Source organism: Apteryx mantelli, chromosome 2 (assembly GCF_036417845.1).
Source record: "Apteryx mantelli isolate bAptMan1 chromosome 2, bAptMan1.hap1, whole genome shotgun sequence".
Lineage (NCBI taxonomy): Eukaryota > Metazoa > Chordata > Aves > Apterygiformes > Apterygidae > Apteryx > Apteryx mantelli.
The window spans coordinates 73,525,308-73,597,396 of NC_089979.1; the positions used below are offsets into that span (position 1 = coordinate 73,525,308).

Below are 72,089 nucleotides of genomic sequence, written 5' to 3' on the forward strand. Positions count from 1 at the left end.
ACTTCTGTGTTCAGTATCTATGATTCTGTAGGAATTCCACACTCAGTAATATATCTTCACCTTCTTATGCCTGCAATGTAATAAAAAAAAAATTAAGAAGTGAAAAAGAACAAAAAGGGAAGAAAAAGAGCCCATACAAGTTTACAGTGTGATTTACAATTCTAAATACAATCCTTGTCATTACAGACGAGTTGAAAAGTAAAGACTATCTATAGTCTAAAAGTAGATTTATACTACGATCGCCACAATGGCTGTAAAATAGGAGAGTGAAGACTCCAAAACAAACTTAACAAAGTCTTTTATTGATTATAGAAAAAAAACACAATTGTTTTGTGCTTATCAGGTAAATCTTGAAAAGATAAAAAGTGTAATAAAGGAAGACTCCAAATTAAAGCTAGACTACATCAGCTTACTTCTTTCATAGAAAAATAATAGTTCAAAATTTTGTTTTGTTTTCATAACTGAAGCCTAGCTTTCTGAAACTCTTCCCATTCTCCGCTTCAGATCAGGGAGTCACTGCTTCCCTTCAAAAGCACTTTTTATTTTGGCTCTCCAATTGACTTTTCCCACAAGAATATTTAAGGGTTTGGTTTTTTTTTTCAGAAATTCAGCAACATTTAATGCAAGAGTTAAAGGTATTATATTGCAAAACAGGTCTTCAAACAGTAATTATTAACTAATCACAAGTCATTGATTCAGATACTGAAATTACTATTGGGGCTTACAGATCTTAGTGATGCAGGGACATTTATTCAACATCTTTCTGCTTGCAATGGCTTTCTTACTATATGCCTCATTAACTGCTTGATGTGTAGTTAACAAATGAACAAGAAAAGAATAAATCCAGAATTAAGAGGAAGTTGACAAGAAAAGCTAAAGTGACTTTGGTTTAGTTTTTGGGATTTGGTTTTTTTAAACCTAAAAAATGTAATGTATGGTTTTTTTAATGTTTTTTTAAACCTCAAGAAAAAGCAGACTGTGATTAGGCAGGCTGTAAGCATTAGGCCTTTTTGATGCTCTTTAACAATGTAATTAACATTACCCTAGCAACTCCCTTTGTACCACAGAGCATACATACTTCCTTTGGGAACTAGTATACCTAAAGAAAATTAACACATTAGCACATAATGTGAATTCTACAAATTTCATGCCACTGATAGATATAGAATCACATCCTAGGGAAAAGTTGAGCTTCCATTAGATGGGTATTTTTTTCCTTACTTTTATTCCTGTTTGGGGTTTTTGTCTTTTTTATGTTTCATGCACATTTTAATGGAAATTCAACATGGTTTAAAAAAAAATTATATGGATAGTGTTGATGGCAAACGACTACTGAATTGCTACACCCTTCTGCAGTTGCTTTAGCTGTACCATCATTTTTCATGATATGGATGAGAAATGCAAAGGAAACAGCCATTGCTGGTGCCGAATTAGTGTACAGACTCCAGCTGTGAGCCAGTAATTGCTTTTTTATGTGAGTTAAGAAAAGATGGGCACATTTTGAATGTGCTAAAGGGTAGTACAGGTGGGTCAATCTATTTTAACAAGCTGAGGCTGGTTTAATGCACAAATAGCATGGAAAAAATGGTGATCCTTGTGTACTGAACAGATAGCCTCAGTCTGAGGACTGGTTTGGATGAGGTAGCTTATAAGAGAGTAAGAAGGTGACAGGTGTAGTGCTCTGCAGTACTGGCATCATTAATTCACCATTAAATTTAAGTATGATTCAAGTTGATATTATAAGTAATGGCTGTGTGAGGCATAAGTAGTTTTCAGCTGTCTGAAATCTTGGGATATGTGTGATCTTGCCACATTATCATCTTTCCAAAGATGTATTAAGTTCCTGCTTTTTTTGCCAGGCACGGTTAGTGTGTTGCTGTACTGAATTCTCATTATACGAAAAACGTGTAAGTAAAATGAGTAAATCTAATTTATTATGGTAAAAAAATTGCTAATATCTTTAGTGATACTTTTGTATGACTAATGACTGCAGAGTTTGAGGTGAAATTTTCAGAAGTGACTCATGGACTAGGGAATCATAACATATGAAAGTAATAAAAACATTCTGTCTCCAAAGCACCTAGGCTCTATTGGTTTGTAGCTAGTAAGTATACATCTATTTGAAGAAACACTGACAGTCAAACATTTGGTCTACCCCTACTCTCAGCTAGCTAGAGTTTAAACTCTATGCATTGCAGATTTTACTAGCTCCAGCGCAGTTCTGTATTTGAGAGGTTTTTCAGGCTGGATTCAGCTGGTGCTGGGCAGGCTTAGAGCATGGGTTATGCATATACAGAACCATGCTGTCACCTGGATGTGCCTTTAGTTTCCTGAGTGCCGTTAGGCCAGATTTGCAAATGAGTTTAAGAAGGGTTTGCAGTCTCCCAGCACTGAAGTCCTTGGTGATCTGTGGAAAGAGAAGCATTCAGTGCTATGTGATTGGAGAGGACATTCACAGGGGCACAAACACGTGTGTGTGTTGGGGAGGGCAAGAGTTCAGCGCTCCTGGATGAGAAAGTGAATTTGCACATCCGATGAGAACCAACATCATCTACTGTCATATCTCCCCCCCTTCAAATGGAGAGTCCCCTCCCCCCCCCAGCAACGGATGCTTCAGAAGAAGTTGCAAAAAATTCAATAATTAGCACAAAGAGGAGTTTCTGATAACACTCCTTTCCCTGTCCCTCCTTCTACCTCTGCCTTAATGGCTAGCTTACACATTGAAATGTGAATATATTTCTACCCCTTTACAAATGTTTTATACAATCTAATCCTTTTTTTAAATCCTATCATCTCATGTAACAGTGAATGCTTTCACTTTAATAATATTTCCTTTCATCAGTTTTAAATTTGTATCATTTTAATTCCACTGGATGAACTCTTGCTCTTAAATTATGAAAAAGGGTGACTAGAAATGCAGGATTTATCTTCTTTTCACCATTCGTTATTTTTTATAAAGCTCTATCATATGCTCTCTTATTCATGCCATCCCTAAACAGGTCTAATCTTTCCAATCTCTCAATACAGAAAATTTTCTTTCTGAACCTCTAATCATTTTCACTGCCTGTCTCTAGATGTCTTCTGTGTCTGCTATATCTATTTTGCAGTGGAATTCCCAGAACTGAACAAAGTGTTCAAGATGTAGCAGATAACTGATCTGTGGGAATTATAGTATTTTCAGTACGATTTTTCTTTCCCACTAGCATTTTGTTCTCTTTCTGAACACTGCTGTCCATTGAACTTTCCACAGTAATGCCAGGATCTTTATTTCCAAGCAGTTGCACTCAATTAAGATCCCAGTAGGTTGTGTGAATAACACAAAATATTCCATACAGATTTATGTTTTCCTTCTGTTAATCCCTTTGGCCACTGTGGTGTTCATTCAGCTGCTTAGGTTGGGTCTCTTTTCAGTGTCTCTGAGGCTCTTCTATAGTGAGCTAAACTAGATAACAGTATGCCTTCTGTAGGTTGCCACATCATTTTACCCCTTTCCAGATCATTAATGTTTTTAATGTACCCTCTAACTTGCATTTCCTAGAGATGCCATGTTGTTATAGAAGACCTGTAAGTAAATACGTTTAGCGTATATCTATGCTGCCCAGCATAGTGAGTGCAAACAGAGTCAGGCATGTCTATACTGGTATAGCACTGCACTTCAAATAATATATTGCCTGTTTCTCAGCAGGCAACTTAGGTGCCTTGGTCAGAGTAGCTTAGGTATCTCAGCATGGCACTACATTGTGAAGTGCACACATGAGCCTACTCACATTGAAAATCAACCATATATGACTAATATTTGCTTTCTGACATTTTTGAATGCTCAGTAGTACCTTCTCTCCCACCACAAGTTTGGATAGGCACCTTTATAAACCTCTGATAGTTACTCTGTTAAAGGGTCAGCTGAAAGTCCGAATGCATTTATTTCCACTTGACTTTCTTTATGGCCAGTATTCCACTGATACGGTCAAAAATGCTAACAGAAACACGAAGGCCGAGCATCCAAGAGTACACTCTAGATACCGCAGGTCTGATGAGCCACAGCGCTCCCTCTCAAACCCTCCGCCCCTGCCCTCAGCAACCTCACTCCTTATAACCACTTTCAGCCACTGCTGCTGTTGTGCTGGCTCTACTTAGCCAGAAGCACCTGTAAAAACCAGCTCTCAGGAGCAGCAGCTGGCAGAGCTTTGCAATATTTGTGTCCAGTCGGCACCCCCATCCCTTTTGTGCTGCTGTTGCTTTGTCTCTGCAGGACATCTAGAAATCTCAAGCAAATGCTTAAAATCCTTTTTTTTTTTCTGTCCAGGAAGAAAAAGAGAATATGTCTGAGGAAACACAAATGGATGATAGCCGTAGGGAAAGCATATTTTTTTTCTTTTACAAAGCCAGAACCTGGTAAGTTCATCCCTTTTCTTGGCATATTCATGTTTTATAACTTCCTTCAATTATCATTTCAACTAATTTCCCAGGTACTGAAGTCTCTAATTTCCAAGAGGACTGGTAGCTTATAGACACAGGAAAATGTTTTTGCTCTGTCTCCTAACAGAATTACTATTACCATTACTACATTATTTAAAATTTATATTACACATCTCTAAAGGGCCACGATTAAATTAGGTCCCATTGTGTTAGCCACTACACAAATGTGTAACAAATGATATTCCAGGCTCCCAGGAAAAACACTTAATTCTAATGTAAACTTCTTGGGGCAAAAATTATCTGCATTTTTGTTCTGTGGGAACACAGTGCCTAGTGCTAATGGAGTCTCTAAGCCCTACCATAATTCTAATACTAATATTAATAGTAATAATTATCATTATTATTAGGTATTATTATTCCAATTTTACCACATCTTCCTCCTTCCTTTTTTTTAATAGTGTCCTAAGAATGCATTTCATTCCTTCAATTGAAGCATTCTCTTTTTAATGTTGTAGTGCTGTGCTAAGGATACTTTGCTCTGCTTACAAGGAACAAATTGTCCAAGGGAATAAGTGTTTGGTGGGATGAATAGTGTTTGGAGTGAAGACAAACGGCAAAAGAGAGGCGAGACCATGAAAGCTGTTCTTCTGCTCCACGAGAATGTTACCACTTGTTCACTGTTCCACGATGAACTCCGTCAGAACAGCGAGTTACTGGGAAAAGTCCTCCGTGCTGAGAAAGACGCACATGTCACTGCTGAGTCAGAAGCTGGCAACGGTCATATCAGTACATGGGGTTTTTTAATGTTCTTTTTTTCTGTTCCTCCCCTAAGGAAGTATGTTCCTGAAAAACGCTGACATTTTTCAGTGTTCAAACCATTCCAGCTGTTGATGTTAAAAGTATTGTCCTTAGCCCAGATTGGGAGAAATAGGGACAAAATGTCAAAACAAAAATGCAGGATAACTTGGTGTTAAAATGTTACAAAATGAAAAGCTGGTTTAAAACTGACTTGTTACTGAAATGCAGGTATTTATTATTTTTTAAGTTTCATTCCAAATACAGTGACTGCAAACAGTATCAGTATCAACTTGGCATGTTTGCAGTTAGTGACCTACTTTGCAATAAAGATTAGGATCCAAATGACATTAAGCCAATTAAAATTAAATACATTTCAAGTACAGTTTTAAAGAACAGTGAAACACTTTACAAGAACTAGAATGGCAAACTGGCTATGGATCTGTCCCAAAGATCGAGGTGATACACATCTACAGAAATAGATCTTCTCTTTCAGTAAAACATCATCCTAACTTTGGTATGAGAAGTAATCTAGAAGCAGTTACCTGTTCAATACTAGCAACAAGACACATACGAGTTCTGGTTCTGGTTCTTACTACCTTTGAGTCTTTTAAGAAATCGCCCAGTTGTCTCAATTGTACTTTCTGAAAATGTTACTCTTTACCTCCAGCCTAGAGGGAGAAATACGTGTGAACTGCACTGAGGATTAAAAGCCCCAAGAACATAAGAAATAATATCAGTACTCAAGTGATTTGTATCAGTGAAGATCAGACAGTAAGTAAGTTTTTTCTACCATTTTTCTAGCCCTTCTGGGCTTCCATTTGGGAGAAAGTGCTATGAAATTCTTCTGTAAGAAAAATGAATAAGCATTGTACCAATGGCATTTTGTTGCCATGTCTTGCTGTTAAAAAATGAAAATATATTTTAGCAACATTTATGTTACTAAACTCTTTTTCTTTTCTAAATATATATTAAATTAAACAGCATCCTTACTTTTCCAAAGGCTTTAGAATATAAATTGCATTCCAGCTTTCGGGGTTTTTTTTAAGAACTGTATTTATTATGAATATTGTTACTTCACAGTAAAAGGATGAAAACATTCTTTTATATATAGGAAAACAGTAGGCAGAATTTCCCTTACGCTGTAAGAATCAGCATGTGGCATATTTTTCTTTTCTCTAATTCTATTCCTTACACCTCAGATCAAGTGAATTTGCTGAGGTAAACCAAAAATGCCATTCAGCTCTGCTGGGCTCCAACTGGATTAATCTTTTTTTAACTCTAGAATTAGTATTTAGCATGCATATTAGACTGATAAATATGTGGTGACCCCCGTCTTTCACATCCAACCTTCTGTCTCCCTCATTTATGCTATCAGCATTGTCATTTGGTTGTGTTATAAGCTGCCAGCAGTTCTGCTGTAAGTCTCATTGTTTTGTGAAGAGGTCCTGTGGCGGGGTCTTTCTTGTCTTTGGCAAACTCTTTCTAAAGAGTATTTGCTGCAGTGTGCCAGCAGCTCTTGGCACAGATTTGTCCGCTCACAGTGACTTGCAATGCTGATACTTAATAGTCATCACCAGTAGCTTAGCAGTGACAGTAGCTAAGATTGATAATGCAGCCTCTGAGATGTATCTTGCATGTTGGGTTTCTTGTGTTTGGCAAGCTTGGAAGACCAGTTTAATCAATATCAACTAGGCAAAGAGAAAAGGAGAGCTCCATCTTGAACTTTGGAGGATGTTTTATCAACTTGTATGTTTTTGAGAGAGAGAGAGAGAGACAACAAGAATGTTTCAGGGAGAAAAATTAGATGAGAATAAATTCAATAAACTGATACCACTGACCCTTCAGTGGATGAAAAGGAAAGGAGGAAGAAGGGAAGAAGAGGAACTGCCTCAGCTTTCCTCAGCAACACAAAGCAAGAAGGCAAGGATGTGACGATGGCCATCCGTGACACACGGTATGCTCCCCATAGGAAAGCACGCCATCCCCCAGGCTCAGAATAGCGCAGGGGAGACCCTGAAACTCATAAGCGTTAGGACCCAGTGATACCTCCCGTCCACCTGGCCACGAGGAAAACGTGAGACTCCAGCCAGAAGGAGCAACTGGAGAAGTGGCCAGGCTTCTCCCTTTCAGGCACTGATTCATCGGCTAAACAGATGAACATTATCCATTTTATCCTGATTCATTCTCATCCTGTATCTGCTCTTCCTTTCTACCACTCTCATTTCCCTTCCCCTGTGCTGCCTGTGCAGCACCTAGGGCAACAGGCCCAGTTCTTGATCGGCCCTTAGGGGCTACTGCGTCAAGCATAATTCATAGAAAGGAACAAAAAAAAAACCACGTTGACCTTGGTCCCTGCTTCAAAGATAATAAGCTGCCATTAAGAGTGGTTCCAACAGCAAATTTCCTACATTGAGCATGGGTGAACACAGTGGACTTGTGCGCATCTGCACACACTCGCTCGTCAGAAAAAATAGGGCAGGAAACGCAGCTCCTCATGGCGTTAAACCACTTTTATGAATTAAGCACTGTTGCTAAAAAAAGTTCGGTAATTTCATTTTACTTTTTTTGCAGAGAGGCTCCTAACTAAATGGGCCTCACAGGCCCCCTTCCCTGCGGGGAGCCCAGGTCAACCCCTGCCATTTCACACCGTGGGTACCACCGCCCCGTGGCGCGCGAGGGGCTGCTCTCGGAGGGATCGGTATCTCTTGGAAACGGTCTCCCCGAGCAGAGGGCGGCGCGGGGGGCACGGTGCAGGGAGGACGGCGGGGCGGTGCCGTGCCGTGCCGTGCCGGGGGCTGGCTGCAGCGGGAGGAGGGGGAGGAAGAGGCCGGGATATTCCTGAATGAACGGCTCCCTCCTCACCCCACACCTTCGCCGGCTCCTGCCTTCCCTCCCCGCTCCCTCCCGCCACTCGCCGGTGTCGCTCCGAGCCGCAGCCAGTTTCTATAGCGACGGCGCTGCTCCGCGGCTCCTCCGAGTAGTAACAAAGCCGGCTCCCGGCTCCCGCCGCCCAGACGCTCGCCGCTGCTGCCGCCGCCGCCGCCGCCGCCGCCGCCGCCGCCGCCGCCGCCGCCGCCGCCGCCGCCGCCGCGGGAGGAAGAGGGCACCGTCCGCCGGAGCGGCCCCGCCCGCAGCGCCCCACGCAGGTACCGAGCGCGGGGCGCCTCGCTCCCCCCGGCTCCCTCCGCCCGCCGGGGCAGCTCGGGGGTCGCGCCGGGGGCTCGGGGAGCCGCCGCCGGGGGCAGGGCAGGGCAGGGCAGGGCGGGCACCGCCTGAGGCGCGGCCCGGGGCCCCGAGGGGAGAGAGGGCAAACAAGCCGCACACGCAGACACACACGCACAGAATTGCTGTTGTGAGCCGGGTGCGGGGGAGGGGAGGCATGGAGGTATTTCTGCTAACGGGAAAAAGTTGTCTTTTTTTTTTTTTTTTTCCCTCTCCCCTCCGTCCGTTTTCCGTAACCGTGTTGGCAGCTCGGAGGGGGGTGTCGCAGGTGCACCTGAAACCGAGGGCAAATGGGCTGGGAGAGAAGTAGCCCGTTTTGTGACTTTTTAATCTCAGAGGTGCAGGTGGCAGAAGGATGGTGCGGCTTAATTATGCAGCTCCATGGCAAATACTGCGTGGTGGGGTCACTGCTTTTCTGTCAGTCTGACAGGTTAACTTACTATCCTGGCAACAGCTCTAAAGATAAGCTTACGGGGAAATGATACTTTTGGGCTTCTGTAGCCTTTTAGGTCTGCAACCGGTGGGCTTTTCTCAACTGAGGAGCGTTTGTGTGTCCAAAGGGGCATTCCTGCTTATTGGAATAAAAAGCATGCTTTCCCCCTGGAGGTTTTTTGATTACAAAGCTTAATTTGTCACCCTTGTAAAGCAATACCGAATATGATGATAGCTTTAAAATGTATTTCTTATAAAATCCAAAAATACAGAAGGTTTGAAACTGAAAAGTAATAAATCAAGAAATTACTGCTTATTTTTAGGAGTAAGAGTGCCACAAGGTTTTATGTGAAATGAGCTTGTTGCTTTCAGATTCAATCTCATTAGAAAATAGAGTTAAGATGACAGAGATGAATCTATCACACATGTGCTTATCTTGGGCAAGCAAGGGTAGTCAAGAACTATCCAGCTTTAGCTCTTGACATACTAATGTCAGAGGGTCAATAGGAAGGTCATTAGCCAGACAGTCGCCTGAACAATATTGGTAGTGGCTGCATAAATAACATCTCAAGCACGTATATTTCAGCAGAAGTTGAAAATTCAGAGCAACTTCCTAATGATAACAGACTGGCTGACCTTGTGTGACCAGGTCCTAAGGAACGGCCATTATTGTTCATTGCTGAATGATTTAGGAAATAAACTGATTGTAAGTGCAAGGTAAAATTGCACCATGGCATGCATGCAGCCGGTGGGATGCTCTAAACAGGAATCTTCTTAGATGTGAACAAGGTAAAGTGGGAAATAGTATGTGAGATAAGGAGAGTGTGGCTATAATAGTTATTGAGTGGGTAGACAAGAACTGGTATTTTAAGTAGCACATAATTGAATGTCATCAGATTATTCAAGACTTAAAACACTATACGTAAGGTAATACCAGGATATCAGAACCCAAAGTTTAAATATTGACTGGAAGAAGTTTATATGTAAAAATAATAAATAAAAATAGTGACTGTGCATTTACCAAAGTCATCTCAGTGAAAGAAATGATAAGATTTTATTAAGATAGAGAAGATACAGGTCTCTTCAGCAATTATGAACACAAGTAGCACATAAAATTGAGACAAGCTTCCATTGCAAGAAACATATAACTGGAATTAAGTTTTAAATGAAGGTTAATCGGGGTTAAACACTTCTACTGTATCTATTGCTATGATATTTCTCATTTAAATTTTATATTGAGAATTCAGATCTATTCAGTTAGAAGCAAAAAAACAAAATTCACAGTGGAATTTCTTGTTTATGTTGATTGCAATGGTTTGCCCAGTGTTTAAAAGTGTTTGTCTTATGCTTCTTGGTGAAGTGTCACAACAGTTGTTTTGTTGAAAAAGTCATAACCTGAATGACCTCTGTTTTTATGCAACACTGAAGAGCAAACTCTTGAGTTTATTAAATGTATAAGAATGGAGACCTCAGGTTAGTTTAGCATGATGGAAAATAGCATTTCAAGATCATACTCTGGGCTATCTGAAATTGAATGCACCTAGTAGGAAATAAAAGGTCAGCTGTGTATAATAAAGACCTGGGGACTTCTATTCCCTTGGTCTGCATGGCAGAGAATGAGCAAAACATCAGACCTCAATATGATCCTGTCTTAAAAGCCAAAGGGTTACGCAAAATATTTATGGCTCTGCTGACATGTCACATTTCAATACTGAAATTGTTCCATGTGGAACAATTGCAAACTCCATTTGATGAGGGGAAAAAATGAAGTGAAATGAAATGAAAGTTGAGGCAGTACCAGGAAAGAAACAAGATAATGCACTATAGAAAATATGACCCATAATATAGTCTGCAACATAAGAGAGCTTCTAATGGCCTAGACAGTTCTAGCATCTAGATCATAGTTGCTCAGACTGTATCATTTCACACTTTTCTGGGCCCCTTCAGTCCAAGCTAGGTTCATAGAAAACTTGTTCTCAAATTGTCTTGAAAGAGTGTTCTAAAGCTTTTCTACTGCACTCTCTACAGTGATATAGGGCCACTGCAGGGGTCAATGCTTACCAGTATTCTCCTTGGTTTAATCAGTCACAGTTTAATATATGTTTTATCCTAGGTTTGAGGACTCTAAATTAAATGTTTTTCTGGAACTAGGACGTATGCTTGCCCTAACCAGCAGTTATTTCAGGTATAGACAGACACTTATCACCTACTGTCTAGAGGTTGCTTCCAGCGAGGTTGCTAAGGAGTACTAGGGAACCTCAAGAGCAAAGCTCAGGAAATTCTCCTGTGGCCTTTGCACACATTATTCGCTGAAACGCTTCCTAAGCAACATAAACTAATGTTCTGACAGTAATATACTGTGGCAGGGATGTGTACCTTAGAGTAGTGTAACACATGATAATTATGACTTTCCTGTATAAAAGAAAACATTTGCAAGTATAAGAGTACTATAGTAAGCTGCAAAGAACTCAGGCCTCTTGAAAACATACATCTTAGGTTTGAAATTAATTTGCAAAAACACATGAAGAAGTATATCCATCTCTTACACTCTAAGAGGTGAAGCTTTTAACTTACTAAAACTCTACAATTTTTAAACCTCAGCCCTCTGTGGTTTCACTCAGCTTGGTTTTCCTGCAGATCTGATGCAGCGCAGCAGTTAGGCACAACAAATGCCATAATTAAGCATACCTATCCTTTTTGCGTTTTATGTTTTTCACTATAGACAGACTAATCCAAACTTTCAGTTCTGGTGGGGCTTACAACTAAATTAATCTGAAATGAGTGGATGTTCATGTGAAGGTTTAAACCAAACTAATTATTCCAGAATTACTATTTTTAGTAAAATTCCACGTGCATACAAGTGTTTATTAACTCTCCAGACAAAATCTGTGCAAACTTCAGTAAAAGTTTAAATTACACAGCAGCGATTAAGTTTAGTCCACGAAGTGTGAGGACCTGAGATGCTCCAGCATCTCTGAAGTGTTGAGCAGCAACTTAAAATTCATTAAGGATTTCCCTGATGTCTCTTGCTATTTCCAGGAAATTTAGCCAAAGTGTAACAAAGTTATGATTCTCTGAAAACCTCAGCTCACAAATGTTTTGTATGTATTGAGTTCTCGAGGTAGAGTCAGTAAAGGTCACTGCTACTGGTGCTTCTGTGTTCAGGAATTGGAGTCAGGGGAAACTGTCTTGCCGCATCTCTCAGCTTTCCTGCTTCAATTGGGAGTTACCTAAGTGTTATGGGGAAGGTGGTGGCCTGGTAGAAAGCAGGGGTGTGTTAATCTGGGTTTGAGAATAATAACTGTAGGGGAGCCTGAAACAAAAAGCTGGAAGATGTATGGGACTGAAGTCAGGAACAAGGCAGGGTTTGACGTGCAGCCTGTGATGGAAAGTTGGACCAGGAGTCAGCGAGCATGATGGGAGCAAGCTAGTTGGGACAGGTATGAGGACTCAGGCTGAGATGGGACTGGAATTAGGATAGGCTAGAGGAGCCCTGGCTGGGAAAACCCATAGGTATTAAAATGTGTGCTCCATTTCCTTCTGGTGCCTGGCCCATGGTTGAAGGCTTATGTTTTCCATCTGTTTCTTTTAGGCCACCTTTTGTAAGCCTTCAAGGCTTCAAGCAACATCTGTGGCTAAGGCGGTTGTCAGGGAATCCAAATTTCCATGGTAGTTTTGGGGAAAGTCGTGTTCCAGCTGGGGGAACTCTCTGTGGCAGGCAGTTAGTTCATGGAAAAGAAAGAGGCCTCCCATTTCAGATGATGGATGGATAGCCAATCTGTAAATCTCATGCAGGAGATGTGCTCCTAGGAACTGAAATGAAATATTCCACCCTTGATGACTCACGAGCATTGACCTGATCTGAATCTACTTGAAAAAGTGTCTGACCTTGAAGTTTTTACTGTGGAATAGTTTTATGTAAAAGGTTACAAACTATAATACAGTTTTAGTCATACAATCACACATCATTTTCTTCCACAGGAAGCTTCATTGAGTGTGCAGGATACTTGGCGGTCATTTAGTGAACATTTTCTTTTATTCTTGTTGTTTAATTTGTAGCCCCCACAACCCACTCATTGCACACTATTTAAACCTAGTGTTAAACACAGCATTGTTTCTTTCTTTGTGGACTTTCATTTGGCTGTCACATTAACAAGCATATGAATGCGATTCAGTGAACTGAAAAAGATACAAAAGATACAGGAGGATAAAAGCCCTTATAGCACATGAACATTATACAACACTTCATCTGGACAAAGTATGATTCAAGCACTACTACCCCAACTTCCTGCTAAAGGTGTTTACAAACTTCTAGTTAGATAAGCTAAATATTTTGGAAGACACACTGCCAAACCTTTTCAAGCTTTGAGAATTACTTGTAGGAATTGCTTAACAAATGAAAGGCCAATATCAGCCTAACAACTGAGTGGGTTTGCTTCCACCACAGAATGCTACTGTACAGATACTCCAGATCCCCCATCATGTATTAGGAAACAAATGGCTTCTGCAGACTCCTGGTGAACCTTCCTGTCAGTACCCACAAGGTAACTAGAAAAGGGTCAGGCCAAATATCCTGCACACTCAGTGAAGCTTCCTGTGGAAGAAAATTGTGTGTGATTGTATAACTAAAACTGTATTATAGTACATATATGCAATAGAAAGCTGATATTTTGTAACTCTCGAGTAGTTGGCATTGTTTTCTGTATATTACAGCCATTTTACTCAACAGCTCCCCATAACTGGCACCACTGGTATTTTGTATTTTGCTAAAGCCATCTATACTGGATTTGAAAACACACCAAAAAAATGAAGAAACCATTGGTTGTGGTTTATTCCAATGGTCAAGTCTGTGTTAAAAATATAAAAATATATTAAAAGTGTCTAGCTCCAGCTTCCTGCCATTACTTCTTGTTATGCCTTGTCCACTAAATCAAAGAGCCCTTTTGTACTTGATGTTTTATTCCTGTAATCAAGTTGCTTCTCACTGTCTGTTTGATAAACTAAACAGATTTTGCTGTTTATCTCCAATCATTCAACATCCTTTTAAGAATGTGAGCGTCAGAATTGTGTGAAATATCTTGGTATCACTCTCACCAAAGCAAGAATAGTAGTGTATATAGAGGTAAAAAATGCCTGTTTCTCTCTCCTCACCATTCCCATGTTCCTAAATCCCTATTGCTAGGATTTCGTATTCAGTGACTTGTCCTCCATGACTTCTGTACCTTTTCAGATTATTTTTTTCCCAATAGATTCCAGCCTCATTCTGAAGGTTTGGTTCGATTCTTCCAGACTTTGCATCTGGCTATATTCAGGTGCATTTTGTTTCAATGAGCCAGGTTTGCCAAATAATCCTGTCCTCAGAATTTACTGCTCTGCTAAATCTTGGTGCGATCCATAAAATTTATCAGCAGCTACTTTATATTTCCTTCAAGTTCACTGGTGATAGCATCTACTAGCCTTTGTCCTCAGGCCCCCGTTTGAAACATCCCTATTTGATGGTTCCCTCTAGCAGACATTTGTTGAGGAAATGTCAGTCAATTTTTAATCTACATGCTTTATTCACACTGTGCAGTTAGGTACCCCACTTATGTGAACAATCATACTTTTCTCTGTAGCAATCCCATACAACAACTATGCAACTAGAAAGATAACACTTTAACATTAAGAAGAAATGATCTTTTCTTTTGTTATTTCCTCATTTTGTTTGCCTCACTTGAGCAAAGTTATTGTTAGATGGAGGCCCTCTCTACATTTTTTTAATATTCTAACATATTCTCTCATTCCCCTCCATCATAGACCTGAAGTTGTCTTGTCCTTGCTGTGGGTCTCTGAGATAAAAGTCCTCGATGATTGTGCTGTTAACAGTCAATACCATGAATAACACTTGTTAAATAAATAGAAATGAATTATCTAAAAGGACCAAACGGGAGAGTGACCCCGACTGTATAGCTTATGTTTTCTTCCACTGACAATATGCTTTACTTGAGATGATAGGCATGAATATCTGCTCATTTAAAGATCAGTTAAAGATGAGAAATTTCCTTTCTGGCCATCTCTGTTCTTTAAAAATCAGGAGCAAATATCTATCTAATAAGATGAAAAACTGCCCTCTCTATACTGTAAGTTTCTCTTAGCCCAGAACATTAACACCTTAATCAGAAACTACTGTGTCTCCCACAGGACAAAAAGAGAACAGAGAACATACCAACGATGAATCATCTGTTTTTATTATCAGTCATTCAGACACTTCAGTGATGGATGGATGAATAGACAGAGCCCAGAGCTATGAGCCAACTTGGCAGCTGGCAGGTAAGTCCCTGAAAGCTCACCAAAATGCTTTCTCAAGAATCACCTCTCTGTTTTACAGATTATATTTTGCAAAATTTCATCCTAGTATAAAGTATCTGCTTCAGCCAATGGGATCATATTTAAGCATATATCTAATGTCAGTGGAACTTAGGCATGTACATACCTGTAAATGTGCTCAGGTAAGGATCTGAAAAAGGATGCTTTCCTGGATGGGGAATAGACAAACAGCATTTACAAGAGTGAGGCAGAGCTGAAAATTAATGGTATGCTGGTGATATAAAAAACGAAGCAATAATATTGCATTTTCATGGCTCCCATAAAATTCCCAGTGAAGTAAGTTTCCAGTCAATCTCATGACATCTGTCTTTTAAAGAATAAATGAAATTCTCTTATATGAGTCCTTTGCCTACCTGTGCCATCTGGCAGGATGATGAAAGCATTTTATAAGCTCTGGAATGGAGAAAAATTGAGTGTAATGGTGTCTCCCTTCCTTCCCGTGGTGTAACTCCCAAGATCACTTGCCTGACAGTGGTATGCTGTGGTTATGGATCTAGCAACACTTGCATTATAAAGTGTCTTTATATGAACTTATTGTAACACAGTCAAAGCATTTGCTTCCTGCTGAAGTGTATATTTTAGTGACTGAGGATAATTTTCAATGTGCTCATCAGCATAAATATAAGGCTTCAGTAACACTTGTTGACATAATCTTTTAAAGTACAAATTCTCATCAACTTTGGGACAGGGAGGATAGAAGCATGGCACAATAGCATGTAGAAAGAAACTTTATGGTATTCTCTTTTTAATGCAGTTTTCTTATTCAGACATGGGTATGAATGAGTAAGTTGAACAGCCTTCTAAACTTCATTGCCTGTTAAAAATTAAGTCTTCTAACTCTTTTTCTGTTTCAGTAGAGTAAAATTATCCATAAAAATTTTTGTCAGTAGTGCAGGTCTTGTAATCTGTTTTCACTATGAATACTATTAATATGATGATGCTTGAATCACTGTGTTGTCATGTATATAGACTATATAGTATTTTTTTTAATATTTTTTTTGAAACTCTGTAGGTCTCTTGACAGTAGCATAGCTTTTCTTTAGTTGTAGTCCATATGCATACACATATATATTTTTACATCTACCCTCTCAAGAAAGCTACAGTATCTTAAATTGCACTAATGTAGAAACATGTGTGTATTTCTATTTGCCAGGTAGGTCAAGAGTGTAGACTGACATCACAGATACATGTGTGGATGTCGCATATGTGCAGTGCTGTAAATTGCTGTACAAACAGTTCATCCCTGTGATCTTTTGTTTGCCTATTGCTCAAGGAAGAGAAATAATTTCACACAATATGATCAGTAATGAGCAGCTGTGGACGTAATTCTATGCAGGTGTCCAAAAGAGAAGTATTTACCCGCTGGCCATAAAATAGTAAATTTTACTGAACAGTAATCCTATACTGCTGCATATTTGCCACCTCCTCCTTTTTACTGCTTCGCTCTGCAACTCTTTCAATAGCAATGTGTTGTATCTTTTTTGCTCTTTGTACTTATTTTTGTGACACCTTTTTTCATTTATGATCTCCTACGTGTGACTGCAGGAAAGCCAACCATATTAGAATACAGATTTTTTAAAAGGTGTTTCAATGAGTTATTCTAGATGTTTTATTTTGCTGCTCACACACTAGCAGTGTTAACCAGAACAGTGATAAAGAACAAAAAGAAACATGAACTAATGCTATGAGAAATATTAACTCCTACAAAATAAAAAATATGCGATGTTCAGCATATGACTGTTTATATTGAGGACTAAAGCTAACATTGCCCCAGTACTTCTGGTCTGGGGTTCTTTTGATAATGTTTGAACACTTACATTTGTCAGTATGTTTGGAGATTTTTTTTTTTTTTTTGGCTTCCATCAATGTTTGCATTGATGTTGTATACCCATAAAATTAAAATCCCATTTAATTTGGAGTGTGTGTGTGTTACAGTAATGTGCATAGCTGATAGATCAGATTTGTTGCTATTTATTGTTAAAATGTCAGCAATATCTTTGATGATGGGCAAGACAAAATACAGCCCTTACTGTACAGAATTTAGGGTCTAAACAGGCAGAAGTACACTAGGGAGGATACTTAATAAAGTTCCAGAAAATTTACATTAATACTATTTGGCATCACTTTTCAGTTGAAATCATTTAGAATGGTTTGCTGGGGGGGGTTGTTTGTTTGTTTTTTAAATGTAGGAAAGATGGGAGAAATGGGTCTTAGGGGAAAAAATGTGAGTGAGGAGAGGGTTTTCTGGATTGGAATGTGGATAAGAATGAATTTCTATCCTGGCAGTATGCCTGTTCAAATACCTAGCTTTGTGCTACCAGTACACTGTAATGTTTAGGTCAAATTTTCTAGAGAATACACTGAAGGAGTGTTTTAGACCGTATACTGTAAACAGGTGCTCTAAAGCATAGAAAAATGATTGTGGAGCTCTCAGATAATAGGCAAAGCCTGCAAGACTTGTAGAAGAAAACAAGGTGAATCCATATATTGCAAGATCATATTGTTCTGAGAGAAAAAAAAAAATCTTAGGAAAGCAATTTCATCAGCATTCATAGCACCAGGCAGAGGCACAGTTCCTGTGAAGCCTGCTCCAGAAATGACATCGTTCATCCACAGTGACATACTAGGCCACTCAGACTGGCGCACAAATACCGAGCAGCTGCCCTACACAACTCCTGTTGCATATTTCCAGCAAAATAAAGATTCTAGTCAGATATATGAATGGTTATTCACCCATCTACAAAAAGAAATTTGGTGTGCTAGGCAGCAAACAGCAAGCATCATACATTCACTGATGGGCAATGCTATGATGGGGAAACCACAGGGAATTGTGTTGATAGGAAATGTGCAAAGATTGGGCTTCTGTTCGGTTAAACCCTTTGGTTCCAACAATGACATTGACAAAGCTCACTTCCTCTGTGCAGCTCCAGATGTCCCTAAAGAACTTTTTTTTTTTTTTTTTGCACACCAATCTTTCTTTCACATAAACAAAGAACTTCCACTGACACACCAAAGGCAATCTTTGAACTGCTGGAGGTCTGAGAGGAAGGGGACTCAAGCAGTATAGCACTGCTCTGCCTTCCCTCTCCTGGGTGCCAGGTGCCCTTGAAAGATTATTTTGGGGTAAAACGTTGTGACCATTGCATTCCTGCAGCTGGCTGTTGGGCACTGGGATATGGTAGGCAGATACTCATACTTTACACCAGTTTTAAAGTTTCTCTTATTTACATTTTGAACCTAAAAGGGCTGCTGTTAAGGAATAGAGGAATATAGAGGCATCTTTGATCCCCTGCCTAGACTGAGTGAATTAGCTAAACTGTGAATATCTCTCCTCCTGTGATCATTATTGTTCATCATTGTGACAGGCTGGATGGAGCAAACATAATAATTAATACAAGAAGGCATTGTGGTAATGGTATTGTGTTCCAGCTTTAAGTTGGTTATCCTGAGCTGCTCTTTTATTTAAGCAACTCTCGGATAATTCTGTTAATTCTTTCTTTTCTTCCATCTTGAATCAGCATTTAAAAAGAGACATGTGTCCTCTGACTGAAGTGGGTTTAGAAGGGAGATGTCTGTGTTTGTATGCATGTGCTCCTCTTTCTCTCTCTTTCAATATCCCTTTAGAGGATTGATTGTAGAGGACAACTATGTCTTAATATTTTTCTTGAAATCTCAGATAAAATTCTCTACCCAATATTATTGTATGCATATGCTACTTGTAGACCAAAATGTTAATTTCCTCAATGTAATGTTTGAAGAAATTTATCATGCTACTTTTCTTCTACACTTTCAGGAATGCATGAAGTGTTTTATTTTGGTTGAACAACCGTCATTAGCAACAGTATTTTACCTGATGTGATTTCCTTTATGAGGATACAGTAGTGCTCATTTTCATTACCAAAATCACAATTTCAGCTCTTAACCTGAAGTATCATGTATCTCTGTATTTTCCCCAATATATGGTAATGCATTCAGAAGCATGGAAGTGTGGTGTGTGAGGCAACAACTTCCCTCCCCAGTAAACTTTCCTGGAAAACGCCCTGTATGTTAGACCTGCTTTTGAAAGTCAGAATCATCAGTCAGAAATATTACAAAGAAAATATTACAAAGATATTACAAAGATTATATTACAAAGAAAATTGTCTGAAAATGTGACTGTTTCTGTAGAAAAGATAAAATTATAAATTTATCTTTATTTGGTGATTGCAGTTCATGCATAATTCAAATAAATGTAATCAAAGGTCAGTCTTGTTTGTATGCTTCTTTCGGTGTTCTTGCCCAAAACCAAGAATGTATAAAGAAATAAAAGCCCATGGATGGAAACCTGTGTACAAAGATTCCATGAAGTGCCCTGCTAAAACTTAGTGGTCAACCTCATGTTAGAAGTAGAGAGGAGATTTGCCATCCTTTGGGATGACTAGACTCCAGGATGTGACCCAGATGGGTCCCCTTGTAGGTAGGGGGTAAAACTGGAACTCGGGGATTTAACAAATCTAATAGCAGTAGCCAACACATCCAAGAAGGTATGCCCTTAGTTAGGAATTTGGGAGGCTGAGGGTTTATTAAGATAGTTTTGTTTCTCCAGAGCAGCACAAAGTGATCCATACCGGCAACAGGAGGTAGCCCTAAATGCCTGTTAAACTTCTCATATACTCTATTAAATTTACTATTCTTTTTTGCTACTGTTAAGGCCTACCTCGTCATCCTGTGTTTGCTTTGTGTGGGGGTAGCAATCTCAGTGGTATGAAAGACTGCCTTGTATCTGCCCTCTAAATTGGTGAAAGAGGCATGGAAGATTTGAGTGAATTCTTCACTGAGTCAGGCATTAAACAGGTGCCAAAGGGGTTGTGGACCCTCCATCCTTGGAGGTATTCAAGGCGCTGAGCAACCTAAATGAAATGCAGCTTCAGAGCTGTCTCTGCTTTTGCAGAGACTTGCAATAGAAACATTGATTGGTATGAATGGGATTGTATGGGTGTGGAAGCCCCAGAAGGAAGAGCAGGCAAAGGGCTATAAGAATGACTGTTGATGGCACCCAGATTAGCAGGTCATCAAGATCACAGCACACATCTACATGCAGCTTCTCAGGACACCCACATCAGGAGGCAAAGGACAGTGGGTAAATCCTGGTGACTCACAGAGGTGGGACACGGTGAAGAGGCTGCTTGCTGTCAGCTCCTAAAGACAACAAAAAGGCACATCCAGCAGCAGCACATGGTTGCCAACCAAGAAAAGAAGCCAAGAGCCAGGATGAGGACTGGATAGCTGTCATCCCTTGTCCTCCATGTCACTGCAAGGAATGTATCTCCGTGCCCGAGTGCTGGCCAGACTACCTGGTTACCCACGCCTTGGTGATTGTGAGTATGTGGGTTGGAGTGAGTGAGATCAGCACACTCCCCTCTGTAAGGGCTCCCACTGAGCATGGCTACACTGTTGAAACACAGTGTTGCAATACTGTTTTCTAGACTTTGCAGGAAGTGGGATTTGGACAAGATGACCTCCAGAGGTTCCTTCCAATCTCAATTATTCTGTGATTCCAGGACTTGACTGCAGGAATTAGTGGGGTATATTCTGTGGTCTTTGTTGCCCAGGAGGCAAAATTAGTATATTTTGATGGTCCTTTCTAGCCTTAAATCTTCATCTGTTCTGACCACCCATGTCCTCACTGGTAAGACTTAAAGATTTTGGTTTTTTTCTTTTTAAGATGGATTTGAGTCACCCAGCTATAAGAAAAAAAAAATGCAGCATTTTCAGATCATAAAAGTTATGGTTTAATACCCCCCAAAGGAATTGTTTTAATCTTCTGCTAAATAATCCTACCCTTGAAAACATAGGGAAAAATCCGTTTAGTAGGTCTTTTTGATCAGAACGCTGTAAATTCAACTCCAGGGTGCTGGGATTGAAATGTCCTCTCAGTCATTGTTAAAGTGACACTACAGTTGTATCACAAACAATGAGGATTATGTATCTACTTTAAAAAATACTGTGCTGGGAATGAATTTCTCAATTCATGGACCCCATCTTGTCATGTTCTTTCTTCACTGTGCTGAACTGACTGTATGAGGCTGGATCCACAGATAATCTTTCTCTTTCATCTCTACTGTAATGTCATATACAGAATCAAGGCATGTTACTCCAAAGCATGCATGCCTGTCAGTTCTACTGCTGTTGAGTTGTTCTTGTTGGTTTGCTTGTTTGCTTTGTTTTGCTTGATCTGCTGAGTCCTGTCTTCCACACCTTGCCCAGCCCTTATCCTTAATAGAATTTTCTGTTAAAGGAACCAAGCCATTTGTCATCTTGATGGTCTGACAACTAAGCGAGTAAATGTTGTGAATGCTTCTCTTCACCAGAACCTTACCCCCAGCCTTTTCTGGATTTTTATAGCTACCATCATGTGTGATTGAATTTAACAGTGAGAGAATTTGGTTATACAACAATATACAAACAATTTTCTCCTAAATTTTTGCTTTGGCTACTTTTCTCTGACATTTCACTCTGACTAGTTTACTGGTATCTCCAGTATTGAAAATGAATTCTAAGTTTTGTTCCTAGGTCCTCCCCTGCTTTACCATTCTCCGTTACTATTTATCGCATTCATTCTCATTAGCATGGTAGGCAACAGAAGCCATATCTCGTTTCTCCATTTCTTCTTATGCTCAGATTAGTCCCATATTCTCCTATCATTTCTTCTTGTAGAACACATATAATTTTCCTCATGCACCCATCTCTACCTATGCCTTAATATTTTGGTACTTTGATTTCTGTAACTTGTAACGTATAGCCTGTAACCTACTCCTTGTTTGTTGACTTGACACTTGCATTGCTTCCCTTCAGAAGCTATATCCAAACCTCTCATATCTTCCTTGGCCTTCTTCCTAAACCAATTAATTCTGCATCTTTGAAAGTCCCCACAAATTCATCTTGTATATCAACTCAGACTTGTTTTTATCACATTTAAGGTCCTCTTTCACTGTCTATGCTTTCTGCTGTGTTCATTCTCCATTCTGTAATTATGCCAGTCTAGAAACCATTTTTTCTAAATTTCCTCATTTGCATTTATCTCCCTGTTTTCTTCCATGCTGTCCATTCTGTGCTTACTGAGATCCATCATACTCCTGCCCTCTTTTTTCACTTATTCAAAACTCTCTTTTGTAAGGATCCCAAGAATCAGAAATAGAAATCTTGTTAAATTGTAATCTGTATTCAGTTACACTCATGCATCATCAATAACTCAATGAGATTGAGTTCAGTGTCTGTACACAAGTATAAGCAAGAGTAAGATTTACTGCAGAGTGCTTAGAAGAGGCAAAGAGCAGTTACCTTGAAGGTCCTTTTTTGTTCCATTTAGATCTAGTGCTTAATGGTGTTGTTATTAAGACATCATTGCAAGATGTCTTAAAATCTTTAAAGACAATTCTAATGCATGGTATTCAATTTCCTTTTCTGAATAGCTGAGTTAAACCGTACCAAGTTAAATGGTTACTGTTTGCTTTTGATGGTGCGTGGGATATGAAGCTCTTTCAAAACCAATGATGTAATAAACCAGTGGTTCCACCTGGTATGTTCACAGAATGTGAGACACATCTGAGATTGTAATGTCTCATTTGGACATGATACCGTCAGTGTGAGTGTATCAAATCCTTCATTCACATGATATTGTATCGGTAAGTCCTTCAGACTTGGTAGCCTGCCAGTGAGGCTGCCACAATTTGTGCATTCATAAACACTGTCACTGAGTCTTGTCTGCCCCTTTCTGCACATCCCAGTGTATTAAAACAAGTTTATCTTTTTGGGTAGGGAACAGTAACCCACACTGTTTATGAATTACTAGATGCCATCGTAATACTTTACTGATGTTGTTCCCCAGTTGGATTTAGATAATACAAAGCACAGTTCTTTACAAGATTTAATAACTTGACAATTAAATTTTTTTTCAATAACAGAGCATCAGTATATACTACAGATGAAAGCCAAGCAGAAATTAATGGTTGTTTGTGTCACAGTCTCCCAATCAATCCAATCTGTTTTTTGTCTGAGCAGGAATTATATATTTAGGAATCGAATACATGAGGCAGTAATAAGTTTTAGAAACCCCAGGAAGAATTTTGTCCTATGAAACAAAAACCAAGACAAAAGCCGATGTGATTTGTTCACATTATATTTGCTAGCACTGCACTTCTTTCAGCTGAATCACTCTTGATTTACACAAGAGTATCTGGTTTACAGTATCTCTGTTTCTAATGAATTAGCAATATGCCCTATTGCCATTTTACTAATCAAAAGGCTTATAACCACTCTGGCCTTTTACACAGAGTCGTAAGAATACCTTTATTGCTGTACTATGCCATAAACTGCATCATTTAAAATGCTGTACAGAGCTGTATATGCAGTTGAGTGGGATCGCTGAAAGCTAGAATTTTGGGCATAGATGGCATGATAGTTTCTTTTTGCTGTAGAGAAGGAGCACTTAATTAACAAGGAAAAAATTTCACTTGGACTGGCTGAAATAAATCAGAAAATTCACTCTGAATAACTGGGCCAAAAGAATTTCACTTAGGGATAGGCATATTCTGACAGTCCTTTCCCAGATACTCTCTCATTTGATCCAGTGCAAATAGCTTTCATATATCTGAATACCTGCACTGTATGTGATCCAAGAAAGCAGTTTTGTCCTTAGAGGTCAATCTTAGGTGTTTGTCTAGAAGGTTTCTGTTTGTCTAAAGACATAATTTAGCATTCTGAACTAATCTGTAATCTGGAAACTTCCATCTGGGTTCCACCCTTACAGTGGATAATTCTTTAAAAAATAACCTTGTTAAAGAAAAGAATTGTTCCTGTAAAAGCATTCCTATAAAGGGCTCTGTTTGGTCGTCTGTGTCTTGATCTGGTATACAAAGCTGTGATCATTGCTGTGTGATGCATGGTTGCCTTTTTGCATTGGTCACTTGGTCTGGTGAATCCACATAACATAAACTTAACTAGCTTTGCACCCGCTTCTCCCTCAATTCACCTTCGTCTTATGATAAATGCATATAACAGTAGTCTGTAAAGGCCCTTCAGAAATAGGACTCTATCAGGAGTAAAATCATGAAAGTTAAAGTTTCTCAAAGCTGTAGTTTCACTACAAGCCATGTTACTTCAAACACCCAACATGTTAATGGACCTGACAACTTTAAAAGGCATCCATATGGAGGAATACAGCCAGATAATGATGTCAATAGCAACATTTGCATAAAGTTTTGAGTAAGTGGAGATGAAAGTCTCCATTTTCTGTGGTTACTGATCCTCTGAGTTACCTAGTTCAAATTGAGAGGTGTCTGAGTTTGGAAACTTGGAGAATGAAAGGTAAAACTTTTACTGTCTTCTAGGATATCTCCTATCACATTTCAAAATGCAGTGTTCTGTAGCTTAATACTGTATAGTGACTGGTTACAGATAGGCAGGGTATACTGGCAAGGTTGTAGAACTTAAGGGTATAAGCACAGGATGATGTAGTGGGAAATTGTAGGTAAGTTTGACTGAATCTCCGGAGAACCAGGTTAAATTAGCTCATGCAGAACTATGTGTTGTCACAGATAGATTGCTTCCAGTACCTGACCTGGCTCAGTTATCTCTAAACTGCAGTGCAGTTTAAAGTGTAGATGTACCTTCTATTGCAAAATACATCCACCACAATTAATAGGAAGTGTCCTCCAGGGTACACTTTCTGAGGGTGCGTGTCTGAGAGTGCCCTCCAGAAAGAAAAAGAAAAAATGTGAGCTCAAAAGTCCTCAAGGAACACTGTAATCATTTGAGTCTGCAGAAGATGCTGGAACTAATTTTATGCAATTTCACTGAGAGCTCCTTCTGTCAAGAAGCCAAGCCCAAGGAAAACAGTGTATTTTAACTTGCTGCAAATACGGCCTGTCTTTGCAGAGATTTGAGGAAGTCATAGATTCACAGCAGATGCTATGCTGCCTTTGCACTGATTTGTAACCTTATAAACCATGGTCTAGTAGGCTAACAAACAGCAGTATGCCATATTGGTGCTTCAAATATGGAGCTTTCCATGGAAAAGTAATAGCATAAATAAAAACCAATGCTTCTCAGCTTCTAAATACATCTTACATTTCTCTGTCCTTTCTTCTAAATCTTCCCTTCTTTGCCAATTGTGTGCATTCAGCATATTGGAAATGAGGCCGTTATGAAATATATCATCCTGTAATGTCTACTAAATAAGTTTGCTTACTAACTCATCTTTTTCATATCCCTCTTTGGAAGAAGAGGCATGTGGAGTATTCACAAGCTTCCCATTCACCTGCTTAAGTAAAATGAGAACAGAAGAGATTCATTAAGAAATTATTTTAAAGAAAATTTGTCATGTAAAATATCAGATATTTTCAGATGCTCTTGGTTATGTTTCAGTTCTATCAAAGTTTCTTTTCTTAATTAGGAGAAAGCAAGAAACGTTTTTCATTTCCTGCTTTGTTCCATAATGCTCAGACAAGCTTCTCATTTGTGATACTGTACCAGAAAAACCGATATCCTTGGAACACTCAGTGAAAGCTGCTATGTTGCTGTTGGGATTTATATTAAGTGAAATCCAGAATTGGATAGTGTTCTGATTTTTAGTTTTCCTAGCCTTCTAAGATATGTAACAAAGCAGTCAAAGTAAAATCCCAGTTCATTGTAACCAGTTAAGAAAATACCGATATCTGGTCTCAGTTATTAATTTACATTAAGCCAGGTAAACAGGCAAGTGTAAGGACCCTCTAAGGACTGTATTGCTTTTTAAACCTTTAGAATTCCATTTTATATTCTCTCTGTTTTCTTTCTAGTTAGTTTAGTAGGCAAGCTGTGTTTCTGAATATGTCAGAATATTTTAGAAATTTCTGAAGCAATGCTTTCCCTTACTGGATTTTGTATTTTAAATATGCTCAAACATAAACACTTCAAACGTTTTGAATTAGCTTAACATTTCAACTGTTAGAGTTACAAATGATGTCAAAATACTGTAGCTCTGCTAAAAGCAAAGACAGTTATATACTTGTCGTCGAGTTTGTGAGACTTTATTGGTGTAACTTTTTCAGAAGATGAAAAATTTGGAGAGTCAAGGTTGTCCTCTTGCCCCAAAGCAGAAGCAGGCAACTTTTGATGAAACACGTTTTCCAGTATGTTCCTATCAGAAACACATGTGAGGGAGACGCACTGTATTTTTAGCTGAGTTTCGATATGTTACATGTGCTATGGATAAATCCTCAGGTGCGCTGAATTGCCTGCTTATTTCTGCTGCTCTTATCCCATCTGCAGGGCATTCCAGGCCTGAATATGCTCCCAGAAGTAGTAGCAGTAGCCTCAGGGCAACCGCTAGTGACCATGATGCCTTCAGAAATACCCAGAGTGTATCATGCTTCATCTTATTTTCAGTAGATTCCTTTGTACTTTAAGATCTAGGATGGGATGACCTTATATAAAGTAAAGCCGATTTTTCTTTTGCCTGTTGAGGAAGTGGACTGACAATTTGACCCAAAGTCTGAGGACTAGTAAGAGCTTAGCTCTTCAGAGGTAATTCTCAAGGAGACATTGGATCTACTAATGGAGAGGATTTCCTTTGGGAAGGGAATTATACCAAACTGGTTCCTTACAGACTGTAATCTCTATATTATTACTGTATATACAGTTTCAAAACATGACGATTCTGTCCCTCTCTGGAAATCTTCTATCAAGTAGCGCTAAATCTCTTTCAGTGGAAGTTCATGATGGGTAAAATATACCACACTTCACTGCTAAACAACATGTTAAAACCAGAGCAATTCATAATAATCTCCTTGAAGTTTAAGTCCTTTATAAGCCTTCATCTGAGTTAAGCAAATCTCACCAGCAGAATACTCCAGCAATTCTGAGACTAGTAGTGTAGCACTTAATGGATCTCTGACAATCCCGGAGTCATTTACAGCAGTTAGGAAGGTATATCCAGACTAACACTTTAAGCCACTGTTATTTAAGAGGATTCTGTATTCCTTAGTGACATAAAATAATAGCAATAAATTTTCTTGTGCTTTTGGCAGAGTGCAGCTGTGCATATTGCTTGACACAAATTAATTCAACCATTTCATCCTTTATTTAAATATCTGCAAATTTATCTCATGTACCTTTGTCTAGAATTATCTGTGTGCCTGCAGTAACTTTTCTTTGTAGTTTTGTAGTTTGTTTGCAAGCAGTTACCATGCAACTGTGAAGCCCTGCTAAACGAAGCGGAGTTGCTGTGATGCTTCTTATAATCCCATTTTCAGAAGAAACACTCAGATAAAAATATGTAAGTAATTATTAACAGATATTTTCTTCTATATTCACCTTTACTGTAGAGGTCATGGTTTGTCGTGAGCTTAGAATTTGTATAAAAACATAACAAGACTTTTTTCTTTTCATTATTTAAGGGAACTTTCATTACCAAAGAAAAATACTTTTGAAAATCAGTTGATAATATGGCTCTTTGGTGCAGCCTAATACCAGCAGGTGCCTGATAAAATACGCAGTTAAAAACAAATTTTCTAGTCTTCTAGTATTAGTTTTCCTGTGTGTAAATCAGGCCAAGTGGATCTTTTCCCGTTAAGTGCAAACATTTTGTCAGAGGGCTACACAAGTCAAAGCTAATGTCTCCTAATTGACACTAGTCTGTTGGGATCATTCAGTTCCCAAGATGCAGTTGAAGGCATACCACTTAGCTTCACCGCATGTCAACAAGATCTACTAGTATTATATTTTCAAAGCATCGTTTTTTATGTATTCACTGTCTTTTAAATATATTGATAGTGACATTTTGCTTTGTTACATCATTGTGATTCTAGTTATATATAATAAGGTCAAAGGAGAAGTGAGTATAGGCCTTAATTTCATATACCAAATATTTCTATACTACAAAAATAAAGTATTTTTTATCCCAGCAACAGATATTTTTAAATATGTATTTTTAGTGAATAAAAATGTTGTTCTCATATTTTAGTAAATCCAGATTGCTGTATTGTTTCCTGAGACCCCTCCCTTCTCCTCCGAAACTATTTGGGACTATCTGTAACATCAGCTAGATTAGCTTTTGGCTGGCAGCTTTTCAAAAAGGGTGTGCTGGTGAAAGACCAGGCCTGGAAAAGTTGTTTTATAAATGGAAATCTATATTGATGTTGGATTATTTTGTCACATGTGGTTTGCAAATGTTCTGTGACTGAAGTAACCACAGTTGTTTCACTATTTTCCTTTCAGCACATGATAGCCACACAAATTCTGAGCAGCAGTTAAAGAGAAAACCCTACTACCAACTATAGGCAAACTATATGTAAACTTCGTGATTCAGTATCAGTACTGCCCTGTATAATCCCCCACCCTTTTTATATTGATTGTACTAACCTATTTAGACAATACAGGAAAATATTTGTATATAGTCATATCCTCAGAAAAGTCTGAAACAGAATGAACCAAGTGAAACATACTTAAGTGTTAGACAGGTTGCTCTTAACAGCAACAGAAAAAGAAAGAAGTACAGCTTCCTTTCTATTCGGTTCTTGGATTATTTTCAGCTCCATTAAGACAAAGCTAATGCTGCACCTGCTCTCTATTTAAATTATATTTTGAAGGTTAATTGGAACTTATTGTAATGCATAAGGTGGTTCCCCCTATGTGAAGAGGTACTTCGCACTGAATGATGTAACCAAGGTTAATTTTCTGTTATTTTGTCTCACCTGGCCCCTCCCAAATTATATAAAACAGAAAATGTGTTCTAAGAAAAATATTTCTGCCATGTTTTGGGTATCTGCCATTTTGTATGTCACTTTCAGTGCAACAATTTTTTTTTTTCCCTAAGTCATGTGCTTGTATTTTTTGGATTCATTTTAATTTCTTATATTCCAACATACAATAGCAAGCAAAGCAAGGAGGCAAACTTCCACAGTGTTATCTTCAGACATTCTGAAACCTAATACAAAATCTAACTGGCTGTTAATAATGCCAAGTTTAAAGATAAATGGTAGGCATATCTGTAGGTCGTATAATTAAACATTTATGTTTGTAATAAGAAATAGTGGGAAGTTTTTTATTTATTTATCATTATATATCTTTTCAAGTCATATTCTAGAATCAATGTCCTACAGTCTGTTCAATTATTCTCAGAAGAGCTTCTAAAGGACACAAAATCTACAGTAGAGAAACAGAACTCCATCTTATCTGAGGAAGCCACCAAAAAAAAATCCCTACTACCAAAGAAGAGAATGTTTAACCTTTCTCTAAAATAATCACAGAATCACAGAATGGTTGAGGTTGGAAGGGACCTCTGGAGATCATTTAGTCCAACCCCCCTGCTCCAAGCAGGGTCACCTAGAGCACGTTGACCAGGATTGCATCCAGGCAGATTTTGAATATCTCCAGAGAAGGAGACTCCACAACCTCTCTGGGCAACCTGTGCCAGTGCTCTGTCACCCTCACTGTGAAAAAGTTTTTCCTCATGTTCAGATGGAATTGTCTGTGTTTCAGTTTGTGCCCATTTCCTCGCGTCCTGTCGCTGGGCACCACTGAAAAGAGTCTGGTCCCATCCTCTCGACACCCTCCCTTCACATACTTGTACACGTTGATAAGATCTCCTCTCAGCCTTCTCTTCTCCAGGCTGAACAGGCCCAGCTCTCTCAGCCTTTCCTCATAAGAGAGATGCTCCAGTCCCCTAATCATCTTTGTAGCCCTTCGCTGGACTTGCTCCAGTAGTGCCACATCCCTCTTGTACTGGGGAGCCCAGAACTGGACGCAGTACTCCAGATGTGGCCTCAGCAGGGCTGAGTAGAGGGGGAGAATCACCTCCCTCCACCTGCTGGCAACACTCTTCCTGATGCACCCCAGGAGACCATTGGCCTTCTTGGCCACAAGGGCACATTGCTGCCTCATGGTTAACTTGGTGTCCACCAGCACTCCCAGGTCCTTCTCTGCAGAGCTGCTTTCCAGCAGGTCAACCCCCAACCTGTACTGGTGCATGGGGTTATTCCTCCCCAGGTGCAGGACCCTGCACTTGCCTTTGTTGAACTTCGTGAGGTTCCTCTCTGCCCACCTCTCCAGCCTGTCCAGGTCTCTCTGAATGGCAGCACAGCCCTCTGGTGTATCAGCCACTCCTCCCAGTTTTGTATCGTCAGCAAACTTGCTGAGGGTGCCCTCTGTGCCTTCATCCAGGTCATTGATGAAGAAGTTGAACAAGACTGGACCCAGTACTGACCCCTGGGGGACACCGCTAGCTACAGGCCTCCAACTAGACTCTGCATAATGATAATAATGATATTAAGGCCATGATTTTTGTTGTGAAATATATTCATATTGGAGTGGATCATTTCTCTTGGTTTCAGAGTCATAAAGGAAAAGCCATTGGCTGTAAGGAAAGAGTATAGGAGAAAATACTAAAAAAGCCCAAACAAGCAGGTTGGGAATCAAGTAAAAATTATTTTAAAAGGAACGAATTATGTTTAAATAGTGTATTTCCAAAATTAAATTTATTATCATTTAAATACAAATTTCAAGCCATCTCTTTTTACTTAGTGATTTAGTGTAATTAATAGTCTGTTTAAATCAAGGCAGCTATTAAGAGATCAGCTCCTTTGTCCTTTATTAGTTTTATTCTTAAAACAGCCACAAAACAACCCACAACTGTATGTCACATTAAGTAGTCATTCAGTGTATTGCTATATCAGTTGTTCATGAATTATATATGAGAAAAAAAATCCTTCTCAGGAGATATTGAAGGAGATTTTGCTTGTGTCTACAAGCCTAACTGATGAAGCACTTTTTCTACATCATAGTCAGTTTTAAGATTCATAACAGTAATGTAGTAGCCTCTAGCTAGAATGAAAGTCATTCAGGATAGTGTTGTTTCAATAAGGATTTCACCAATATTTGTACCATTTTCCACTACTAGCTAACACGTAACATGAGGTATTGGGATAACAAAAAAAGTATTGCAATTTATATTGTTAAGAGGAAATGCAGTCTGGTGATACTGAATATGAACTTGCAAAAGATGTAGAAAGTACCCTAACAGCCAGTTTGACAATACTGAATAAAGTCAACCATGTTAGACAAATATATGGAAAATGTCTTCCCTGCTTATTTACCAGAGATAAAAAAGCATCAACTATTGATTTTTTTTAAACTGCACAATACTATTGTATGAGAACTCATACTAAATGATCAGAGACTTCAAAATATGCTTCAACATATGCTTCAAATATAAAAAAAACTACAATTTTCTGCATTTTTTTATTTTTGTGTTTTTATACTATTGTAGAGGATTGGGAGAGATCAGTCAAGGACTCTGGTGCTAAATATTAAAATAATAACTTCTGATAAAAATAATTGTACTCAATATTAGTTACTCGTGAAACAGTCTACAATGCATAAATATTTGTTGCATATGTTGTGGATTTTCTCTCCTGTGCATAGCATTTCCTGGGCTTTCTTTGAGAAATAACCTCATTGCCTAGCCCATTAAACACTACATTTGTATGAAAAGAATGCACTGAGGCGTTTTTCAGAGCAGCTTATATAGCTAACCATAAACCAAGCACGGATCAGTATGCCACATGCTGTAACTCTTGTGCAAAGTCACATGTTGATTAGAGTTGACAGGGAAATGCCCATTGTTAAAAGCCATCCAGTGGGAGCAGAAATGTGGCACAAAAGGGGTTGAACGTATGATAGCTGCCGGCCCTTTGAATGTAGTCTATACAAATGTCAGATTAGTAAAGCTGTTTGGGTTCGTTCGTTCGTTCGTTCTTTCTTTCTTTCTTTCTTTTCTTGCATTGTGCTTAGCACAAGCCAGAAAAATCTAGTGAGATGGTCATTTCCTGCTGAGTCAGAATGCAGCAAAGCTGTTTGAATGCAGTGGTCCACAGGAGACTGTTGTGTTTTCTGGTCTATGCTGGAGAAGAGACTGCAGTTTGTTTGGAGAACTAGAAGTGATTAAAGAGCTTCTATGAGATTTCTGAAGGGAAGTATTTTGATATGTTTTTAAAACCCTTCTTTCGAAGCATGGTTTATCTCCTTAACTGCTTTGCTGGGTTTTTTTGTGTGAATTTCTAACACTTGTAAATATGTGGTCGCTAGAAGAGATAGCACCTCAGAATGCTTAGGTGTATTTAGCAGATAATATTGAAAGAGCTTTAAAATTAACAACAGATCTGTAAAGATAACTCTGGATTATTTTACAGAAATAATTTTAGTAAATGGGATTTCCCCAATATATTTCTCTAAACAGAAAACGTAACATATGGGTATTTCCAACCAAACCAGAGAAATTGGACAACTTCCTCTCTTTCTGAGAAAACAGGCTGAAGGGTCTCCCAGCTGGTATATTTGCTCTACTAATTTTGTTCCCTCCTTTCCACCAGTTTTTGCCTGTGTGGAGAATAGGCATTTCTTGTCTTCCCTGTGAGTGAACCTTTGCAAGAGGTTCTTCTTCTTGGAAAGTAAGTTTTGCTGTATTTATTTATCTCTGTTTATTTTCTCCTCCTCCTATTCTCTAAATACACTTAGCTTGCATTTAGAGGAAAGTCTTTGAAAACCTTTGAAAATATCGCATATTGTGTAGCTCCATGGAGATATTTTATGCAAGTTAATTACTGACCTCATGTATTCATTTGTGAATATTTCACATACCACCTAAAATTCAATTCACAGAAAAAAATGTGTGAGATGAGTAGTAAAAGGATGGCTTGATAATCCTGGCAAGGATGATCTTCTATTAGTGAGCAGAAGAACAGATTTCCCATCTGCTTTGCCCTCTCAGCGTGACTGAGGTGTGGTATCAAGAGAGTTTCATCTGCAACTAACAGTTTCTAGCTTCTCATATGCATAATTTGTGTATGCAGTAGTTGATAGATGAGTGTAAAGAGTGGCCATAACATGCCACAAGCCATTCACCTTTCATTCTGTGACTGGGATGAAAGCCTGCAGTCTGCAGTCTGCAACCCAGCAGCGATAGTAGCAAGCTGATCGAGCAACCATTGCCTGTTCAGGCTTGTGCTCTGTCTGGCCATCCGTGCAAGCTTGCTGTTTTTTCAGTCCGGTTTTGTGAGTAGCCTCCTCTTGCTCTTCAAGCGAAGATACTCCATATGCTATTAAATCTGCGTAAGTCCCACTTCTGGGACTGCCCTGCAGCAGTCAGCTGGAGACTGCTGTCTTTTTCTGTCATCCAGTCAGGTTACTTCTCCATCGTCAGCTTTACTCCCTTTTTAGCAAAAGGGTCTGAGTCAGGCAGAGGAAACAGTAAGGTACAGGACAGCACGGGGATGGGGAAGAGAGGAAGTCCAACCTCAAGCAGCATTACGAATGCTAGGTGAACAGGAGTGGTGGATTCACTGCTGCAGTCCTTGCTTCAACAGAGCTCTTATTTATAAAAGACAAGTGGTTGTCAGACAACAGCAGATGTGTTTGTTCCTGGATAAACTGTGATGGATGCTGTTGTCATTGAACATGTCTAGTTTGTTTATATTTTGTTCTGAAAGCCGCTTTGCACTATGTAATAGCCACAGGAATGAAAAGTTCTGCAGTCAGATTGTGTTGATCATGGCAAATACATTCTGTGGAAGACAATAGCAGAAAGTAGCTAGGCTTTCTTCTAAAATGTATTTGTATATTAAATGAAAGAATAATTATCGTGGAAAGATGTTTCGCTATGTAAGTAACAGTCAGCCTGATTCCTCATTCAATAAGAGACAAAGCTCCTCAGACAGATCACATAAAGTGGGCTAAGAATACAGAAACATAGAATTGTAGGATAATTAGGATTGGAAGGGATCTCTGGAGGTTCTATTCCCTTGCTCAAAGCAAGGCCAAATTCCAGCTTAGAGCAATTTGCCCAGGGTTGTATCTGGTCAAGTTTTCCATAGCACCAAGATCGGGGATTTCATGACCTCCCTGGGCACCTGTTCCAGCATTTGACCATCTTGTGAATTTTTTTTTTCATAATATAAAATTGGAATCTCCCTTCTTGCAACTTATGTCTGTTGGTATCAAAGAAGCAGGGGATACACCTCTATCTGAAAATAAATAAGCTCAAGTGGAAAACTGAACATAAGGAGTATAGTTTGTAGTCCTGACAAATATCAGAACTTTAAAAAAATTAAACCCAGTGCTTTAAAAATAGATCATGGGACCTCGATTTAATCTCAAATCAATAGGAATTTTGTAGATAAATTCAAAGAGGCTAGACCAATATTATGATTTGCACTCAGGAGTTTATACTTGACTGTCCTCTGGATGTCAAGGCCAGAGAGAGTCAATGAAAGTTGCAGCCAAGTATTAATAAAAGTCCCAACATTAATGGGGTATTTGAACATGTGATAGGGAAACACCTTCACATGATATCACGTGACAAAGTGTCTGGAAGAGAAGAGGAAGACAAAACATGAACACACCAGCATGCTCCCTCTTCCTGAGTAATATTGCAACTTCTCTAGCTTTCAATGCACAGCAGGCGGAAGTATGCGAATCGCCACCTTTTTGCTGGGGGACCAGAATTCAGAGGGACAGCTGTTAATCTGTTCCCTATTCTAATTCCTTACTCTGCCTGCTTCCAGTAAATACCCACCTGGGAGATAAATGCAAAAGTCAGAAAACCTTAGACAATAGAGTAGAAGTTTGCTGACAGAGCAGATGGCCATATTTGAGAGATAGTGCCAGTGTGAGGTTGAATTTCATTAGAAATCCATGTTTTTCCTGTATTTTTAGTAGGTCTGTGACTGGAGAATTTCTTGTGTGTATAGCAGGGCAGGATAAATTAAGTTCAAAAAGGTGTCAGTTTTCAATTCCAGGCCTGAGAGAGAAAATGGATATTGAGAAAGAAAAAAGGTAGAAAATTCCCTAAGAAATCAGGAAAGCAAAAAGACAGAAGCATCTAAAAATGCAACAGAGCTGAGAAGGTAAAGAAGAGATAAGGTAAGAATAGCATTAATAAGAATTAATGGTTAAATTTTAATTTTCACAGGAAAAAATGTAGAAATGCAGAACAGTAAGCACTAATCACACTAGAACACGTAAGGAGAAATTCAATATCTAACTTAGCCAAAGAAGAAGGCATATAATCAATGATGTTTAATACTGATGGATATATTTTGAAGAGACTATGTGAAGAGAAGCATGATGAAAGTAGCTCTTTCTTGTACATGCAGTAAAATAAGTTTGAAAATAATCTGCATAATAGCTCATGACAGAAACCAGAATAACAGGATCATTGCTTCTGGAAATTAAAGTTATAATCCCAATTTACTACTCAAGACTGCCAGAGTTGTGACTTCCTATTAGTAATGCAAAATTTAGCCACCTAAAGGGAATAGAATCACGAAAATTTTGTCAGTTTTCCTCCTATCTTTCCCCGAAAGTGCATTCAGGCAGAAATGATAAATGTGTGAGTAGAACTGTTTGGGAAGTGGTCTGCTTTTTGTGAAAACCTGGAAATATTCATTAAAAAGATAAACAACAAAACACAACGATTTTCAGTTTGGAAGGTTTCAGAGAAAGGTCACAATTTTCCATGAGAAGCAGACACATTTTCTGCAAGATGTTTGGTTAAGCAGTAATCTAGTTTTATGTCATAGGACAATGCTTGCCAGCCTTAACTGTGAAGCATTTGCATGTTAGTTATCCTAATTCACCTCAGGTATGGAAAATTAATGATACCCAGGATTTAAAAGTTCAGAGCCGTAGCTTTGTTTGTTGGCTTTGCTTTTACTTTTTCAGTGGTGCTTTTCCTTTAGCTTCTCACTTTTTCAGTGGTGCTTTGTCCTCCTGTAGGTTGACATTTCACTTTCCTAGATCCATTTTGTGCCTTCCCCATCCTTTGGTAAGTTAGCATCTTGTGACATTTATATATGCCTAAAAGTCATCTAGAAGGTGATATTTGGAATGAAATAAAAAGTGTTCTAGAATTGAATAAGGAAGCACAAAGTGTGAGCAAGGATAAGATAGATTGTAAGAGCTGTAAAAGATCTAGCTTTTGTCTCTTATAAGATGTTTAGCTTGTACATTCTGAGGACTGTGGATCAATCTTTTTGTGTTTGTGTTGCCTAACATAATGGAACATGCCACAAGTATAGTCACAATACAAATAATAAAAATAATGGTAAGGCAGAGATGGAAACTTGAAGCACTAAAGAAATAAGTTGGAAAAGGCAAAAAAAATTAAGAAAGTAGAAGGGAGAGGAGGCCCTGTTTGTTTTTTCTTTACTGTGTTGTCATCCTCTTTTATTGCTGCATTGTTTGAAGTGTTATATCTTTGTTTTAAAATCCTGGAAGTGATTTTTTAAAAATAAAGTCACTAATAGAACCTATATTGTGCAGGAAGTAAGACAGATAATAGAAAATATTTCAAGCACAGGAGGAACAAGAGGCCCATGAAAGAGACATTACAGTACCTGATGGACAGCAGGTAAAATTTCTTGACAGAAGCAACACATTGCTGAAAAGAGAGATTTTTCTGTCTTGTTGTTCTCAAAAAAGGGACAAATACCTGAATGCTAGGAGTGAATAAAAATTTCCAAAGGAAGACAAAAATTATTCTGAAAGGAATCAAACATTTACTAAAATTAATAATCAAGAAATAACAGTTTATTGAAATACAGTCACTTTTTTTCATATTCCATCTGCCTGCATTTATTGCGGGCAGAGACAGCTGGACGAGGCAGCTGGAACCAAGTGTTGACCCACATCATTCACGGTGGCAAGTGCCTTGCTCCGAATGGTGCTCTGCCAGTGAAAATGAGTTTAAAAGCCTGCAAAATGCAATGCTGCACCCACCATTTTGAGAACACAAGTGCTTGAATTTGGGAGAAGTTTGGAGAAGTAATTATTGCTTGCCAGAGTACATAGTCCTGGTTAACGTTTTGTTTTTAATACATAGAGTGTTTCCTGAACTCATGGAGATGCAGTTATGTAGTAGGGCAACACATTTGTTTAAGGGAGGCTGCTGGGTCTGAAGGCAAAAGCACTGCACAGGGCAGGAGTGCAGCAGTGCAAGCGTGTCACAGGCCTCTCTTTAGCTGAGGTGTGAAACAGCTGTAACAGCCATAAAACACTTGAAAGCCAGTACAGCAGGAAAGTACCTTTGGGAGGCACATTGGCTCTCACCTAGCATCTACACGTTAAAGGAGGCATTTGTTGCATGCTGAAGAACCTTCATTCTCTTTATTGGCTGTGATTAGCTCTGTATTCAGCAGCTAAGTGAAGGGACAGGAAAAATAAGTTGTGCCACAAGCAGTAAAATTAATAAAGCCTGATTTTTTCCAAATTTATGACATATGTCCCCACATACCTCTCTGCAATAACTCTAACCCTCTTCCATATCCACCCATAGCTATATTCCCCCCGGGATACCACCAGCTTCCTCTTACATTAGGGCTGGTTCAGAGCGGGTGCTGGCTGCCTGGCTGTGTGCACTGATTGCCCAGCTCTCTATTGCCCATCAGGAGAAACGGTGGTTGTTATAACTACCCCTCCCTCTCCTCTACCCAACTGTCAGTTTTCACTACTTTTTTAGAACCTTAACTATCTTCAGTACTGCTGCTCCTCTGCCAGTTTCTTTGAAAGTGGACAGTTGGTTCAAAAGTTATTGAGAAAGACAAAAAGCACAAATGATTAGTTCTCATCTCCTTAAAAAAAAAAAAAAAGGTCACAGATCAGTGTAGATTGCATCTTCTGCTGAGAACGTCATGGGCTGAGGGAGTCAAAGCTACTCACAAGTCTAAAACAAACGTGTGCAGTGTGAGGCGAAATTTTATCAGCATGACTGCTGTATGTACCTCATATGCCACAGAAAAACCTAGAGGTGAATAGCCTTAGAGGAGAACACCTTAGAAGTATTCTTAGCAAGGAGAGCTAAGCTTGTAAAAAGCCTCTTTGTTTTCCCTGCCACAGCTTTTTCTTTTTTTTATTTTTTTCCCCACAGAAATTCCAGATTGTCTTTTTTACATGGTTGCCTGGCTTGGAGTAAAGGACATGCAGTACAGCATCCGTAGCAGAAGCTGAAAATGGATGACTCCTACTGATGCTTTTTGACAGCTTCAGCTCCTCTTTTCCCAATTGAGATGGGTGAAATGAATATCAGGAAAAAATTCTAAAATAAGCCCAAGTGACATATTTTTCCATTGACAACTCTTGCCACAAGTCTAAAAACCATCAGAAGAAATGACCAGTCAACTACCAGAGGAGTCTGTGGAGTCCCAGAGCTCAGATGAGCTTGAGTGCAAGATCTGTTACAACCTCTATAACCTGAGACAGAGAAAACCAAAAGTGCTGGAGTGCTGTCACAGAGTATGTGCCAAATGCCTTTGCAAGATCATAGACTTTGGAGACTCTCCTCAAGGAGTCATAGTATGCCCATTTTGTAGGTTCGAAACCTGCCTGCCAGATGATGAGGTTAGTAGTCTTCCTGATGACAATAACATCCTTCTGAATTTAGCTTGTGGGGGAAAGGGGAAGAAGTGCCTGCCAGACAACCCAACAGAACTGCTGCTGACTCCCAAAAGGTTGGCGTCCCTGGTTAGTCCTTCTCACACCTCTTCCAATTGCCTGGTTATAACAATCATGGAAGTACAAAGAGAAAGTCCCCAGACCCTGAACTCAACCCCTGTGGTGGAATTTTACAGGCCTACAAGTTTTGACTCTGTTGCAACTGTAACCCACAACTGGACAGTGTGGAACTGCACATCTTTGCTCTTCCAGACTTCAATTCGGGTGCTAGTTTGGTTGCTAGGGTTGCTGTACTTTAGTTCCTTGCCTTTAGGGATTTACTTACTGGTATCTAAGAAAGTCACCCTTGGGGTTGTCTTTGTAAGCCTTGTTCCTTCGAGCCTTGTTATTCTTATGGTTTATGGCTTTTGCCAGTGTGTTTGTCATGAATTTCTAGACTGCATGTCTTCTTGATAACAAATAACAGTGACATATGAGATGTATTGCCATGTATGTAGCATAGTTGATTTAGCCTTTCTTCGTATTCTTATTTATTCTTATTACTGTCCATCCCACTAAATGGAAGCAGTGGCACTAGTTTTATGGTCCTTTTATTTCTATTTGATTTGATATTTATTGTCTTCTCTCTTTTTTTTTTTAAGCTAAACAATGGAAATAAAATTTATGTGCTGATTATAAAAGGCCAGATTGTAGAGAGGGATAAAGCAAAACTGCCAAACTTGGTGCCTGCTGCGCAGCCCTTATTCAAGTAAGTAGCTGTTTGCCTTCCACTGGCTTGCTCAAATGAGTCAAGACTGCAGGATCAGTCCCGGAAGAAATTAGTACAACAGGCACCCTCTAGGTCAAAGTACAGCATCTCTTCATCCAAAGCATCTCATGCTTTGAAGTATCTGTTGTTTCTGCTAGTGAATGAAATCACTTTCTTAATTAATATGAGACGAATAACACAAGTTACCATTGCTTTTCCCAATTCTTGTTACACCAGAAATATTTGTGGGAGACCAATGGTTATGGATTTCCTGAATCCTGGGCATGGGGAATCTAATTTTTTTTCCCCATGCTAGACACATCTTCCAAAACACTTTCCCTAAACAGGGGCCCCCATTATTTCCCGCTATGGTTGCAGCTCCCTCTGAGTTACTCCTAATAATAAGTACTTTCAGGGACTCAGCTATGCATTTACTCTCCTCTAGATGCACTTTTTTAAGTGTGCATCCACCTTGGGCTTCCCCTCACAGGTTCAGAGCTCTACAAACTTCCCCAGCTATCTTCCTTTATGTGTACCCTCCCTCTGAGCACTTCCACCTCCACGCCATAAGCCCTCCTAACAAATTGCCTGACTGATTTTGTGCACGCCTACTCTCTGGTAGCTACAGTGGAGAATTTCCCTTAAGTGACTTTAGCAATCAAGATAGATCTTTATTCCCCATCGCTAGGAAATGTACCTTTGATGACTAATACAAATTTCAGAAAAATTCTGAAATCATTAACTGTTTTTTTGGAGGAGTTTTTTTTGCTTTCTGAGTTCACAGAATGAGCGCTATAAGGAGGTACCATGACTTTGAGAAGGATTCTGTTTAATGCATAATGCTTCAAAGTGTTGAATACCCAGAACTCCCTCTGTCACCAGAGTGAGGTCATGGCACTCTAGATGCAGCAATCAGTGTAACTTGACTGGTTGCATTCAGAGGAATTACTGGTTTGCCATTCTACAAGTAGAATTAGGTTTTATAAGGTTTTTTTGTATGTTTAGACTATTTCTTAAACTAGTGGAAGAACACAAAAATAAAAAGAAATATTTAGTGTTTATGTGCAACTAGCTCTAGTCAGTGCCATAATTAAAATTCATTTTCCTGTGCACAACAAAATAAGAAATGAAAAGGAGCAGTTGATCAGTGCAAACAAGGCCTTTGGATCAGGCACAAGATTTAGTATTATCAGTATAGTGTCAGAGGGAGAGGGGGGACTGTTGTGTGAAGACTGGATGTATGGCCTAACAATATTCTCAGAGTAAACTGACTTTGGTAAAAATGAAAAATGCCAATGGGAAAAGGAAAGCATAAGTGGCTGTTGTGTCTATCCAGAGGACTTGAAGTCAAGCTGGTCCAATTTTTGTAGATTGTACAAGTAGTATCAACAGTTTTCATTCCTATTACAAACATAGGAAAAAATGTGGAGATCTAAAGGTCCAGCTTTTCTTGACACTTGAGTTTATAGTAGTGCACATACATATATATATATATGTAGACGCACATATGCAAGAAGAAAACATCTAGCAAGATTATAGTTTTCAAGTGTATGAAGTTACAGAGCTATGTACTGAATGGGTAAAGGAAATGTTTTAGTCTTTTCTGTAATCACTTGCTAATAATTAGAACTAAAATATTTTCAGAATTCCTAGAAATGACTATTCCTAAGTAATTGTTTTTAATGTTTGTGGTAAAGTACATGTAGTTAGAAGAGTTGTCATCTCCAGTCCTGGTATACTGCAAGGTGCGACTGATCTATGAACTCATAAATTTTAAGCATCCAAACACAATCATGTCAAAAAAGAAAGAAAAACAGAAAACTATCTGATTTTATAGTACTTCATAACTTTGAGAAAATATGTATTTGTAGTGTTAAGGGATTTATATATTTTAGGGTTTGTTCAATATGTCTGAATATAATGTATCTAATAAAGGGCTGGCTGAAAGAGGAAGTAGGTTCTGAAACTGTGTGACATATATGTATTACCTCTGCACAACATGTCTGCAGTGCTACCTGTTGTTTTTTCCTGGATGTCTTTTACTATTCTTTTTCTTGAGGTTAATTACGATTATCTCAGCTCCAGCACCAGATATTTTGTACTCCGTTTTAAAATGGAGCCTAATCTCAGAAGAATTACAGTGGTACCAGTTTGCACTAGTTATTATACTTCACTATTTCTAAGACTGCCACCCAGTTAAACTTACACTGTTATTTTAGACTGTGCCGCAATACTAATCCATTCAAAAATGTGAGTGTGCAAAAACATATTGATTGAATAGCTATTCTGCTGCTCAGCCATATTATTACAGCTGAGATCTTGTAAAATTCCTGTATGACTTATGATATGGCCATTGAGAATTGCTAGCAGGTCTAAATCTCAATTATTTGTGAAGTCAGAAGAAGATATTTGTTCTGTGACTGAGGCTAGAAGAGCTTCAGATATTGTGTCTTTTTATTTTTATTTTTATTCTGCACCATTCTGAAGGCCTAGAACTGAAAACCCATGATTCTTGTCTCATTTGCAGTGGAATAATTCTGCCAAAGTCACTGTTGTGTCACTGGTATGAAGTCCATGTAAATGGGACTAGAATCAAATAATACATATCTGCCTACCCGTGTTTCCTTCCCTTTGTGACTTTTTTCTCTCCTTGGACGGTCGTGCCTGATAGGGTTGTAAAAATATTACTTTCACACAGAGAATCCTCTCTGAATAGTATTTTATTCGTGCTTCACCCAGACATGTGACTCAACAAGGTGCAAAGTGTTATCGATTCATTACCACAGAATTATTTTAGCCCAAATGAGTTTGTTTTTTTTTTTTAATTCCTGCCTACCCTATGGATATGGACTATATCCTTACTGACTGCTAATTTCCAGTATGATACAGTGGTGTCACCTGAGGGCTGAGGCTGAATGATGCAGTGGGAGCCACTGGCCCAATATGGGAAGGACATGCCGAGCTGGACCTTCACCTGACCAGGACTCCGTAGGGGAAGGAGCTCTCCTTTAAGTGTGGCTGAACCTAGAGCCTGAAGAGCAAGTAACCAAAGGCAGGTTACGTGGAAAGCAGATGGCGAGGGAGGAAATAGATTGTGCAGGAAGCTTCGGGGCTGTGACTTGTGGGGGATGGCAGGCTGTGGGGCCAGCTGCCAAGGTAAGGGACATCTGTGGAGGTGAGGAGGGACTGTGGGATCATAGGCAGGATGTGGCTGCGAAGCAGAGATAGGTCTCTGTCTGGGAAGAGACTGTCCTTTTTTTTTTTAAATTGAAAGTCACTTGGTACTGCTAGCACACTTACATATTTTTACTTTCTAAACAAGAAAGTATTTGACTTTATAATTAAAAGATGTCCTTAGATTTGGGCATATTCCCTCTGTGATGTTAACTGTTTAAAGATCTTGATCTTGTAAACAGGATTGACCAAAATAAGGGCTTGTGTCTTTGATTTAGCTGCATTCTGAGCTGTGTCCTACTATATTAATTATAAATCTGCAAAACTGTATATACTAATATAAAAAACTTAAAATAGGTGAAATCTTGTCCTAATAACGCTATTGGCAAACTTCAGGATTGCCAAGCTTCAATGATGTGCCCAGGAATAGACTGTCTTCCCAATGGACTTTATAACCAAAAGATACAAATGAATCCAACAGTACACAGCTAAATAGACACGTACAGTACAGGAAAACAAAGCTTTCCAGCTGAGTGACTACATATCACTCTAACCAGTGAAAGGGGAACTGCTGATTTTGCGTTTGAGGGGATTTCTCATTATTAGGGTACAGAACCATTGTTTTTCCCAGGTCTAAACATTTCTAGGGTTAGATTCAGCTCACTTAAAAGCGCATATTTCTTTTGGTCACTTCGCTGTCTTAAGTAGCTCTCGCTCCCCATCCCAGCCCCTGGCCACTTTTTCCCATTATTTTTCTGTCATCTCTGCTGCGCTGAGACCAAGGCTTTATGCAACTGCGGGTGAGCAGTGTTCTGAAATGAAACAACCTTTACCACTACACTGAGTTTACAGCTCAGTCCAGCAAAGCAAGATTAATACTGAAAAGATGGCAAATTACAGCCAGGGTGTGAGAGAGTGGGGTGCAGAGGATTCAAACAGTTAAAACAGAAAATCTAACAGTTTTGATGTCAAAGCAAGCATGACATATGACTACATCCTGTCTTGTCTTGGCTGGTTCAAAACTAGTGAGAGGCTGTCCCAAGCCTGAGGACCACCGTGACCTGACATCCTCCCCTGCATTACCTTGGAAGGTCTCTGATAGTTTGCTTCAATTGCTGTTCTTGATTTCTTGTGTAGCAGTTGTGAGTCATGATTTCATCTTCCCTTTTGGATGGATGGGTGTAGAGAAAGGGGTTCCACTCTTAAACAGGCTTATTTTAGCTACCCTAAAGTTTCTCGAATTTTATTACAGGATTTCTTCCCATTTTTACAAAGCAAGATATAATCCACAGTGCAGTTTATTTTAAATAGTGCAGTGCCTTCAGGGAAAAAAAATGAAGGGAGAAGGAGGAGAACTGGGAGTTGCGGAATCATTTAAAGATATTTGAAGTCATGGAAAGAGACTCCACGCCAGACTTTACGCCAGAGGCTGTGCTGCCATTCAGAGAGACCTGGACAGGCTGGAGAGGTGGGCAGAGAGGAACCTCACGAAGTTCAACAAAGGCAAGTGCAGGGTCCTGCACCTGGGGAGGAATAACCCCATGCACCAGTACAGGTTGGGGGTTGACCTGCTGGAAAGCAGCTCTGCTGAGAAGGACCTGGGAGTGCTGGTGGACACCAAGTTAACCATGAGGCAGCAATGTGCCCTTGTGGCCAAGAAGGCCAATGGTCTCCTGGGGTGCATCAGGAAGAGTGTTGCCAGCAGGTGGAGGGAGGTGATTCTCCCCCTCTACTCAGCCCTGCTGAGGCCACATCTGGAGTACTGCGTCCAGTTCTGGGCTCCCCAGTACAAGAGGGATGTGGCACTACTGGAGCAAGTCCAGCGAAGGGCTACAAAGATGATTAGGGGACTGGAGCATCTCTCTTATGAGGAAAGGCTGAGAGAGCTTGGCCTGTTTAGCCTGGAGAAGAGAAGGCTGAGAGGAGATCTTATCAACATGTACAAGTATGTGAAGGGAGGGTGTCGAGAGGATGGGACCAGACTCTTTTCAGTGGTGCCCAGTGACAGGACGCGAGGAAATGGGCACAAACTGAAACACAGACAATTCCATCTGAACATGAGGAAAAACTTTTTCACAGTGAGGGTGACAGAGCACTGGCACAGGTTTCCCAGAGAGGTTGTGGAGTCTCCTTCTCTGGAGATATTCAAAACACGCCTGGATGCAATCCTGTGCAATGTGCTCTAGGTGACCCTGCTTGAGCAGGGGGGTTGGACTAAATGATCTCCCGAGGTCCCTTCCAACCTCAGTGATTCTGTGATTCATGCGTTCTGAGTCAACTTTTACTTTCATATTAGCAGATTAGGTGCTATCCTTTGAGTAACATCAGTAAATATTTAGTGCTGGAGATTCCTCAGGGAGTTTATGATTTTGTCAGACCTTAGGCACAAAACCTATATTTCATTGCTTTGCTATAAAGCATCATTCTGCCTTTTGCATCAGCTTCCTATGTCAAAAGTTGGACCTTCACAGCTTAAAGAGCTCTGGCACAGAAAATAAATCCCTGGTAGTCTTTACATGTACAAATGCAGGCTGATACCTTAAAGTAAAGTAGTTTAAACATATTAAATATTTTTTATGACTAAAGGGTTAGATTTTTTCAGTGGCTGGATTTTATGCTTCGATAACAATTGCACAAGAGTGGTTTCAGTCCTTTATCAATCTTAGCCATCGTCTTTTTAGAGATGTGTGTGGCAGAAGCAAAGCTTTCAGTGCTAGACCTTAAGCAAAGGGGAGTCTTCTTGCAGTTTGAATTGCTAGCATAAATTTCATTTTCATTTCATTTTAAATCAAGTTTCATTGTGTTTGGCAACACTATAACTAAAATCCTCTTATTGTATTTCTGCCTCTTTCTTGTGTTATACAAATGTGGTTCGCATTTAAAAAATGTATCAAATCATAGAAATCAGAGATGGGCAGTAAAAAGCCTAATAAATCATTTTTTGCATTTCTTCTGCCCCTTAGAGATGAATGCTTTGTCTAGTCTGGTTTTAAATAACTGAAGTGATGAGGCCTCCACCTCTTCCCCTGAGGAAGTTTTCAGCCATTTAATAGACATCTCTGTTAGGAAATGTTTTCTTCATACTGAGCCCATTTTTTTTCTTTTCATAATGTAATCCCTTTGTTCTACACCCACTGTTTTAACTTGTATAAAATCTGTGAGATGTATCATATTTCTCTCTTTCATACAGTGATTGAATAATTCATAATCTATGCTGTTCAAGTAATGTAAGAGAGAAGCAACCAGTTGCTGAACAGCTAATCTTTCACTGAGATGGCAGGCCATGTATCAGTAGACATATTTCCTGGCAAGTCCTGGCTGATGCTTCTCTCCACATTAGGGAGTGAAATGTTAAATGAAACTGAAGAAATATGTCCTCCCAAGGGCATTTGTGGCAATAATCCTGAAACTTCAAGAGGTGCTGAGGCAAACAGCCTAGTTTTTTAGATAGAGCTTTTTTAGAGCTTTTCCTTCTAGAAGGGGATGATTTTAGTAGAAGTATACTTTTAAAAAGCATTTAAAAGTCCTTTCCGTAAGGAAACCTCTGTGTAAGAACTGCACTGTGTCAAAACTTACCTTATTGAGAGACAAGACTGGATGGATTACCACTCATTGCAAAGCAGTTTCTGCTGACAGTTTAGCCCAGATGAAAAATTAATTCAGTTTTAAGGAGAAAAGTTTGAAATGATGGCTTTGTGACTATTGTCTCTGGGATCAGATCTATGCATGAAAAAGACTCATATCTTGACAACAGAAACATTGTGTTGCCAATTTAATTATAACATCTTAGATAATCCTCTGAATATCTCAAATGAAATGAAGGAGCAATGTGACTAAGGAAACTTTGGATGGATACATGTACTTCATAAGGTTTTGCGTTCAAGACAGCTATTTTAAAAAGCAGTACTATACATTATAAAGGAACGCTGATACTGGGTCAGGTGATAGGTCTGCCAATCCAAGAACTGTCTCTCTAACAGTTTTTTGGTGGGGGATGCATGCAAAAGGAGATATGAACAGCCCACATGGACAGTGATACTTCTTCCAGTATACCTCCTCGTCTGTGGCAATCTGCAGTTTGGAGACCTCTTGAGATGGAAGTTATGTTTGTGTTTTTGGGTTTAATTACTGCTGATGGATTTCTGAGAATTCCTCTAAATTTGGGGGGTTTACTCATTTATAGTATTGGCATTCACAAAATCCTGCGGTAGTGAGTTCCATAATTTAATTTTATGCTTTATGGGAAAGCTCTACTTTGTCTTAAAAATTCCCACGATACTAGTTATTATATCCCCCACTTTTTCTGATAAGAAAAACAATTCCAAGATGTGATTATACATTGCTTGTCTCCTCCACGCCATTCACAATTTTATATATCTCTAGAAATACCATGCAACCTGCTAAATTTAATAACATGTATTTATCCCATGCATTCTAATTCTGTCTGTTTAAATAGTCCAGCTTAAGTGGGTGCAAGATGGAAGATTCCAGGAGAATATTTAATTTAATCTTGACATAGGCAGTACAGAATTTAGCTCTACTAAACCTGTGGCCTGACATTGCTGGACTGAGCGGCTGCTAATGAGGTGATGCTGTCAGGCACCTTCTCTCTCAGCCCTAGTGGTGTGCCCACCTTGCCTGCTTGCTGCAGCCTCCCAACCTACAGCCTCAAGCGGAATAGGGGATTCCACTCTCTTCATTGCAAAGATATGTTTTAGGTGTTTTATTTAATCTTTTATTTCTTGTGGCTTGTGGCCTTTTTCATGTTGTCTTTTGTGCATTCCAAGAAAAGGAGCTGCCAGCAGAAAAAAAATGCTCTTCAGAGTGTGAGCCCTTTATAGTTGTTCTTCCATACTGCCAGTTAGGGGTCTGAAATTTAGGGTCTCTGCCTCCAGCTCCCAGGGATGTAAGCAGCAGTCTTAGCAACTTGGATACCTGTACCCTAGGGAAGGCCTATTCATCAGGCTCCTTACAGCCTGTGGAGAATGTCCTTACCTTGATATTGCTTACACTGATGTTACATCTTTGTTCCTGAAGAGATGCTTAGCTTAGAAAAATGGAGTGACTGTAAAAAAGCATTATTATTCCACAAAAACTAGATGGGGCTCATTTTCTTTGAGCAAAGAATAAAATCGCGAGGCCAAAACATAGGAAATTGATAGAGTTTCCAGGGTGAGCAGCAAATTTCTGATGGTTTATTTGTTTTGGTAATGAAACACCAATAGCTAAAGAAAACCAGGTCAGTGAAGCTGTATAAATCATGCAGGTAGTCAATGAAACTTTTAGTCACATAATAGGGCCTGGATGGAGAAGGTAAGCAGCTGGATGTAACTTGATGAGACAAAAGGTTGTAGAAATAATGTGCAAAGACAGGTAGAATCTGAAAAATGTGTGTGAAGTGCCAGTGAAATATTGACACACTGCAGTGTGCAACTCTTGATCCAACAAACACACTGAAAAAACCCCAAAGATTTAAACATACATTGCTTTAATTTATATTTTGACTCCTAGAATCCGCTGTTTTAAATCCTGTATCAGCTTGAGGTTTGCCAAATGTAATGCATAACAGGAGTTTTATGAAAGGAGTTTTATTTCTGTAAGTTTGCCTTCTACAGTTGTCTTTTTTAGTTTTACAAAGAAAAGAAAAGTCACAGTGTGGGGTTTTCTTTTTGTTTGTTAATTTTTGTTTCAGGAGTGGAATAATGAAATACAACATAATCTTTCAGACACAGAAACTCTAACATGGTAGAAAAAGGCAAAAGTATAACTACTATCTGAAATAATGAAGTACTAATGTAAAAGTAATTGTTTCACTCACTCACTTAATTTTTCAGTAATGATTTGTCATGATAAGCATGTTTCCTGTTATTCATTGCATCAGTTTAAAAAATAGACAAAAAGTGAGTATGTGTTAGTATTTCACAGTATTTTAACCACATAGGACACAATACTTGTGTCTATTACATGAGAACGTAAAGTATTTTCTGCAAAGGAAGAAAACTGAGCAAAAGGCAGAAAAATTTCTAGGTGATCACTCAACCACATATATTTAAGATAAAATGACAAAGTGTATGAGAGAGCATTCCAGGTAACATCCACAAGGTAACATGCTTAAAATGACACTTTGGAGTGTGTATTTTGCATCGGAGTCCTACATTTTCTAAACTCGATCACTGAAGTGTTATCAGAAAAACAGGACAAATTCCTGGCTTGCAGAAGAAACACGTTTGTGCCTGGAAACCCTGAGTACAGGCATCAGTAAAAGCTGAGCTCAGCTGCGTTTGCCTCCTCTGAAGGCTGCAGACTGCAGGTTGTCTGTAGCAGTTGTTGCAGAGGGCAGCGGGGAAGCCTGGCCGCAGGGGGTGCGGGTGTGATCCCCACACGTGGGCGTGCAAGCAAATCCAGCTGCCTTGCAAAATCGCGCTCCCCCGGCATGAATTATCCCTTCTTTTGGCAGGAATAGAGGGTGCGTTGAACACAGCTCATGCAGTTGCGATACACGGTCTTTTACTAATGGATAGAATAGCAAGATTTATTCATGTTAGCCAAAATGTGGCCACTGGTGTATTTTTCATCTCAAATGAATGAGACTTTGGTATAGTGATAGCTGCATATAAAATTTGTGCAGTGTCTTCTTTATTTTTAAAGTGCAAAACATCACCTGCTACCCTTTTCTTCCTTTTTCTTTATTAAACTGAGAGATGGCCAAGAACTATTACGCTTTCTGATTTCCATCCAGATCTCAGGAGTCCCTAAGCTTGCAGATATTTGAAGCCTGAGTTGTGGGCTAAACCCACTCTTAGTTGGGAGTAAACTATCCTTGGAAAAAGGTGTACTATCTTTGCCTATTTCTAGCATAGGTGAAAAAAAGTGTTAGGCATTGTTTTTTTCATTAAAATACTAAGTTTCTTTTCAGCTTCATTTTTGCCACATCAGAAGTTCAGATATTTCCCTTGATTTTTCCTGACATTGCTTGTTGCATAGGTTTAGGACATCAAATGCATTATATAAGCAAATGAATCTGAGTATCAACCAAGAGAGCTTGTTCTTTGCTCAGAAGTTCTTTGTTTATTTGTTTAACTCTGTTAATAAAAACACCATAGGTGACTTTGAGAGAAGAGGCAGCTTTGTTAAGTATCCAAAGTGCTGAGTCTTTAGTGCTCAGCCAGTGTGCTTGGCACCTCCAAAGAGGAAAATAAAAGAAGTCTAGACCTGAATTTTTGATATGTTCAGAGCTAAAGAGCAATTCTTCCCCTCCTCAAATAGAGAAAGTATGAGGAGTTGCTTATACATCACACAGGGATGAAAACTAATTCTTCCTGTCAATGACCTAAAGGCAAATTATTCAATGGTTAGTTTTACTAATGGTGTTGGGATTTTGACTTGGGACTGAGCCTCCGTTATGACAAGGGAAATGTAAACCCCTTATAACTCAGCTTCCCATGTTTATACATCTCTATAGCAACAAGGTAGGGAGGCCTGGGAAAGCTGGGTCTCCCAGGTGTTGTTTAATGATGACATTTAGAAATGCTTCTTGAAAGATGTTACCTGCCAGCTGTATATGCTTGTCTAAAAGGTAAATCATTGCTGTTTCCTTGGCAAAGGAGATACAGCTGAATCATTTGATGCTACACACATTTGAGAAATCTTCCTATATAGTAAAACTGAACACTCCCAGATGTTTCTGGGTATCTGAAGTAACTTGAAAGAGTGAATTTGGTAGAACAGCCTCGTGGATATTATGGAGTATGCTTTTTACACAAAAACGAGGGAAGAAACCCTGTGTTCCCATTAACGGGAATGGGAACAGAGCATTTAATTCCCAGCACAGTATACTGTGTATTTACCCCGACATAAGTAGTTCATATTGCATTGTGTTCTTTGCTATGCAACACTGTGCTCTGGTGGTGTAACATAATCAGCAGTAACGAGGCTGGGTCAGACGATAGCTTTCTCTTTAATAGGCCAAATTACCTGCTTCAGCTTTACTCTTGTCTTTTTCTTCTGTCTGTAGTACTATTAAAGGACATTCTCTGTGTGAGCTTAATCCTGTGGGAATGTGAACATTTGTGGTAAGGATGGTACATTTTAAGCTGCTGAGTAGCACTGAAACAGGTAAAACAGGACAGGATCCTGCAAACCACCGTGCTGCTTCCCTGCCGCCCCAAAGGGACTTCCTCACAGCTTGGTTCCTAGCGCTCACCATCTCCCCAGTCTCCTTTTGCTGTCCCTACCCACCTCACTGTTATTTTTCTTACAAATGACTGTTGCAGTGATGTTCAGAGCTCTGCTCTTTCCATTTGGCTTCTTATATGATTCTCTCTATAATTTCTTGCATCCTTGCACAAGGTACAACCCCCATATTGCTAGACTAAATAGTGTAATTAGACCTGATTGAGTAATTCAGATGGAATAGTTTATATGATCAATTTAAACTTTCCTTTTTCCTGCTTGCAGAATATCAGCAAGAAGATCACTATTTCCTGAAGATAATTCATTGTTTGTTTATTTCTTTAATGTGATGCCTCTTTGAATGTTATCCTCAATGGACTGATCACAGATATTTACAATTTGAACAATGTTGCAGATTACAGTGGTCTACAAAAAATTGGGGTAGTGTTTTATAGGTCTTCAAAAGTGTGTGACCCAAATACTTGCAATGCCTAAACATTTGTGCGCAAATTGTAAATTTGCTTTGACATTTGTGCAATCAAAACTTTGACTGTTCACACACTCATAGAAGGTGGACATAAACAAGTGTGTGTAGGTTTGAGGCAAACCAATTTTAAATATGAATGTCTATCCCTAGAGGAAAAAAATAACTGCAATTTTGATCCATTCAGAGTCCCCAGGTTTCTGGACATCCCCAAGTGAGAAGAGTATGGTGCCACTTCTTGTGCCACTTCTGCAGCTGGCTGTCACAGCAACCTGTACCACAAATGCCACTCTTCCTTGTGCTTTCACCGCTGGACTGCATGGTAAACTGTCTCAAACTCGCTCTCTTGCTGCTGAAGTAAAACAGGATGGAGCAAACAGGATAAGGTGGATGTTGTGGCTCTGGTGCTTGGCTAATCGGGAAGGTTTGGGACCACATCTGCAGGGAAGCAAAGGGAAGTGGGTGAGCAGGAGCGGGGACTGCACAGTGGGGACAGAAAAGTCCAATGAGCAGGGAAGGCTGCACCGTGGGTAGGGGAAACGGGGAGGTGGATGCTAATGTAACCTCCACTGCTCGTCAAGAGGAAATGCTATCGACACACGAGAGCAAAAAGACTCCTTTTGCATCTGCCTTCATTAAGGAATGGTCGATGGTGAGTTATGAATACGTGAGACGGTCATTGGTTATCTTGGAGGTTTTCCAGATGGATAGGTCAGAAGAGCTTTTTCTAGACTAAAGAAGCTGCTGAAACTGGCTCAGACCTGTCAGTGGTCCCCTTTGAAAACTCAGGAAGGAGGTGAGAAATACGAGAAAGAAGAAAAAAACATAAATGAAAGCTTATTTTTTAAAGGGCGTGGGTGGGAAGGAGCAGGGAATTACTGAACAGTTAGTGCAATTTTGGCTCTCTCCAGTTCCTCTGATCAAGCCACTTGTATGCTAAAAGTTTGCAAGGAGTGAGAAAACAGAAGAGCTTTATCAAGAACAAATCCTGGCAGTCTAATCTCCTTCCACAGCAAGGTAATGGGCCTTGTCATTCAGGAAGAAACAGTAGATGTCCTACATCTGGATATTAGTAAGACTTTTGATACTACCTCATATGACAAAAATCTCATAAACAAAGAAGACAAATGTATGAAACTACTGCAAGGTAGCAAAACTGGATATTTAACACCCCCAAGACCTTCAAACAATGACTAACAAAATGGAAGTCAAAATGGGTATTGAGCAGAGGTCTCCACAGTAATACCCAAGCCAGGTTTAGGTCCAATATTTGCATTAGCCAACCTGGCATTCAGGATATACATAATGAATGTGGAAATAGTGCTATCCAATGCTACCACAAGTATTTTGTCTCTGGTTGAATTATTGAAAAATTCCATATTCCTTATGGTATAAGAAGAAACCAACAGTGAAGCTAAAAAAAATAAATGGAAAAATCTAGAAAAATACACTGGAGGACTTGCATGCTCCTGAAAAATCACCTAAGATTTATTTCATAACCAGTTGTTTCAACATTAAAAGAAATATTCTAATGACAAGTGTTTTTTTTCAACTGTTGCCAAGCTCAAATTAAGGAGTGTTTACTTAGAGCCTTTGTCTGCCAGAGGAAGATTGTTTCTGGCAAGTACTTTACATTGTATTAAGAAATCAGTCAAAATAAACAAGAATGTGAAAATTACTTTTAGAAAGTTATTTCAAGCCATCATGCAGAGTCTCAAACATTAAAGGACACAGGGCAAATTTTGTTGGTTTTAAAAAACATTTTCTTAAAGTTGGCAAAATATCCGCTGCTTTAAGATCTCTTCCTGATATGAGAAAACTCTCCTGAATTCAAGGATCTGTGCTTTTTTGCACAGGGAATAAGGCTCAGTCATTACAATGTACAGGGAATGTTTCCTACTGGCCCCAGTACGGCCATCCCAAACAGGAGCACATTGTGCTTCTGCAAAAAATATTGATAGAGTCACTAGCTCCTCTATTTCCACTATCAAAAACTAGAAGGAATTCAAAAAGGAAAAACTGCCAGTCAAAGCAAAGTCGTTAGTATGTTTAAACCTCTTTCGAGTTAACAACCTATCTACTGTATGTGACAAATGATAAGTTAAAAATACTTCAGGTATGTCACTTTTTCTTTCAACTTTAGAGTCCTTTTAACATATATAAATATAGCTATTAGAAGAGACTTTCATGAGTATTTTTTCTTCTAGTAGTTTTGTTGTAAGACTTTTCCTTTGAATTCCTCTAGCTGACAAAAGCTTCCGTAGTATAACATGCCAGAAGCTCTTGCTATTAATCCCACAATAGCACTTTAATTGTAAACCAGATACGATAGCTTATTTTCAGTGAGCAGGGATACAGATAGAGTCAATAACGTATCTGAGATGCATTATGGTGTGAACTCTTTCAGACACCACTACAGGGTAACATGGACAGAACAAAAATTAACACTAGTATACTAAGAGCGCAGGTACTAGTGCAAGACCACCCTTGTTCCCATCATTTTAGGATTCCAGAATGGATAAATATTCCGTGGACCAGTCATGGGGAATACGGCTTCCTCAGGTGTGGAAGGCCTTAGGTGGAAAGGCATATACTCTCTGCTATTCCCACTCACAACACCACAATATGTTGTGCCTCCCAGCAGTATGTGAAGTGCCAGATGTTACTGAATTCACTGATGTTTTTTCTCACTTCTTTTCTCTGTATGGGGGAATGCACATATTGGATGGCTGTTATTTAATAGGTTGAAAATAAAAACTCACTGGCATGCTCTTAAAACATATATAAACACAATGTATAACTTTGTGAGGATGTTCAAGACAACAAAGTCAAAGAAATCCATCTTAGAGGTGGAGCAGAAAGCAGTAAAATGCTAAGGCAGTGGAAGGGAAGGTGTTAGACCCTCACAGGAGTCCCAAGGAAGAGTCGGTCTCCCACGCAGGTGAGTTTTGGACTGAGAACTTTCCGTTGCTCTGGAAGAGGGAGCTCAACAAGCTGGTTGGGGGTAAACTTCCAGTTAGCAGAAACCATGGAGCGTAGCAATGGTAAATCTGGAAATCCAACATTCAAGATAGCATTTTAGGGAAGGCAGTGAAGACTAGCAGAAAGGTATAATTTAGACTGCTGAAGGGATTTGCAGTAACTGGACAGAACCATCAAGACCTGAGATTTCCTAAGCTCCGGTGGCTGTCTGCCCGTGAACATCACCCAGCTGCAGCTCACTGGGGAGATGACAAGGGTGTGAACAGCTGACGCCAGGCCATCACCCACCAGAAGCGGACAACCTCTGAGCCAGCACTGACTGAAAACAGTAAGGACAGCAGCAAAGCACACGTACGAATGCTGTGATGAAAAATGATGCAGTCTAGCATCAGTAAGAAATCCAGTGGCACTAATCCCATTCTAGCTGAATTAGTTCATCAATGAAGGCTGCGCTATGGCTGCAGAGGCTTCAGAAAGCATCACACTGCCCAGTCTCATGGGATCTGTCTTGTGCAGTTAGTCCTCATCCATGACCTGATCCCACACAGGGACTGGATCTTCCGGATAATGAGGAGCCATGTGTATAGTAAATGGTTTTGCCTCTGTTGCCAGCACTTCAGCCCATGCCATCTGGCCAGCACGCCGTGGGACTCCAAAGAGAAACTGAAAAGAGCTGGAGAAAGAATGAGCCCTGTGGGTCTCCACGGGTGAGTCATCTAGCTGCAGAGATGCAGTTTCTCCTTGTTGTGCATTGGTTTCATCCTCCCAATACAAATTACATTACTTTAGTGAATATGTCCTGATTTTTTGCCACTTCCCTGAGAAAAAAGGGGAGTGTGCCCTGGTCAGCAATGTTGAAAACTGCAGGGAGATCTAGTAAGGGGAGAAAAGGGGGTGGAAATGAATGTCGCCCTTGGTGGGATGAAATCCCTCAGTGTCAGTGTTTCCTTCTGGAAAACCAGATTGAATCTGGGTTTTGCCCAGTCTAGTACATTGGATGAGCCTGTAGTCAGCCTCCAGCTATATTACCATTTTGGAGCAAGCACATGAGAACGTTTATTAGCTCTTCCCTATATTATTATCCACTCCTCTTCAGTAACACTTAGGAAATAGTCTGCTGTGCAATGGAGATGCCTGTTTGACAGGTATGATATGACAGCAAGAAGCCTACCTAGGAAATAGTTGTCCAAAAGGAAATGTTCACCCCAGAAATTCAGAGATTACCTCATATTGCTCCTGTTCCTTTCCATAACATAGCAGAAGGCTGGTTTCAAGTAGCTGACACTTGGGAGAAATATAAGCTGTCTTTTTACTAACTACTAACCACTCAATGTGTCTTTGCTTTGATGAGCCCCCTTCAAATTTATTGTTCAGCTTATAGAAGCTCAGTTCTCCTCCATTAAGATTGGTATCCCTTGTCATCTTTTTCAATGTAATTAATGAAATGTTCCATAAAAGGCAGTAAATTCACAATCCTGCAGGCAACAAATCAATCCTGAATCTTCATACTAATCTCCCCATAGGACCTGACCACATACTAACAAGAATTGTCTTCTTTTTATTGGCTCTGTTTTGGAGAGGAGAATGTTTTACACTGTAACATTCCTATTAACATGCTCACTCTAAACTCTTTTTTGACTTAAATGGAAGGGTTTAAAATGAGGATTATATCTTTCTGGCTGCAAGTCAGGAAAGTATTCGTATATGTGCTGTATGAAATGTGGTCTTAACATATGCTACTGTCAGGCATATGTTTAGGTCATTTCTTTATATTTATAGAGAGGTGAATTTAAGCAGCAGCTTTCGTCTCTTCCTGAACAGAGACATAGTAGGTAACATTAATCAGACCTGATTTCCCTACTGGCATCTATTTTTTCTAAGCCATTTGAACAGCTAGTAGAAGGAAGAAAAAAACCACATAACATTAAAACCTTACTAGCAGTGGTGTTTGTAAGTAATGTAAATGTTTCCTCTGTTGTCTTTTGATAGTGTTTGTAACATTGAGCTGTTAATTACAGTCTCATTTAGTCTTGAACTAGTAATTATAGTTTGGTGTAATCTAACTCTTTAAACTGATTTTTTATTTTTATTTTACTAAAGTGTGATGTTGCATAAGCTTTTCATTAGTATTAGTTGCTGTTGACATCAAAATTAGCAAGTAAATTTAGCACAATACACTAATGTGCAAATAGAATGCTTCTTAATGAGTCTTCAGGGGATTTTTTAGATCATCCCTTTTTCCCCCTTAAAACTGCAGCAGCAATACAAAGCTCCTTTACCTTTCACAGGCGCTGACTGCCATCACACATTCCCAGAGCTGTGTTTCTGCACCAGCACAATATAATCTTCACAGTTCAAGCAATAAAACGATTAAGTAAGCTGTCATAATATTATGATAAGATAAATCCATCCACCTGGCCACAGTTCATTTGCCTTTTACAATTCATCATCAAATTTTATATGGAACTTGTAAAAACAAAATGCTTTTGACAAGAGATGGGGGTGATTTTGTAGCCCTTTATTAATGTGGATGACAGCAATGGGAACAGGTGTAAATCATTGATATGCTGCTGCTCATTATGGAGACCTTTAAAGATAGTAATAGGCACTTTCATAGCACTTAGCATTGTCTAATTCCGCTCAAATAGAAATCACCCCATAGATTTCTGTGACATTCTGTCTTAGGCACTTAGAGTGAAAATGACAGAGAACAAGGAGCTGAACAAAAGCCGGTTACCTAACCTCTCCAAGGCCTGAAAGCCTGTAGATTGCGGATTATTACAGTGCTTAAATGATAGGGATATTTTTGATCTAAACTTTCCTTTATCTCATTGAAGATGAAGAGTTACAGATCAAAAAGCAGGGGATGGAGTAGAAGAGATAAAAGGCAGTTTAGTCTGTATTACTTTATTTTGTCTTTGCTTCTTCAAAATGGGTTATAATTGTTTCTCAGAATGCTCCCGCCTTTGCCTCAATAGTTCTGAATGCGATTTATTTTTAAGAATTTGGTCTGGTCTTTCACCAACAGACTCACAGGAGAAAGACAAGGCAAGGTGCACTAGTGGCTCTTTCTATCTAGAATACATAATAAATATAACTCTTAGAGCAAGGAGAAGAACATACTTTCCATTCCAACATGAATGAGAAAATAATAAACAGAAAAACCACATCAAGCTAAAAGTGAATAAGATAGGCAGTGTAAGCTAGATGTTTTTATATGTTTGCAGCTGCCTCAGCACTGAAGACAAACGGCTTCACGTAACCAAGAGCTGATGCTGGTCCTATTTTTAATACAATGTTTAAAACAGTTATCACAAATGTTTCTGGACAGTGACTAGGAGGATTGGTTGAATGACAAAATTTAGGATTCAAAGGTTGAGTTACTATTGGAATAAAACACGATTTGTCTAAAGTACATGCATACATCACAGGAAAGTACTGCTTGCAAGATATCGGTTTGGATGCTATAAATATCATTAAGCTCATTTCTGTGATCTTTGGCATCGGCGGAGTTGCAGCGGTGTAGCTGAGGTGAGGTTATGGCTTCTGTTCAGCACTAGAGAGGAAGCCACTGCTGATGATAACTTCATTGCATTTCACCAGTTTTCATTTCTTTGTGAAAACAATATTTCTCACCCCCTGACCAGCTCCTTGGGAGCCAGGCTGGCTCTGCTTGCTAGCAGAACATGCACACACTTTTTCAACTCTGTTAATTATTTAATGTAAACTGCCAGACAAAAAAAAATCATAGTAATGCATCCTCCAGGAAGAGCTCTCACAGCAGTGGGCTGAATCACTCCCTGAAACAGTTCCAAGATGGATTAATTTGGAGACAACTTCATCTTGCATTTCAAATTTCTAATTCTCCTACCTTTATTTCTTTCTAAGTTACTGTCTTTTTAAAATCTTACTGAAATAAATCATACTGCAGAGAACCCTAAACCAGTAGAAATTTCTGCAGTTATAAAGATGGGACTCACAGGAGCGCTGGAAATTTGATGAATAGGGTTGTGCTTTATGAAAGAATGAACAGAAATACTCTTAGGCGAGAAAACAATTGTTAGGAGAAACCACTGACATTATCTAACAGCTCTGGGCAAGAAAATGAAATCAAATTCACAAAAATACCTGACTAGAAACTGAAAAACTTGATACTGATAAGCATGAACTGCAACAGCGATTATCTGCAGAGCTAACGAAAGCCTTGTTTCCCAAACAGAAAAAGGAAAACGTTTCATGTAAAGACCACAGAAAAATCTGTGCAATTAGCTTGTCTGTACAGATGCTGCTCAAATGAATTTAAATTAGGGAGTAACAGCTCCTGTGCTTGCTGGGATTCAAGTATAATCTTCAAATGTAGATGATCAAACAACTGCATGATTTATCTATCAGATGTATTCAAAGAATCGAGTTGGAGGCTTGAATGCACACATTGCTTTAAGCCACTGAAAGCAAAATGGAAATTCTGCTCTTTATGATCACTTCTCCACCTCTTTTTTTTCTTTTGAGGCTTTCTTTTGTGACTTGAGAGGGATGGCTCAAATTTCAAATTCTCCTTTATTTCTGATTTCACTGCGTGAATGACTTAGGGTCTCATCTCCTTCATATTCTGGGCAAAGAGAGAGAGCATTCACACACCTGCTGTCTATTCCAGCCGGGGTTTGGCCACCCCATGCACAAAGCCTGACACTCTCCCTCTCCTGGTTGGCTCTCAAGGTGTCAGTCTCGGAGGGGGCCAGGCATTTTCCGCCTCTTCGATTCCTGCTGACTTCAGAACTCGGCCACTTCTCATAAGACTTTACTTTAAAGCAATGCTGTGTACAGAAAGTCATTATGAAGCTATTTTTAAAGATTATTAATCTAAAGCTCTTTTTATGAGCTGTAGAAAAGAAACATGTTTTTTTTCCCCCTAAGTATTTGGTTCTCTATGTGAAAATTGCTGCTCCCTTTTTTAATGGTCTTAATGGACAAATACTTTTTCCTCCTGATAATTATTCATTGTAAACAGACCTTTCCTAGGGCATTCGAGAAGATGAGAAAGCAAACATGTAACAGATGTTAATCACATTATTTAATGCATTATTGGAAGGTTCTCAGATATTATGGTGATGACTGCAGAATAAAAACCTATGTAGAATAGAAACTAGCAGCCAGCAGGCTTTTGAGCTGATTTGGAAATGAAAATAGAATTAAACAGTCCAACTGTGCAGCACTGGTATTCTGTTTGTTTGTACATAATCTGATAAGCTTTGCATTATATTCCAGAATACTTCTTTGGGCCAAATGCATTCTTAGTGTAACTCCATTGACTTTAATAGACTTGTACAAGAGCTTAGTTCTGTTTTATGCATGCAGCAGCATTCCAAGGAGAAGATTACTTAAGGATAAAAACGTGTCTCAAGACATGGTCCATCTTCCAACTGAGACCCAAGACAGCAAAAGAAAAATGTCAACAAAGTAAGAACTGGCAATGGCCCAGGAAAAGAAGTTAAAATGCTTCATAAAATAGTAGGTTATTTTTCCACATTTCCTTGAGAAATAGTATTGTGATGTTGGAGGGAAAGTTGTTTTGTGGGGGGTTTTTTTGTTTATCGTCTTTTTAATTCACTTCTCTCTTCATGATTAAAAAGCCTCAGTCAGCTACAGAGACTAATTAGGCTATGCTATAACAAGGATTACTGAACTGTAATTATTATTTATTCAAATCAGTGGAAGAATTACTGCAGCTTACGTTAAAGACAATAGAAGCTAATGGAGGAAGAAGCATAGGAGGCCAGTGGTGATTTCGATGGCATGTTGTCAGCCATGCAAGCAGTACAAAAGTATCCATCCAACTGACAGCCTGAAATAGTCACCTACTAATATTTGCTTGTGAGTCATTCATTTCAAGCATATTTTCAAACACAGCCTCTCTTTAAAGAAATATCCTTGGAAAAAGTGTATGTATGGTATGTACGCTGTAGAATTATTAATTGGCGGATGAAAGAAACTGGCAGGAAAAAGGCTACAGGGACATTATTTGCCTACTATATTCACTATATTTAAAAAGTAGGGGGTTTTGCTCATTCACTAAAGGACTCAAGACTGCTCAAATGCTGAAAATTCCCATCTGCAGATTTAACCCACCAGTTACTTGCAAGCCACATTCCTACTATCAAAAGATAATTTCAGTGGAATTTTTATTTCCCTGAAAGATTACAACATTGCCAAAACAAAACTGTGTCCATCTGAACTGCCAGTCTGTCTATGGGCCTCGTTGCCCAAATTTCCTTCCCTCCTCACGCACTGCAGCTAAGGGACTGTCATGGCTGGTGCGATATACAGGGCCATCATGGTGTATCACAGGGGTTTCCTCCCGCCAAAGAACCCGACCGAGATAAGCTGGCTGCTGTAAAATAAAGTAACAAAACAACAGCCAAGATTCCTGTTATTCAAATCTAGAATGAACTGCTTTAATTCAGTTTAACAAAAAGTTTCTGATCAATCCAAACATATTTCATTTCCATTTTTCCCAGCTGGGAGAAAAATCAGATTTCTGCAGGAATTGTTCTAGCATTTGATTGTCCTTTCTAGAAATAGGGCCTGATATCACTTAGGTTTTTAAGCGCAAGTAATGTAAAGGCGAGAGGCTAGCGTCCAACACAGCAGGGATTGAAAGCTGCCGCCTTCTTTCCAGTTCTCCCCTGCTCTCCCAGCTCTTGGCCACCAGCCTTGTGTGTCTGCTGCCCTGTTAAGCGGGTTGCTCCCAACCCACAGGAGGGAAGGAAAGCTGGGCATGGCGGAGGTTATTTTCCAGGAGGTCCCACCAGTGCAGCTGTGGGAGCCGATGATGGGTGCAAGGGGGTCATTTTAACAATGTGTGTGCTTTGCCAAGGAACAACCAATTTGTCAAATCACATTATAATATTTTTTTCTTTTTGATACAGAAAAGACGTAATTGTTTTCTTCCTTCCTTTGCAGCCTCCAGTCGCATGAGGTTCTCTACCTTCGCCACATTACAGGCAGTCTGGCAGGGTGCGATCACCACCTGGGAGGACATGACCAAAGACCTGAGGGGCAGATTTGGCTGGGGCATGGATGCCCAAATAAAGGTTCAACTTTTAGGCCACAGAAGTCTCCCCCACCTGGGTGGCGAGTCAACTTTGAATGGTGTGACTTGCCACAGGGCTCCATGGGCTAAATCTGCTTCTCTTAGTGAAAGCACAGCAGCCACTTGTGGGCTAATGAAGTGTTGGGGCGCCAATGGTATTGTTGATCTGCACCACTGTTACTTTGAAATTTGAGAGGTGAGTCCATTTACCTTTTTCTCCACAGATATGTATCCAGATTTATTTATTGGAACTATGCAGACTGACTTAACGATCAATAACAATTTCTGTACTACCATCAGTAGGTCACCTTGACTCAAACCTGAGGATACAGGTAACAGCTGATAAAAGTTAATGTCCAGGTGGATGATATGTATTGAAAACACTACTTCATACTGTTACTTTCATATAATGTGTCTGATTTTTTTGTGTCTATGTGTGTCTGAGCTCCAAAGTGCTGCAACAAAGATTCTCTTTTGCTACATAATCTTCTTATTTGTTTTCTAAATCTTTCATTCAGATTTATGCAGATGTTCAGTCTGCAGCTATGCAAAATTTCAGATGGTTGTAGATGTACAAAACATGATCACAAGTGTTTACATAAGCAAAATCCATCATCAACACGGCCTTAAAAACCTGAGCTGTCTCTGCTTCCTATCTGCATAGTTGGTTGATTAGCATTTGGTTTTTTAACTTACCTCTTCAAAGTACAGTATGTGTACAGCTTGGGTCTTCTTAAGCTGTTATGAATTTATACACGCTCGCTGCAATGGAACTTCAGCTGTCATGGTATGGATCCCATTGTCCATTGAGCCTGCTTGAAAGGAAAGTGCTGATATACACTTCTGTGCTCTGAAAAATGCTCCTGGGTCCTACCGGCATACATTGCTCTGTTTCAGCCACTGCTGTTATAAAAGCCCCTTGGAGCAAAGACATCCTTTTTTATTTTTGTGCGCTACTTAGCATTGTAATGTCCTGGTCTGTGACTAGGATCCTGAGATGCAACGGGAATAGAAACAATGTCGTAATAAAAACACTTGGACAAATTCTGCTCAGCTGGCTTTTGGCTTTGCTCTTAATGAGGTCATGTGAAAGGAGCATTTATTTATTTATTCATTATTTTTGCATATGCACAAAAGGGTTCTGGAAGTGCACCCTCAGCACCTTTTACTCAGCTACAAATTATCTTTATAAAAATAACACTCAACCAAACTGCGGAATTGCCACTCAAAATAAGTAGTTAAAAATACTCTTGGCAAATGAAAAGCTAGAATCACATTTCTATATCAGTGAGATTCCCCCCCCATCACAGATCTGCTTGGGGAAAAAAGAGGGTCTTCATAAGGAACACATAAAGTCGTCAGATATGAGCTCTGTCAGACTGTGAAAACTTGAAAAATTCCAGAGCCTGAAGGCCATCCATAAAATTTGTGCAGGAATATGGGATTTCAATGACTTTCTTGTCATTACAGAGAGAGTTGATTCTGGTGTGTATAAAATTCCCTATATAGACATTCTGCATTCCTATCAATCAATAAATTGTATCCATTTTTCCAGCTATTTGTGTCTCCAATATTATATCACAATAAAAAGACTAGACTTATATGGGATATGAAATATTTAGATCATGCTCCCATCAACAGCTCTGTCTGAAAGTGAAGATGCAGCAAAAATTATTGCTGAGAATTCTCTCCATGCCTGTTGCTGATCATAGGTTCTGTTCTCTGCGGAGATGGAAATGATGTGTTTTCTCTCCTGTTGCACTCCAAAGTGTTTCCATGAATTATAATAATAAACTAAATCTAAATACTTTGTGGAACTAGTGCTGCTAAAAGTTTTTAAATCATCTTCTGGGTAATGTTCTTTGTGAACACAGCACTGTACTCTGGAAAGATGTAATGGCTCAGTCATTCAGGCCCCGTATTGATTGGTTTGTCAAGCATTACAACCTGAGTGATCGTTCTGAGGAATGGTATTTTGTTTTGCTTTGTTGTTTTTTTTAAGTATGAAGTAACTTTCTACCTTGCTTTCTAAAAATGCATCTACATCTGTCTCACTTAGCGGTGTGATCTCAGCAGATTTCATGAGATGTGCTGGATTGCAGAGGAGATGCTCAGAAACACAAACCAGGAAGAGCTGTTACTGATGCTGGAGGCTGCATCGCATCCCCTCAAGGTCAGCGCTCAACAGATGTGGACCCCAGCAGCTCTCACTGTGGCAGGGGGAGCGGGGAGCACTTTGCAATACAGAAATTCCCACAACTGGAACCTGCTCTGGTACTGAATCAGTGCTCAGAAATGGCACGAGGTCCCATTTAAATAGTAAATGTGAGTAAAGAGTGAGCCCAAAGCTCAAGGAACTGAACTTAGGCTTGCAAGGTTCAATGCCTGGGTTTGCCTCTTACCACCTTTCCTTCAGGAGAAAAACATATAAAGCAAAAAATTTCAAAACTCTTCAGCCACATCGAGGGACCTAAAGTGAGCTGACTTACATATATAATGAGCGTCCACTTATCCTACTGTACTGTAGGGACTTGTCCTCATTGAAAAAAATATATATTTAAAAAGTCATTGACTAACTGTATTTTAGAAGCAGGACATCTGTTATACAGGGATAACACATAATTTTGCCATTTCTCACAGAAAAAGAGCATTCATTAGTATTTTTCAGGCTGAGTACATCTCTAGATAACATTTTTTACTAAAAGATGTAAAATGGAAGTCTTTTGTGTATATAAACTAATGCAAAACTTTTTCAAAAGCCAGAGCATCTCCCTTCATCTGATGACCAAGTCACAACTGAATTCATTTCATCTTCTTAAATTCTGCGTGTTGATTCATTTGGGCACACTGGCAGCATTTCACAACAATTAGATACTCATTTCAGCAACTGCACCTTACCTAACTATATTTATATGACAGTATAGGCTACTTTTGTCAGATCTTTACAAAATTGGCTAGCTTGAGCCTTTCAACAACAACATGGGCATTCTGTATGGTTTCTGCCAGTTCTAGAAAAGAAATTATCTGCTGACAAGCAATTAGCTTTTGTTATTATTAAAATTATTCAATGGCATTTTTGCCATCTGTTATGATACGTACTTTTCTTAAATGCAACAGAACTTGACACTTAAAGAACAGTGCAGGAGAGAAATGTTCCTACATAAACAGGACTCACCTGGGGTGAAAAAAAAAATAGACACCCCAAACTTTTTTTTATGTATTGCCAAAAGTGTGATGCCTTTGGGAGATAATTATGTCCTCAAATGACCTGAAAGAGATCTTTTATGGAGCTGCTTTCTTCTGCCAGGGAACTGACTTTATGAAATGCTATAAGCTAGGTCATTGTTCATTAACAAAAGAAAACCTGTTTCTTCCTTCTTCCAGCCAGAGTATTCATCAATAATAACTTGGAGCTGGTGTGTGTGTGCATTCCAGGGGGAGATGGCAGTTGTATTGTCTGAGAGATGTACATTTTATTTAAAAAGGAATTACAGTTTACTGAAATCCTAAAGGAACACAAGTTAGTTGTTAGTGGCTAATTCCCTCTTTCTAAATAGTTATGCTGTTATCTACTACAATTTAGAGATGCTTTTTTCCAGGTCTTCTGGCTTCATAAATACTTATTTTTGGAAAGCTCTAAGTGAGGTTGACATGTTAATGCTCTTCCTATTAAATGGGCACTGCCTTTGTGTCATTTTTGTGGTTATAATGCTAGTCACATCTCTCTCCTCCTGTGAGTCCCTCCAAGCACACCAAGCAGGGATCACTCCCACTGTCAGCGGCAGAGGTGAAATTCCCCCTATTTTTCCATTTGACTACAGTGCTCTGTAGAGCGACCAGTCTCAGCCCATAAACACAGTCAGTTTTTGGCATCTCTGTCACCTCCCTGGGGAGTCTATGACCAGGTCTCATATTTAAATGATGATTAGAAGAAACAAAACATTAGATAACATCTAGGCTTTTAAAAGCAGTTCATGATCTTACCTTAACACGGCCCCTTGGAAGGACTGTCCTCTCTGAGCCCTCACAAGGTTTGTGTGGCTTTTCCCAGGTAACTAATGCTTCTGAAAATATACCCTGGACTTTATCAGAGTTTTTCAAAGCTTGGGGAGTCGTTGGTTATTCCTAGACAAATAAAGCCTTCAGGCTCAGAAGGAGTTTGATTCAGTGTCCTCAAGGCCATGGGGTTGCCAGGGCCTTAATGACTCTTCAGTGTCAGTTAGCAGGCAACTATCTCTAAGCTGAAGTTTTCTGAATCAAAACATGGCAGTTGTGCAGAAAATATCTCCATAGCCAGGTTGGTCAACCTACAGTTTCTGTGGATTATTGCACAGAAGAAAAACCTTTAACCTCCAAACTGCACAGCATGCATTATTTCATGGAGGGAAAAAGAGTCACTTATATCAACCAAGAAGCTACATTTAATAATATCCTGGAAGATACAAATAACTGTCAGCCACAGGGTCTTTGGTCCAGAGCCAGCCTGTAGTCTAGATGTCTTGAAGACATCTGCAACTCATGGAGGCTGCTAGTAGCAGCGTGGCAGGTCAGAGCTAAGCTCAGGTAAGCAATTTTCTAAATTGCAATTGCAAAGTCAAAGATACTGGTCACTGCCAGTTGCTTTTGGGGGAAAAGAACTACACAGGAGCTATGGGAAAAGAAACAGGGTTGTTTATCCTCACCTGCGTACATTTTTTTATAAATAAGATTGTAACATGAGTTTTTCTCCTGATTCATGTTGGCAAATTTTCCTCCTTCTCACTGCAGCCTTACAAGTCTCTGAACACTGATTAATGTTGCCAGAGAACAACAGTGTTATCTACAACATCAGATGTCCCTACAACTCAGACTCCAATGGCAGCTGTGTGGGGCTTTTGCTTCTTTGTCTTGAGATATATACATTCTTTTAGATTTTAAGCATCTTAAATCTTTGGGGGCGGGAAATAAGAAAAAAGGGGGTTTAATGTTAATACGGCATTAAGCCAATATCATGAGATTTTAATCCAGTCAAGCACACTCCAAAAGATCAAAAAGAAGCTAACTCTAGGAGGGAGATGTCTGGAAAGAAATAGCACTGAAAGAAACAAACTAATATGTCATTGAAAGCCTTTTTATAGCAAACAGCCAAAGTTTGGGCTATTGTTACAAAAAGATTGCGCCAGGAGGCAGAGAAATGATGCTGCACAACAGCTTTATGTACTCATAACTGTGAGCTGGCTATGGTTTTGTCCTACTCCCCAATACCGAGTTTCTGGCTGAAATTGAAATGTGAATTTTATGCAGAATAATTAAGTAAGCATGCATTGAAAAATCTTTCTTCCTGTTCCATTAAGAAAACTCCCGTGTCTAGGCCTAGAGCTTTGGCAATCATTAGGAGATAAACAGATGAGCACCTCTGACACTACACTAGGCCTCTGCAAGTTCAGGCAGGATCTGGTAACTGCACAGCTGGAAGTCAGGAGATCCTCGCAGTCCCCACTGGCACCAAAAGTCCCTCTGCCCAGGTTGAGGAAGGAGGACCTATTCGAATCTCTCCCTGCTGAGCATGGCCATGGCAGGGAGGCTCTAGGCACTAATCTGCTACCAAGTTACCAAGCACCCCCTCTCAAAGCATGTCTTAATTAGCTGGGCTGCTTTTTCCTTAGTTGAAAGGCAAATTGGAAAAAAAAAAAAAAAAAGAAACAGGACTTAAAAGGTTTCGGGAACATTTAAGAAAACCTAGAGGACTGATGAATCTGATGAAAATTATGTATGTGAGTGCAATGAAAAACATGGCATGCCTGGGTGAATGCCTGAATAATATCGTATTCAGATCTCATATCTTAGGGGGAAAAAAAGAGGAAATGTTTAGTTATGACTGGCAGCTTTGCCCCAGCACAGTCCTCTAAAATAGAAAAATATAAGCTGCAGACAAATGCAGCTGAAGTTGTCTCTCTTGCCTCTATTACTTCTGGAATTTTTCCCATATAGAGAATTTTACATTCTTATGTGTATTTCATACCTGTGTAATTCCCAATTGCCTGGCTAGATCCTCATAAAGGCATTTCTCACTCCAGCAGTCCTGAACTTCAACATAAGGATCTTGTTACAATGCCTTAGAGATTATCTGGTTAGACTGAGCACAGCTAATACTGGTTGTGTTTACTAGATTTGATTCTGATATGTTGCACTGAAATGATAACAGAAAGCCACAGATATCAACAGAAATCAAAAGCTGAAGTTAATGTTCTCTATTGTCAGAAATAGAATCGTGTTTTACACCATTTTTACCATGGCTGAACAGAAATAGGGTGGCATGGTATCCAACCACATCAACCTGCTTCTGCTCCAGAAGACCTGTCTTTCCCTTAAGCTTGCTCATCTGTAAAATTTTTCTGTTTCACATATTTCTATTCTAAGCATTTTAACAACATTGGCTAATATTTTAAGAAATTGCTGTTACTAATTGCACAAATCTTTGCCAAACACACATCAATACTTACTACCATGTTTATGTTATTATTACATCTTAACCTTGCATTTCATTACTACCAAAAGCTGTTCTAGTAACCCAAACATTGTAACTTAAGAACATACCATATCAAAGTTTGTCTCTCTGCCCAACAAATAAGACCATTATAACCTCATTAGGTAAGACAATAATTTCTGTATTTGAACATAGAGCTCAACTCATTTGTGCAAAGCACATGTTGTAGACCTAAATATTCTATGCTTTCATTGTGGCATCAGCCAAAGGGGAGGCTATAGATTTTGTTGAAGATAGACTTCTTCAAAACTGCTCTTCTGAGCTGTTGTGGGAAAGAGTTCTTTTAACCCATGGGGGAGAGGCTGGGGAGGGAATGGGAACAGCAGGAATTATATTTTGCCAGCCATAACTCAACCAGCATCCAGACTTGGAACAGATAATACTTGGAAGGCATCTAGTGCAGCATTTGTTCTGGGTTGGATCCGGCAGTCAAGCAAATCTATCACAGAATTAGATGGAAGTGTTGTCTAAGTAAGAGGTTTAAGACCTGAGCTGGTAACATTTGTTGTTTTCTCAAGGATGTTACAGATTCCTCTGGCCATTTTTCTTTATTTTATTTTGAGCATGAAAAACAATGAAACAAAAAATGATACAGCATATTGTGTTCACTACATAAATCAGTATACTTCATTGTTACTGCAGGAATGAAGACTTGGAAATTTGCTTTCTACGACCTTGTGGTCTGTATTGCATTTTTATCTGTTTAAAGTAAGACAGCTTGCTCTTGAATCAGAACGCTTACATTTGACACCATCACAGAGTGTCATGTCTGGAAGGCTGGTTGTTTTTATTTCCCAGCTGTATCAGTAGAGAGAGATGATAAAATGCAAGCATTTCTCTGCCGATGTTTGGCACCTATTTTGTAGAGGTGGAAATAGATGCAAGGCAGAAGAGAATCAAGCTTTCAGTCTCTTAGGCAGAAAGCATACAAAGAAGTTCAACTGCAAGTAACCCTGAGGCCATGAAGAGCCTTGAGCCTCTCTCTGCAGGCTAGATTGCTGCAAAGACCATCCTGGTAGACCTCCATCTTCTACATTCCACTTGTCAGAACCACAAAGTCATCTCCAATCTTTTTTGGTGTCTCCTCCATGTCCCTGCAGAAGGAATGCACAGTGGAGAAACAAGCTTCCTCACCTCTGTTCCTGCAATAGCTTTAGCATTGCAATAAGGGTGAGTCCAGCCCAAAGAAACACGGGAGAGGATGCCATAGAGAAAGTGACTATGAACTCTTCATCAGTTTTGCATCTATTTTTATGAATTTGTTTTGGATTCTTTTTCCTGTTTGTGAATCTCCCTTAGACATGCCCCCGATCACAGAGGGAGACTCTGCTTAATTAATTCACAACATAATGGTCCCACTTCATAATTAATTTATTCATTATCTAGCTGTATAACTGTTTCTCTACCTAACTGACTCACTTTGGTAATAGTTCTCTGCATAATTGATTCATATTGCTGTTGATTCTCCCCATTTTTATTTAATACCAGAAACGACTTGCTCTATAATTGCTTCACTGCTTAACTCATTATCTACACAATTGCTTGGTATCATAACTGATTCACTGCTTAACTGTCTCAGATGATAATGAACTGCAAGCAGTGGCCATCCACTTTTCACCTTCATTTCCCTATCCTACATTAGTGTCTTCCTTTCTTTACATGGTGCCCCATAGCTTTCCTGACACCATTTTATCCCCTCAGCCCATTTCAAAACACCCCGAGCCCTTATCCTGATGCCTCCAGACCCCTGTAGCATCCTTCCCCTTCACTCTCACAGCTGCATCACAGTCTTCAGAGCTTTGCCTCCGTATCTCTTCACAATGTGGTTCACCCCATCTTTCATACCTTTATGCTTGTCACTTCTGTCTTTCTTTCACCACTCTCACATTCATGTCTGTCATCCCCATGGACGTTTTTTGCCTACTGGCTCTTGTGATCTTTATTCCACGCACTTATGCATGGTGATTTCGACTTGTATATTCACATTGTCCTGCCTGAGATCTCTGGGAACAAGTGTAATATAAATAATAAATACATTTCCAGAAAGTTAAATAGCCAATACACATCCATTCCAGCTTCTTTCCTCCCTGTAGAGCTGCTTCCATGATTCCAGTCTACTCCTCTCTTTTCAGTTGCTTGGAAATTATATTTTGTTCCAAATCTTCCCTCAGTATGAGCCAGATATCCCACAAGCAACTGAAAAGGAGCAAGGACTGGCTGACTATTCTACTTTAAACGGGCAGCTGCAGGACTCCTTTGGGAAAGAAGCAAGGCCAGGGAAATGAAACTCTTGCAACTTATAGTATTCTCTGCATGTAAATATAAAAAGAAAATAAGGAACACTTATGGGGAATCGCCTCCCTTACTTTTGCCTTCCTGCATACTGCAACTGGGAGCAGCTGCTGATGCTCCTCCTTGCTGATTCCTCCTTCCTTTATTTAGCCAAAGATGGTGAACACATCAATATTTTGCACAGAAGGTAATTCTTAGGTTGGAGGGAGGGGATATTGGCCCAAATTGATCTCCAGTGTTTTTTGACAGCTTTAAACCCAGAATGTATTTTTCTATTCATTTCATAGGTAAAAAAGATGGGTGATGAGAACATAGCAAGATTTAATATTGTAATACAAATGACATTTCTTATTGCTGTTGGCTTGAATAAATATTACACCTTCTTCTTTCAATAGTCAAGAAGTAACAGTGGGGACATTTCTGGCAACCGGAACAGCTTCCACAGCATCACATTCTGCTGCTGGTTCCCGCAAGGTGCTTGGTGCATGACCCTGTTGTACAAACCCCGAAGTGTCTGTTGAGCAACTTGGAGGATTAGAGCAATTGTTTTAAACCGTGGCCGAGTCCTAAGACTTCGAATTGAAGTGGCGCTGGTAGCCAGCACTACTAGCAGTTACTGCCATCTACGGGTAGAATCATTTTAGCTTTATTTCTCTTAGGAAGTCTGACTGTTTCTTTGTTAAAAATAACATACCTGTTCTTACACACAAACAAATATAACAGGAGAAATGACAGTGTTATCACTGATCTCTCCACTAAAGAAAAAGAGAAAACAAACAAAGTAATAGTGTGTGGACTTTACCTGTGCATCCACCTGAAAAGAGTGAAAAAAGACTTTGAACACTTTAAACAATTTTCTGCCATAGACTAGGAAAACAATGACGTTGCCTTATTTTCTTTTCTCAGTATGTTGAGGGGATGTCTTCTCTCTACAAGTGCTGGGAAAAATTTGTCCCTGATATAGCAGCATTGAAATTACTCCAAATGCACCTTGTAATTTGCATATTAATTTGAATGGTGTTATAGTCTTTTTTTTTATTATCATTTTAAAGCGGGAAAGTATTCATACACAGGTGGTTCTCATTCTTTTCCAATCTGGGAGTTTTTAGCTTCTCGCTCTTGGAATTGGGAGCGGTTCAGGGTATTCATCACCCCCGACAGCTGTTAATCCCCCTGAACTCTAAATAATCACTATGTTAAAATATTTGAAGTAAGTATAGGGACTATTTCATTCTATTTTGACTTGCACCTGTGGTCCTTTTGGCTCATTAGTCTTTCTCTGACAGTGGCTAGTTGCAGATGCTTGAGAAGAAAAGTAGAAAACATCTACAGTAGAAAATTAATGAAGAGGAACAGCAACCAGTCCCTTGCTTTGTAGGTCATCATAAAAATCTCTTTCATAAGCCAACCACCCCCACCTAAAAACTGATTTCAGTTTTTGATCCCTCCTGATTCCTGTTGGGAAGCTTTTCACAACGACTCTTCTGTTAGGTGGAAGCCTTTTAATTTCCAATCCACATTTATTCATGGCCACTTTATACCATATGTTCTTTTATCAGTAATATCCTTTTGCATAAACATTTTTTTTCCTATCTCTGCCTGATATTTATGCTCCTGGTTTATTTACAGAGGGAAGCAAGATCCCCTCTCAGCCTTGGTTTTGCTAGCCAATCTCCTTTTAATCTTTTGTTATAGAAAAGACTCCTCACTCCCCTTAATTATCCTATTGACACTCAGTCACCAGTTCCACTATGAATTCATCTTTCCTTTGTTGCAGTGACCAGAACTGTATATTGTATTTGAAATGAAGTTATACTCCAGGGTGACTAACACTTTCCACTCTACTGAAAATACCTTACTTGATACATCCTAGGGTTACATTTGCTTTCTTTGCAGCCATAGCACATTGGCAGTCAAAGACATC

The 72,089-nt window shown here is 39.4% G+C and overlaps 1 protein-coding gene across 1 annotated transcript; it reads left to right on the top strand.

Annotated features, from left to right (window-relative positions):
- Nucleotides 1–38,362: 38,362 nt before the first annotated feature.
- RNF182 (ring finger protein 182) lies at nt 38,363–39,232 on the top strand. Its single transcript, XM_013940056.2, has one exon. It carries the CDS (start codon nt 38,413–38,415, stop codon nt 39,148–39,150), a length of 738 nt encoding a protein of 245 aa, XP_013795510.1. The 5' UTR covers nt 38,363–38,412; the 3' UTR covers nt 39,151–39,232.
- The last annotated feature ends 32,857 nt before the right edge of the window (nt 39,233–72,089 follow it).

What these genes read in the sequence shown, in the direction of transcription:
- RNF182 (XM_013940056.2), top strand. Translation starts at nt 38,413, where the DNA reads ATGACCAGTCAACTACCAGAGGAGTCTGTGGAGTCCCAGAGCTCAGAT.